Source organism: Miniopterus natalensis, chromosome 16, assembly GCF_054644295.1.
Source record: "Miniopterus natalensis isolate mMinNat1 chromosome 16, mMinNat1.hap1, whole genome shotgun sequence".
Lineage (NCBI taxonomy): Eukaryota > Metazoa > Chordata > Mammalia > Chiroptera > Miniopteridae > Miniopterus > Miniopterus natalensis.
The window spans coordinates 1147927-1217217 of NC_142096.1; the positions used below are offsets into that span (position 1 = coordinate 1147927).

The 69291-nt window shown below is 50.2% G+C and overlaps 5 protein-coding genes across 10 annotated transcripts in view; 1 reads left to right on the top strand and 4 right to left on the bottom strand.

The window, feature by feature from the left end:
* LOC107526483 (carbonic anhydrase 13) overlaps positions 1-3102 on the bottom strand; it is a 13143-nt gene extending 10041 nt beyond the window's left edge. Inside the window, exons 1-2 of the mRNA XM_087825594.1 lie at positions 3025-3102; positions 872-1148 (exon numbers count right to left, since the gene is read on the bottom strand). Of these exons, the coding sequence (XP_087681720.1) occupies positions 872-1148; positions 3025-3102 (355 nt within the window). The remainder of the gene's footprint in view (positions 1-871; positions 1149-3024) is intronic.
* A 4795-nt stretch (positions 3103-7897) lies between these two features.
* On the top strand, positions 7898-11306 carry RBIS (ribosomal biogenesis factor). Of its 2 annotated transcripts, none has more exons than XM_087825252.1 (4): positions 7898-7958; positions 10093-10210; positions 10778-10894; positions 11177-11306. In XM_087825252.1, the coding sequence occupies exons 2-4, from the start codon at positions 10097-10099 to the stop codon at positions 11246-11248; spliced, it is 303 nt and encodes a 100-aa protein (XP_087681378.1). In that variant the 5' UTR covers positions 7898-7958; positions 10093-10096; the 3' UTR covers positions 11249-11306. The 2 variants fall into 2 exon arrangements, with proteins under 2 accessions (XP_087681378.1, XP_016054412.2); XM_016198926.2 differs by having other exon boundaries at positions 7898-7951.
* E2F5 (E2F transcription factor 5) lies at positions 11290-20981 on the bottom strand. 3 transcript variants are annotated; one of them, XM_087825249.1, is made up of 8 exons: positions 20769-20981; positions 18125-18234; positions 17104-17265; positions 16111-16154; positions 15019-15083; positions 13696-13960; positions 12124-12168; positions 11290-12040 (listed from the first exon to the last, which is right to left on the bottom strand). In XM_087825249.1, exons 1-8 carry the CDS (start codon positions 20979-20981, stop codon positions 11931-11933), a joined length of 1014 nt encoding a protein of 337 aa, XP_087681375.1. In that variant the 3' UTR covers positions 11290-11930. The 3 variants fall into 3 exon arrangements, with proteins under 3 accessions (XP_087681375.1, XP_087681376.1, XP_087681377.1); XM_087825250.1 differs by lacking the exon at positions 20769-20981 and adding an exon at positions 19013-19456; XM_087825251.1 differs by lacking the exon at positions 20769-20981 and having other exon boundaries at positions 17104-17881; positions 18125-18210.
* A 1906-nt stretch (positions 20982-22887) lies between these two features.
* LRRCC1 (leucine rich repeat and coiled-coil centrosomal protein 1) lies at positions 22888-44615 on the bottom strand. Its single transcript, XM_087825253.1, has 19 exons — positions 44501-44615; positions 42088-42293; positions 41717-41782; positions 40270-40437; positions 39810-39985; positions 39500-39721; positions 38167-38363; positions 37758-37905; positions 36724-36872; positions 36007-36211; positions 35181-35320; positions 33804-34005; positions 33132-33317; positions 32237-32411; positions 31300-31463; positions 28911-29119; positions 28680-28817; positions 26519-26654; positions 22888-23828 (listed from the first exon to the last, which is right to left on the bottom strand). Exons 1-19 carry the CDS (start codon positions 44587-44589, stop codon positions 23706-23708), a joined length of 3099 nt encoding a protein of 1032 aa, XP_087681379.1. The 5' UTR covers positions 44590-44615; the 3' UTR covers positions 22888-23705.
* Positions 44616-53206: 8591 nt separating this feature from the next.
* Positions 53207-69291, bottom strand: part of RALYL (RALY RNA binding protein like) — a 216325-nt gene continuing 200240 nt past the window's right edge. For all 3 annotated transcript variants that reach the window (XM_016198919.2, XM_016198920.2, XM_087825254.1), the window contains 4 exons: positions 67697-67860; positions 62802-62915; positions 59774-59946; positions 53207-54192 (listed from right to left, as the gene is read on the bottom strand). In XM_016198919.2, coding sequence (XP_016054405.1) covers positions 54175-54192; positions 59774-59946; positions 62802-62915; positions 67697-67860 — 469 coding nt within the window. In that variant the 3' untranslated portion in view covers positions 53207-54174. The remainder of the gene's footprint in view (positions 54193-59773; positions 59947-62801; positions 62916-67696; positions 67861-69291) is intronic.

The following is a 69291-nucleotide window of genomic DNA, read 5'->3' on the forward strand; positions in this document are numbered from 1 at the left end:
TCGTTAGCTGAGCATTGTCCCGTGAACCAGGAGGTCAGGGGCTCGATTCCTGGTCAGGGGACGCACCGGGGTCTGAGGCTCGATCCCCCGTATGGGGCATACAGGGGGGAGCTGATCAATGGCTCTCATCATTGATGTTTTTCTCTCTCTCTCTCTCCCTCTCCCTTCCTCTCTTCCAAAAAAAATCAGTAAAAACATATTTTAAAAAAGGAAATGTTTGATTTGGCTTTAAACAGTCTCCAAGATGCTTCACAGGTAAATGAGCCGGAAAGGCAGGCGTCCCTAAGTGACGGCAAGCAGCACGGATGCCACGGCCTTCAAGTGAAATCAACACCCCGGCTGCCCGTCTCTCCTCATCTGCTGCACAACAGGACCCGAGCCACGCCGTGAAGTCGTGTCTCGCAGCTAACACGCAGATGAGAAGGCTCAGGAGACAGCCCGCGATACCCAAAAGCACACGTGGTCGGGGAAAGGTCCAAGAATCGGGGCTGACCTGGGGAGAGCCTGCCCTGAACCCAGGGTTTAAACCCAGATTAGCACCACTCCGCCTAGTGGAGCAGCAACGCCTGCCTCGCACTCTACAGGGCCGGGCTCCACATCTGAATGTTTGCACCGAGTTATCCGACCTGCGGCCTTGACCAGCATGTATCTAATGGGAAGACCACCCTCTGGGAGCGGGGTTCCTGGCGGGGTGGGAAGAGGGAGTCAAGATATATCGGTGAACTTCGCACTGACGTCCAGAGAGTCTCAAATAAGACAGTTACCCTACTGTGTACAATAAATAATGGCGGTAAGATAATTTTTAATGAGAAAAGAAGGTACCGTCCAATCGTCCTAGCCCCTCAACCCCCCGGCCCCCAGAAAAGCCCACCTGATTTGTCCTCTGTGTCATCGAAGTCAACGTTGAAGGAGTGGCCACTGTTGCTGATGATTTTCGCTGAGCTCGCGTCATACTTGATGTGAAGGGGTCGGAGGGAAGAGTCGAACTTGGCTTCCTTGGTCTTAATCTCAATGGGGGACTGCTGGTCCCCGTCGGCGATGGGGAAGAGGTCAGGCCAGTGGACAGGACCTTGAACACACAGGACAAAAGAGAAGGACCACAGAAGTGATTTCACCCAACCAGTCCTCGTGGGGTATGAGGTTCTGTGCTTGGGGTTGAAGGGAGAGCGGGGATTAGACAGACAAGGGCTCGTCCTCAGGGCCCTGGCGTCTAATTGCGTGCGGTCATTTTTACAAGACCAGTTGCTCTCGTTAGAGGGATGGAAACTTCCTGGTTTCCCTTCACTCGTTTTCAGAATTAAACAGACCCTTGTAGACAGAAGAGCGTGTGCGTTTTATAAGGTACTTTCCAAAGGCACCATCCTGCCAAACGAGAAACAACAGCACAATTCATCACTGAGCACAAGGAGATTCAGTCTCAGCTCCAAGAACGAGCTGTGGGGGCCCCGGCGCTCGGTCCCGTGACCAAGTTCACGGCCGAAGGAATCACAGGAGCCGGGTTAGCCTGCAGCCCAGGAAGGGTGCAGCTCTGAAGGACGCCTCCTTCCCCTTGTCCCGTCCCTGGCTGGCACCTTCGCCGTCACCCAGCCTCATCCAAGGGCCTGTGATGTGCAGCAGGTAGTCTGTAAACTCCCACACGGGAAAATCTACAGGCAGGGGCTGCCCCGGGCTGGGAGAGGCAGTGCTGCGGGTGGTCTGCAGGGAGCCTGGCAGCAATTTATTTCTCTCTGCACTTCGGGGAGTCCTTTTGGGGTGATCGCCAACGCTACATGTGAATTCCAAAGCAGGGGACAACGGTCACCCTGATCCTCTGCTCAAAAAATCCAAACAGGCTGAGAAGAAACTATGACACTGACGTGGCCGAGGTCACACCTGGTCGGGCCTGGTGGACAGAAGGAGCACGTTCGGCCGGCTCCCGACTATGATGCGTGAACATCGCCAGCAAAATTGGGGTCAGCTACACTGAGTCCAGCTGGCTAATTCAAAATATAAGCATTTTACACTGTAAAAAGAAAGAAGGAAAGTCCTTGCTTACGGCTTATCACAGAAACAGCACTGCATCTCCTACTTACGAAATCCTCCCGCTCCGCCCTCCAGGACTCTCCCTGGATGCCGTCTAGTTTTTATTTTTATGTGAAAAAGTCCTCCACTTGGCCCCCACCAGGTCGGACTTAACCTGAAGGGCGCTGGGCTTCAGAGAGGAGCGTGTGTCGCAACGTGGCCCACGCCTTTCCAGCCGGGAAGCAGTTTCTTTCTCCCCCTAATGACTTGCTCTCCTGTTCCCAGGGCTGTATAACCAGACCATTTTGAAATATTTAATATTAAATATTAACCACTAGGCTAGGTTCATGTCCCTGCCTCTTCATGTAAAAAAAAAAGAGAGAGAGAGAGAAAATGGTTTGCTTTGGATTGTTCAGGAGACAAGGAAGCGTCTTGTTCCTGCGGCTCCGTCAGTCACTGCGTTTTGCGCCTGTGTCTTAATGTCAGTGACCTGTGCTGACCCTCGGGCTCTGCAGGTGCAGGAAGGAGAGGGTGAGGCTGGGAAGGAGCCAGAACTGCGCCTTCACCTTCCAGAAAGAAGCCGGCAGGTGTCCCAGCCGGGCAGGGGCACGGGGGTGTCACAGTGGCCGAGACATCCAGGTCCCTGGGCTCCCCCACAAGGCCCCCCGAGATTTCAGGGCTGCAGGTCACGTGACTGGAGTTTCCTAACTATAGGGACTGGCACTTTCCGTGCCTTCTTTCCCCGCAGTGCGTGAGGGGCTCACCGGGCAGCTGCCCTGAGTCAGTCCTGTGTCCTCAGACGGCCTCCAGCTCACAGGGGAAGTGCCCCCCCCCCCCCCCCCCCCGCCTCCCGCCCTCTGGAGGCAGTGCTCGCCGGACGTGAAATCTGGGGTCTGGGGGAACCTGGCCCACTGTCACCCCAGGGCTGACACCCCAAGGGCGGCTCCCGCACGTGGCCCCGACGGCCGCGGGGCAGGGCCGCAGGTGTCCAGGCTCCTGTGCGCGCTCAGGGGGCGCCCCCACCCCACCCCCGGCCCCCCGCCCCCCGGCCCCCGGGCTCTCACCGTTGTGCTCCGCGTACCCCCAGCTGAGCCGCGACATGGTCCGCAGGGTGAGGGGGACAGCAGGGGCCCCGGGCGCGGCGCACGAGTCGGGGCTGGGCGCGCGCTGGAGCCGGTCTCAGGGGCGCTGGGCCGCCGTCGGGGGGCGCGCGGGACGAGCCCGAGTCAGGGGCGCGGGTCGCGGCTCGGAGCGCAGGAGACCGTGGGTGCTGGGGCGCCGGCGAGGGAGGAAGGCGCGGGCTGGGGCTTCCCGCCTGGCGCGCGAGTTCCCGGAGACAGCGGCGCTGCCCGCGGGCCGTCCCGCGACCGTGAGTCAGCGGCGGGGGCGGGGGCGCGGCGGGGGAGCCGGGGCCGACGGGGTGGGGGGGGAGGGGGGGCTGGTGGCGGTGCCCGCGAGCCCGGCGCAGCGGCGGAGCCCGGGAGTGACCGAGCCCCACCGGCCGAGGGCGCGCCCTGGTTCCGCCCACTTTCCGGGGCGTCCTCCCCGCGCTGCGCCGGGGCCGCGGCCCCAAGTGCCCCCGAGTCAGGAGAGGGGCGCGGTGACCCCTGGCTGCGCAGACAGCGGGGCCTGCGGGCCCCCCGCGCCCCCTTCACCCCCCGCGCCCCCGGTCAGGACCCGCGCGAGGGGCGTCCCGGAGGGCGCGGTGCTGGGCGCCCAGGGAACCGACGCCCGTGCCCGCCGGGGCACCGCACCCCTCCCCGCTGCCCCGGGCCTGGCGTTTGTCAGTTTTGAAATTTCAGACTGAGCTGTGCGGTTACTTAAGGACCAACTAGTGCGAGGATCTTTTATTTTCTGATCCTCACTTGAGGATATTTTTTCCATCGCTTTTCAGAGGGGAGGGGGGGCACATCCAAGGGTTGCCTCCCGCACACACCGGACCGGGACCTGGGATCGAGCCTGCAACCCAACCGAACCGAACCGAACCGAACCGAACCGAACCGAGACCCTTTGGTGCGCCCACCGACGCCCCAACCAGGGAGCCACCCGGGCCGGGGCTCCCCTCTGGATGGGGCTGGGCCCTGCCGGGCCTTCCCCGCGCCCTGCCCGGCCTTCCCCGCCTCAAACGTGCCCAGTGGCTGCCCGGGGGTCAGGCGCCGGCTGCTCGGGCAGCGGCCTGAGCCATAACCTCGGCCACAAGCATATTTGACGACCCATCGAGGGGAGATCACAGTGTCGGGCTCTGAGAGGCACTTTCCCCCCAAGTATTCTCAGAACGACTGACTGTGACCCCGAGGGCTGTTTCCTTCTGACTCTGCCCAGCAGGGAAGCCAGGAGCAGGACTCCTGTTACCCAGAGAGGCCAGCCCAGGTGGGACAGGGCCCCAGCCTGCAGTCCCAAGTCCAAGGTGCTCCCCCCAGCTGATTTGGCAGCTGGGCCTTATTAACCGCAGGAATGTCTTATCACTGGCTATCTGTGGAGAGTTGATTTTATGGGGCTGATTATATGGAGTTTTGATTTCTTTACCTCCCATTCCTGAGGTCACCCTGCGGTGGGGGGTGCAGCTCGCAAGCTGCCCAGGAGAGATCTCCAGGGAGATTGCAAGGGGCCCCAGGCTGAAGGACTTGCTCAACGACCCAGGCTTCAGGCCGCGGGGAGAGGGAGGGGGGTTCTTGAGCAAATCCAGCCCCAGTCACCTCAGTTTCCCTGCTTCAGGAACTGGAGGCAGACACTGTCAGACAAGAGCATGTTCCTACAGCTCCACAATCTGCACTTCTGTCCTCGGGTGTCCTCCGTGAAGTGTCCTAATAATGTACCCACGCCCTATTTTGGGTGTTTCCTATCTCATCTGAGCATGTTGCAGAAGCATGAAAAGGAAACAGAGCCAAGATTATTTAAAAGGAAGTTGTATAGCTATCAGATCAATGTCGAAAGTTCTGATGGTTTAGGCCGAAACAACCCAGCGGTCACACAACTTACTTAATAGCCCCTTGGCTTGCAGTAAATCAGCCAATGTCAGTCTATCGCTGTGTGATAAGTGCTCACAACCTTCGGTCTTATTCCTAGGCAAGCTCCCCGAGAAAACCTCCGGGGGTGCCCTCAAAGCTTTATGTAAAAGGATGGTCATCACGGTGTATTCACAACAGAAAAACAGCTAGAAGCAGAAATGCTAAAGATAAGGAGAGAGTGGAAATAACTTCGTATATCCAAAAGCTGTCATTTTAGAAAGACATTAAATATTACATTAAGAAATGTAGTTAACAATTGTGCATGTTTACATTTACAGATTATAGATTTTTATCTAGGGAGATACTCTGATTTTTAAAGGAACAGCCTAGTGTACTTGCTTAGATAAAAAGTCTGCAAAGAAATATATTTTTAAAAGTCTGAGTGGCAGAATCTATTCATTGTCCAAAAATACTTGTGGGGTTCCCTGTAGGTGCTGGCACTGTTTGGGGCACGGAGCAGCTGCCTAGCCAGCCTCTCCCGGCGCCTCCTTCTGCACTGAATGGGGCTGGCAAAGCAACACTGTGACTTGGGTCCAAGTCACCAGAGGCACCGCAGTGTCTCCCTTTCTCTCTCGGATACCTCCGTCTGGGGGCCGTCAGCTTCCAAGTCAGGGGGACACTCAGCCCTGCAGACAGGCCCTCCTGCAGAGGATTCGGGGCACCTGGCCACAGCCAGCACCAGCTGCCGCCTGTGATCAACGTGCTTGGCAAGCGGATCCCCAGCCCCAGCCGAAACCTCGAGGAAACCTCATGAAAGACCTGAGTCAGACCCGCCCAGCCAAGCCCCTCTCAAAGTCCACCCCCACGGAAATCCTCAGATAAGAAACGACGGCTCTAGTTTTGAGCAACTAAATTTTGGGGTGATTTGTGATGCTTTGGGAAACAAAGACGGCATCAAACAAAACCCGATAAAAAGCTCTGCCTTCGTAGAGAAGACAGAGAACAAGCAAAATAAACGATCCGTAGTATATGGTGACAATGGCACAGCAGAGACGGGGTGGGGGTGGGAAGGCCCCCGACTGCACAGCGGTGGCAGGAAGCCCTCTCTGAGAAGAGGCCCTTAGAAATCAGAGCTGAGAGGTGAGGGGGGCGCCTTGCAGACAGTTAGGGGCCAGGGCTCCAGGACAGTGAGGAAGCAGTGGGGTGGGGGCCAGCGGGGCCACAGAGAGGGCCAGGCCCCAGTCAGCCTCTGCCTTTATTCTGGGTGATGTGGGAACATCAGGAGTTTGCAGCCCAGGAAGGGGGTGATCCCATCACCACGTCAGCAGGGCTGCCTGGAGGCTAAGGCAGGGGACCAGCCTTCAGGCGAGACAGAGATGCTGGGGAGCCAGACGGGCACCCGGCCGCTGCGGGGGTGCGCTTCATGCTCTTCTCCGTGTCCCAAGTTTCTACAAGGGCTTTTCACGGCTGTTCTAACCCAGAAGGAGAAAAAAAGGATAAGAGTTTAAGGAGCCACGCGTTTGGGTCTTTGGTTGTCTTTAGCACAGTCGGTCACCCGTGCAACTCTCAGCAACATTTCAGCCCCGCGGGGTTTTCCGAACGACCCGGAGAAGAGGGTCACAAAGTGTGGGCCTCGGTCCGCGCGGGCACCGCAGGTTCAGCCGAAAAACAGACTCGCTGCTGAGCCGCACACAGCGCGCGGGCTCCGCCGCTGAACCCCCCAGGACGCGGCGCGGTGACCTTTCGCCCGCTTCTTGAAACAATGTAGCGCGTCCGAGCGCCGGGTCCCGCTCGGGGGCGCGCGGTCTGCCCGGCGCACCTGCCGCCTGCGTCGCGGTTCCCGTCCCTCCACACCCCCGCTCGCGTTTCCACCGAGCGCCCCGAAAAAAACGCGGAAGGCCCTGGCGCGCTCGGCCTGGTTTTATGGCCCTTGTGACACGCCCCGGGCCGCTCCCGACCTTGGGCTCTTCCCGTAAGCTCAGGTTTGGGACTTCTAGGCACCGGGCCAGGAGGTCACTCTGGATAAAAACCTGCCTCCCCACGTTGAAAACGGCTCCGTGGGGCGCCCGTGGCTTCAGGGAGCAGGGACGGAAGGCGCCCCTCTCGGTGTCTGCTCCCCGAGGACGCGACGGCTGCTGCCCCGGCTCCTCCCACGCGGGGGCGCTTTAGGCGACTGAGCCAAGGTTCCGTCGTGGCTCCCGTGCACCGGGAACGCGGAACCCTGCGTGAGGGACGGGGGTGGCGGCGTGGGGACCCGGCAGGGCGCGGGGGCGACTGCGGACGGGCAGGCACACAGCTCGTGGGGCACCTGAGTTGCAGAGGAGGCGGGGGGCACAGCGAAAGGGAGTCACTTCCCTTCCCTGCCGGGCGCCCTCCGCGTCTCCGAAGCCCCCGGCACTTCTGAGACAACGTCTTCCCGCGGCCCTGCGCCCCGCCCCTCCACGCGCGGCGGGGAAGCGAGGAAACACCGGGGGAGCACACGGCCTCCGCGCGCGTAGACACCGCCCAGCGCGCGGGCGCCCCCTCCTGGGCCGCAAGGTGGCGTCGTCCCCGCTCCGCGATGAGCGGCGTTTCTAACGCGCAACCCCGCGAAGTCCTGGGACGGTGGGGGCGGGACTTCCCGCGGAGGGCGGGGCTTCGCTCTGTGGGCGGGGCGTTACAGTGCCCGGAAGCGAGAGCAGGCTCTGTGGGCGGGACTACGTTAGGGGGCAGGAACCTGCTCACGGGCGGAACTACGTCCATTACGTTCGCTGGGCGGGGTTTTGTTTCGGGTACCACCGCTCAAGGTGTTGGGGGGGCTACAGTTGGTGGGCGGGACTTGTCTCCGTCTTCAGGCCGAGTCACGAATAGGACTTCGCTTTGTGGGCGGGGCTCCCTCGGTGGGCGGAACCACGACCTAGGAGAGGAAGTTTAATTGGCTGCTTCCCCCGCCCGTCCCTTCCTGGATCCTGCGCGTGCTCGTGGCGTCACCCGGCGCCAGAGCTGCGGCGAGGGTGTCGGAGGTGAGAGGTGAGGGGTTGGGGGGCAGTTTCGCGGCCGGGCCGGGCCGGGGCGGGGCGGGGCGGGGCGGGCGGGGCTCGCGGCGCTGCGCCCCGGGTCCGGCTGGTGGCCTCTGCCCTAGGCCGGGAGCGGCTTCGGGCCGCGTGTTGTCATGGTTCCCACGTGGTGGTCAGGGGCGTGCCGTGTCCCCGCAGCGAGGGTCGCCCCTTCCCCGGGAACCTGCGGGTGACGGCACCTGTCGCCGCTCCCCGCGTGCGGCCCTGACCGGGAGCGCGGCGTCGGCCTGGGCTGCGGCTGGAGGGCGGGTCGTTCACCGTGGGGGCCACTGGGTGCGCCGCTGCCGCAGCAACGCCTCTCCTGCCGCGTCGGGGGCACTGTCGGGGCCAAGAGGGGCGCGGGGTGTGACGCGGGTGGTGCGGGCGGAGGGAGGGGCAGCAGGGGCGTGACAGGGGTGCGGGGCCCGGCTCCAGCGACACGGGAGTGACGGGGGTGCGGGGCCCGGCTCCAGCGACACGGGAGTGACAGGGATGCGGGGCCCGGCTCCAGCGACACGGGAGTGACGGGGTGCGGGGCCCGGCTCCAGCGAGGGACCGAGCAGGTTGCGCCTGTGCCCGGGAGACAGTGGAGCGTCCGTTCCACGGACCGCGCGGGGCAGACGCGGGCGCGGGGCCCGGGCGCGGGCGGGGAATCTTCCTGCAAAGGGCCGGGGAGTGGACACTCAGGCTCCGGGGCCACAGCTGTGCAGGGGGCACCCGCGAGACAGCGCGTAATGGACCGGCCAGAGCCGCGTTCTAGTGAAACTGGACTCACAGCAGGTGCCCCCCGATTTGGTCCACAGGCGTCTGCCCCGCCCACGTCTGACCCAGTAGACCGGGGACTGCAGCAGTAACCCAGGAATATTACGTCATATCTTTGAATTGCACTTTTGTGTGTACAGGGTTGGGCTAACGTAGGTTTACAGTTGTCTGTGTGGAAAAATACAATAATTAAAAACAATAATACAAGAATCAGCTGTGTTTCGAGTACTCACAACTGTGAATCTACTTTTGCCCCACCCTGCGCAGGAGAGGCCTACCCACGGCTGGATCTGGCTCTGAATCCTGGCATCCCGATTACTGCCCCTGTGACAATGGGCATTGTTGACTTCCCTTCGCGTCAGTTTTTCTTCTTAAATCTGTAAAATGGGGTTAAGTAGTACCTCCCACAAAGCGTTGTGAGGAGCAAATTAGTCAAAGCACATAAAACATAAGCATAGTACTTGTACACGTAGTAAAAGCTCAATAAATTTTTTAATGTATCTTTATTGATTTCAGAGAGGAAGGGAGGGGGAGAGAAACGTCAATGATGAGAGTCATTGATCAGCTGCCTCCTGCACGCCCCCACTGGAGATCAAACCCACAACCAGGCCATATGCCCTGACCCTGAGCAAACCTCCATCTCCTGGATCCTAGGTCAATGCTCAACCACTGAGCCATGCTGGCCGGGCTCAATAAATCTTAACTGTTAATATTTTAAAAATTGTTCCTCACGTGCATGGTTAAAGACAGACTGGAGAGAGGTGTCAGAACTCACAGGCTTAGTGTGCATTTAGCTATAGAATGAATATCTGAAGTTTCAAGGCAAGAGCCATATGAAAGGTGATATGAAAGTCGTGAAAGTAATTTAAGGGGGGGAGGTAGGAAGTGCAGGATTAAGGTCTGATTTGGGGGAGGGGTGCATAGGAGAGGACATGGGGCAAGTGGACAGGAATGGACAGGAGGCAGTCCTAGGATCTGGGCACCAGAGTGGCACAGCGGCATGTGAACCGGCAGGATGGGCGGTGATGGTTAACGTGGTGGGGTGCTGCAGGGAGCTGAAAGAGCAGTTGTGTCCATATTAGTGATTCAAGCAGCAGAAGGGAGTGTGGAGCCTCCTATGGGCCAGGTGCTGGAGATGCAGAGGATTAGATACCTACCCTGCACTCCAACAGCAGGAAATCGAAAGGAGGCAGAAGACATGGAAATAAATACATGCAGCAGCTTAAAAAAGTCAGCAGTAAGATGGAATTTATTAGAGTTAACTGGTCCCTGTGCTCTAAAAACTTGACTGATTTACCGTCATAAATGTGGGCAGCTTCATCGAGCTCCTTTTCTTTCTTTTCTAGGACAATGGCCAAGAACAAACGAAAAGGGCAGAAGCCCAGGAACATATTCCACATTGCCAGCCAAAAAAACTTCAAGAGCAAAAGTAAAGCAAAACCAGTTACCACAAATCTTAAGAAGGTATTAAGCACCCCGACTTCGTGGTATACAAGCAAAGCATGATGGTAGAACTACTGAGAAGCCGAATGCTTTTATTTAAAACAGCTTCTTAGCTTTTCCTACAGGGCAAGAGGATTTTCAACATTTCTTTTAAAAAATGGAGACTAATATCTCTTAAATCCAAATGTAGAAAAAAATTCTCATTAAAAAAAAAGATGTCTTTATTGATTTCCGAGAGGAAGGGAGAGGGAGAGAAACATCAATGAGAGTCATTGATCGGCTGCCTCCTGCACACCCCCTACTGGGTACAGAGCCCGCAACCTGGGCATGTGCCCGGACGGGGCACTGAACTGTTGACCAGTGGTCAACGCTCAACCCCTGAGCCACGCTGGCTGGATTTTTAAAACAGAACCTTTTGTCTATTGTCTAAAATTCCCAATAAGACTGTTTTAATGTGAAGCATCCCCACAAATGGGTACAGTTGTTTTGTTAAGAGTTGAGGTTTAATAAGGTTAAATTAAGGTTGAGTATATTTTATCCTTAGTGGTTATGAAATCATGGACTAATGTTCTTTTTCCTCTTTAAAAGATCAACATTGTGAATGATGAGAAGGTTAAGAGGATGAATGACGCTTTTGTGGACATACAGAAGGAGCTTGCACACTTCTCCAGAGGCCTCTGCCTGGAACCTCTGCCGAAACAGCGGGTGCGTGGAGGTTATTTCCTCTTAGTAAACTGAAGGCTAATAAATTAAGCCCCAACTTCCATAGCCTGTCAGTCAAATGTGGTTTTTAGCACTTGGCTCCGTGTACCTGGCTGTGCAGTATGTGTAGCATATTCGTAAATGTTGACTGTGAACATGAGATTTTATCCTGTTTCTAAAGGTACAACTAGAAGAAATTAAGTTGGGTAATAGACTATGTGTGTCATTTTTGTGCACTATTGTTATCTAAATTTTTAACCACATAAAATACTTTCCTCCCTCCAGGTTCCTCAGCAGTGTCAGGAAAACAGACCAGCGAGTGTGGACGAAGCTACGAGGTTAATGGCTCAGTTGTAATGCACCTGGTAATGCATCAGATTCCCCCCAAAACCAATAAATTAAACGTTTAATACAACTTTATTTTTAAAAATCTTGTTAATGTACAGGCATTGGCACATTTTAAAAACAAACTACATAAACAGACCTTTCCTGTAGCCTAGGAAAGAGGAATGTCAGAAGTCAACCAAATGTGATGACTTAAAGTGCTGAACCAGAAGGCACTTCACACACTCTGTTCCCGGGAACAGGGCCCGGCCTTGCTCACCCCCTTCGCTCCACACGTGGCAGTGACTGTCTGTCCGGACGGGAGCTCAGAAATCGGACAGTTTCATGGCAGTAAAAGCGGAACACAAATAATGAGCCCTTGGCCATTTTTGTTTTTGGTGACCTTAAGCCTACTTTTAACTTTCCTCTCATGAGAGTAAAAACCAAAGGGGTGAGAACTGGAAGAACAGCCGAAGTCCCAGGAAGCAGTTACCCAAGGGTGGGGTGTGGTGGCTATTAAGTCACTTTCCCTGCAGCAGTGGGAGCCCTTTGTTTTTAGGTGGAGGTTTTGTGAAGCCAGAGAGAAGGTATTAGGGAAGAAGACTTCAGAATCAGAGACTAGGCAGGCGTTACGTTCATTATAAATACTCAGGTTATTAGCAAGCCTACAGAGATACAGTTAGAGGTAGATAGCAGCCCCAAGTGTCCATGGAATCTAATAATTTAGTATCTGGACATCAAACAGGTCACACACTCCTTCATTGTCATCTAGGTTAAAGTTGTAGTCGTCCGCGGGGGTGGGGGAGAGCCGCAGGAGGGGGAACACTGCAGGAAAGCAGAGGCTTAAGGTTAACATCAGGCCGTGACGCTTCACACAACACACAGGCGCCCACCCTCACACTGCTTACCGTCAGAGGACATCAGCTCGTCAATGATATCTCCAGTGATAGATCCTGCTGGGGAGAGAAACGTGGTCAAGCTCTGTGATGTTTCTGTACCGCGAAGGCAGTGGCATTTCAGCACGGCATCGACTAAACGGTTCCAGCTAAACATCAGCCGCTTGATTCACAGAGCAAAGGGAAGTACCAGACGTCAGGGAAAGATTGTCACTCGCACCTGCTGGCTGTGTCTAAACTTCCAAACTCTGTGGCCCAAACCTCGTCTTCCTCCCGAAACGACTCCTGGTTTTAGTGGGCGGTACTGCGATTCCCGTCACCCGGCCTTGAAAGGTCCTCACTTTCGCTCCCTCCACATCTCACACATCAGACTACTTATTTTGCCTAAACGTTTTATCGCATTTGTCATTTCTCTTTCTGTGCTCAGTCACCACCCTACTGTGGCCTTAACGTTCTCAGGGCTGCACAACTGCCCTGCCCTTGGCCTCCCAGGCTTCTTCTCCCAGGCACGTCCCCAGGCTCAGCACGTGCAGTCCCCCAGGGGCCACCCCCTGGTCACAGACCCTCCCTGGCTACCCACTTATCCTCACGCAGTCTCATGGTCATGACCTTTTTCAATCGGGCCCCAAATTACCTTCCTTACTATTTCCAGATACAAAATCATACACAGAAACTAACAGCTCAGAATTTTTTAGTGCCTAGTGGAAGCCAATGTACTGAGTTGACGCTCACGGAGCTTCCCTGCTTTCTTCACCCCATTAGGCTACACTCGGGGGACAGGCTTTTTAAGGACCAGACTTTCTGTCAGGCATCTGGTGGCCTAAGGGGAGAAACACAGGGAGCACAGGAGGGAGGGGCGGGACACGAGCCCGAGTGACATCCAGACCTTTCGAGCAGCCCGGGCAGGGACTCGGGCCACTTCTCGGGACAAGCTCCGAAGGTCTGAGCGAATGCGCTGAAGCCACCGGGTGGTGCGCAGCGAGCAGCTCGAACGACCCAAAGCACCGCCTCCAGAAGGGCGGGGCCGTCCCCTGAGCAGCGGTGCCTTCCAGACACGCAGTGAGGACCCCTGAGGACCGGCAAGGGGAGGGAGGCAGCAGCCGCAGCCTAGAGCCCGACTGTCCTCCAAGGCGCTGACAGCGCGTCAGTCACCTGTCCCCGAGATACCAGGAGAAGCAGGCGCGTGACACAGCGACGGGGGCAGTGGAACCCTAAGGACAACAGCACTTTGGGCCCGTTGAACACCCTTCCCTTGCTGAGTGTTCCCCGCTCTAGTTTCACCACGTGACAGACTACCCCGCGGCACGTTTCTGAAAATACAACTAGATCGTGTGTAAAATATATACCTTAAGAAACAAATCCGTGTAATGTAACTACTTATGTGATGATACATATAACTACAAGCAAACATTGATAATATAAAGAGAAAGGACCTGTTTTCAATTTCCCTCATAAACCTGTCCCTGTGCTGGACCCAGAGGCACTACATCACTTATGCTGATTAAACTAAGCTTCCTATTTCCTCCTGAATCAGCCAATAGAGTCACGCGACAACTGACAAATTCAGAAAAGCTCTGGGCCCACCTGCAGCCAAGTCTGTGGTCGGCAAGTGCTGGAGGCCCAGGCTTCTCTCGGAGGCGGGCTGCCCGGGGGGGCTCGGAGGGGCCGGGCTGGGCTTGTGCGGAGTCTGGGGCGTCGAGGGCTGAGAGGGCTGCGTGAGGTCATCGGGTGGGGGGACAGGAAAAACCACGGGCTGAGACGAACTGGACTCTTTATTGATCAGCAGCACATGGATGGGGCCCGAGTGACTCTTCAGGTTGATCTGGTATTTCTTCTGTCCGTTCTGACCCTTGAAGTTGTTTTTGGGGATAAACAAATGAGTAACTATTAGCATTAAAAATGAGAGAAAGTTGCTAGGGGCTAACTAAACCACTCAACAAAGTAGAGGCAGTAAGCAGGTGGAGACACAGGGTGGAGACCACAAGTGGAACTAGATACGGAGGCTCTCAGCCCCCCACTCCTGAAAGTAAACTCTTCTCAAAAACAGCATCAAAGACTCTCAGCTGTAGAATTCTGTGAACCCTCCATTTTAGTATTAACGTCACTGTCGCTCCCCATGTTCTGCATGTGGGGAGCCCTCCCGGGCACAGGCCCCGCCGATGTGCCCGTCCCAGCAGGTGTCTTACATGGCACCCACTTCACAAGCCAGGCTCTTTTCTCCATGCACTGAGCACAAAACCACGATTTTTCCTACTGAGCCAGGCCTACCGTCCCTGCACTGCAAAGGTTATCTGCACCCCGAGGCTGCAGGATCCAATCACATAACCACCGACAGACACACCTCTAGGGTGGCCAGGGGCAGGGAGTGGATGACAGTGACCGCCTTTTGCCCCCCCTTCTCTGGTTGGTACAGCTTTTAAATCCGTTTGTTTAAGGAGCTCTGAATCCAAAACTAAAGTCATGAAACTTATACACAGCACCAAGCCAATACATATATTTGATTCAATAAGCCAGAAAATGTTTTTTAAAAGACCCAATTTAAAGCAATATATTATTGTTGATATTTAAACTGAACTGTGTCCTCCGTCAGGACTGATGCGTCGGTTGCAGATACAGTCTGACACTTTAGGGTTATTGACTGTCTCACTTATATGTGGAATCTAATGAACACAATAAACTGACAAAAAAGATTTTGAATATACCATAACTCATAAAATTAAAAAATGAAATGTTACATAATTCATTCAGTCACGCCTACGCTTTTACCAAAGTACTGAAGAGGTCAAGTTCAGTATCAGTACCCTCAGAGAGACAGCCTGAGAGTGTTCAGTTAGCTCCTATTTGGTGAAAGGAGACACATCTGTGCCTCCCGAGCCGGCAGGGCCACTCTAACAAGTCCCCACGTACCATCTCCGGAATAGGGACCTCCAGCTGCGTGCCAGAAGGTGCCTGGATGGCCAACAGTGTGTCGCCTGTCAAAAAAAGACCGAAAGATTTTGAAATACTATGGGTCCAGGAATAGAGCGGAAAGCAGGTGGGCCCTGGAGACAGGAGGCTTGGGCTGGAATCCCGGGCTGGGCGAGGACTGGGCTCTTCCTTCTGTAGAGTGGGGACGTGACTCCCTGCAGGGGCTGTGCTGATGAGGTCACGGATGCACCAGGCCTCAGGACAGGGCAACACTCAGTGTTGGATCTGCTGTTCTCACGAGCAAGCTCAGCTCAAGCCAACCTGCTTTCACTCGGTCTCCTGTGAAGTCTGAGACTCTGGAAACCTTTTAACTTCAACTAACTCACACTGTCTACTTGAAATATCTAAACGATTTAAGTGACTGGGGACACTAGAGATGAGGGGTGACACACTGAACTCTGGAGCTGAAGTGAGCTCACTTGTGCAGCCACATTCCCGTCTCCAGGAAAGACTGAGACCTCCCCCGTGGTGGCCAAGTTGGGAAATAGCCACATACCCTCCTGGAGGGTCAGTGACAGGCTGTACTTGTGACAGGCGTGATTAAACAACACGTGTGCGCACAGTTTCATTACTTGTGTTGGCTGTGACTACAGCACACAGCCCATCCCGTCAGTTACTCATCACTATGTGGTCATTTCTGGGGAGAACACAGGCGGGTGGGCTGGGGGTAGGAACACTTCTCCTGGTTACAAATGGATCCTATTTTCTCTCATTCCGTCTGTGACCAGCACACTCGCTGCAGCTTTGCAGACAGAGCGACAAGCACCGTTCAGGTCCACCCGACTGTGAGCCTGTGACTGAGACCTGCTCTACCCCACTCAGACTGAGCACCACCACCCAGTTCGCTGACAGTAACGCAGACAGTGACGTGAGCTGTGAGAAGCGGTCACTGCCACGGGAACAGAAACGTGAGTGGCTCTGGACCCAGCGCACTGCGGAGCGAGACGAGGTGCCCACTCCTGAGAGTGACCTGGGAAGCACGGACTCTGAGTTTCCGCAGCACACGGGTGATCCGAGGAGGCACGTACTCACCACTGAAGCAGTTGCAGACATCCTCGTGGGTCACGTAGGAGAACGTACGTCAAGGGAGTTAAGGGACACGTGTGTATCAAGGTCCAGGCATTTCCATTAAGATAATAAACCTGAGGCCTAAAAAAACCAAACGACGAACGCTTGTGGGGCTGCCACACACGGTCAGAGGAGAGAGAACCGAGGTCCTCAGTCTGAAAAAGCAGAGACAAGCAAGCTGAGGTCCCCCAAGGAGGGTCTGTCCTGCGCTCTGATGTCTGTGACACCTGCGGACCCTTGGGGGACAGATGGAAACCCATTCCTCACGGAGCCAGACTCTGGGGTGGGCAGGGAGCACTGATGGGGAAGAGGACTCCACAGCCACGGAGCCGCCACAGCCAGAAACTTCCTAGGCCGCGCTTTGGGGACCTAGGAGTGGCTAGAACCTCGGAAAGCAGCGCAGCCAAGTCCAAGGTCAGCCAGTTCACACATTGTTTGCCGGTAGTTTTTATCGAGTGCTCTACTACCAGTCAACGTAAAACGTATAAATACGTTTCCCGCATACAATGTGTTCAGTGGGCTCTGAATCTCAGGACTCCACAGGGCACTGCTTGAAACACACCCGTTATCACACTTAAGGCGCCCTGACCAGAGAGAAAATAATGAGTGAGGTCATGGGCTTGTGAGGACGGGGCATGAAACCAGCTGTGCAGCTCGGTCAGAAGCTCACGAGGGCGGGAGACCGATGAAGTCAAAACATCCCACAGATGTGCCCGCGGAACCCACCCTCCCAGCCGGACCTGCACCTGTAACCCACCCTCCCAGCCGGACCTGCACCTGTAACCCACCCTCCCAGCCGGACCTGCACCTGTAACCCACCCTCCCAGCTGGACCTGTACCTGTAACCCACCCTCCCAGCCGGACCTGCACCTGTAACCCACCCTCCCAGCTGGACCTGCACCTGTAACCCACCCTCCCAGCCGGACCTGGGGTGGAACCCTGAAAGGTAAAGGATATCTGCTGTTGCTGGAGTCGTCCATCACGTTCCTGATGCTCTGCTGCAGCCACGACTTCTGCTGATCCAGTTCCTTCTCCTTCAGGTCCAGGTCCTCAATCTCGGCTTTGAGGTCTCTCAGCCTCTCCAGGACTTCCTTAGTGTTGCACCCGGCGCCCACCCCCCTAAACACGGGGAGAATGAACCCCCGTCAGACCCAGGTCGACAGCACCTGATGTTTATAGTACTAACACTGACTTAAGGAGCAATGGGTTCAAAAGAAACATCTTTACACTCATCTAAAAATCAAGGGTTAAAAAACTTAATCACCACACCTCTGAACATGATTGCTTAGAATATTTTTTGGCAAGAACAATGAAATTACAAAACCTCTCAGCACGTTTCAGAGTGGTTTCTGTCATCTGGAAGGTCAGGCTGGTGACAGGTGTGCCAAAAAGATATCACAGCCAAACAGTCTCACTTAGGTACCTCAGATGGTGACTGAGATGCAAGAAGAATAAAGTATAACCTTTAAACAGTTGGGTGGGATTTTGACTAAAGGAAATAACAACTAAGGCCAAAGGGGACAAATTCACAAAACAGAAAGTATCTGTCGCATTCAGGCACAACCAGAGCACAGCTAACAGACAGCGTGCATTCCGACCAACTATCATTTATAAAGTACGTGCTCCCATGTGTAAGACAGTTTCCGCTCTCAAGGCGTCTGTATTAGCTGATCAGCCAACAGGGGGAGGGATGAAAGACACAGCGGTGTGCGGGCGTGCGCCCGCCAAACAGGACCTGCAGGAGAGCGTATGATGTGAACTTTTAGTGTGTAAACTAATCAGCAGAGAGCAAGGGAAGGGCCTGACACAGGAGTGACACATGGGGATGTGCAGAGGCCCGTGAGGCAGGTCCAGGGAAACGGGGGCCGGCGTGAGCGGAACGCGGGCTGACCCGGGACTCGAGAGAGGACGGAGAGGCGGGTTCCGCAGGGCACTGGGGAGACAGCAGGGTCCAGAGTGGGGCTGCCTCCTGACTTACTTCCACTGGATGCTGTTTTTTGACTTCTTTTCAATCAGGTCGATCCCCTCCAAGACGTTGGTGATATCATAAATTCTTCTTTTCTGCCTCACGGCCAAAGTATCTGCAGCCTGGTTAAAAAGGGCAGGAAAGCAAAGAGCAACGGCACACATTACAGTTCATATTTTAAAGCCAGAAGGCTGGTGATTAAGTTCACAGCACGGGCGCCCAATCCCAGCTCTGACCCAGCAGCTGCTGGGACAAAGGCTGGGTGTTCAAAGCGGCTCCCACACCCTGGGGAAGACGTTATTCCATCTAAAAGCCAGCAGATGCTGACATGGCAAGAAAACAAGGCGGTTGCGACACAAAGCCCCTGGGAATAAAAGAACAGTGAGAAAACCTCAGGTCACCTCCCAGGCTAATCCCGGGGCTGCGACCTGCTGACCCACTCACGTCCTGTCTCATTTCTCTGTTCATAAACAGTCTTGTCTAAAGACAGCCTCAAGTCCCTTTTGAAACTCTGAGAAATCCTATCTCGGTAATTCTTAAAATAATTGAGTCAACATACCTGGGGAGAAATTGTGAAGGGCACACACCTGGTAAAACCCTGAAATATGCTTTTGGCAATTTTGAAACTCACAATGAAAACCCAACTCAGGGCCTCAAATCAACACGCAGCCCGGTTCTAGCCTGAGGTGGTGACAGCAGACAGCGTCCAAAAGCCTGAGGCTGTTGCTCACCCTCCACAAGATAAACAAAAGCGTCCGAGTTATGGCTGAATTTAGGAATTCTAAGTAGTTCCCACTCACATCTCACATTTCTGGCATTTGTTCCCTAATAAAACAAATGAAAATGCAAAGAAAGGGGGGTCCCATGGCGCCCTTTCAGGTGGACTGGGCAACGGCCCACCTGAGTGGAGTCACATTCTTCAGATGCGAGGCAACCGCGAGAAGACAACTTCGTGTCCTCGCCGACGACAGCTGGAATGGTATCCAAACCAGTGCGCAGCGCTGAGCTGCCCGGAACTGGCTGCCAGCCCTCCCGAGACATCACTGCTTTCCTGATTCTGTAAAAAACCAGGTCCTACAAAGCCCGCAGGTTGCAAGCTGGACCCTCCTTCCCCGGGAGCAGGTGTGACCGACAGCCCCTCACAGGCACCTGGAACCTGCAAGTGCAGCGCCGGCCCCAGGAACCCATGAGCTGTGCCTCCAAAGGCGCAGTCACTCCAGCCTGTCTCTCAGGTCTTCAGGGATGGGGCGTGGCAGAGACCGGGGAGGACAGTTCTAGGTAGGACCGGGCCTGGGCTCGGCAACCCCCCACTGCTCATCTACCTGCCGGGCTTCTGCTGTGGAGCCTGAGGCTGTTTTTCTGAGTAGAAACTGCTGCAAAATTAACTGTAGAAACGGGAGCTGCCGGTACGTTTCTCACTTTCCTTGGACGAGGCCCCTTGAGAAGGAGCCCAGGGCCCTGGGCTGTTGGGCCATCCGTGTCCAAGTGCCCAGACACAGCAGCGCTCACGGCCACCAACAGCTCAGGGTCCGAGCACCAGGATGTGTCCCAAGAACCAGGCCACAGGCGCTGTCCTCGGTGCTTGGGCGAGGGGCCATCGGGTCTCGCTTTCAGCTCAACTTCGTACATTTATTATTTTAATATTTTAAAACATCTTTTATACTTTGAATTTTTACAATCAACGTAAGATTGTTTCAGATATATAAGGTTTTACATGTATATGTATGTAAATGAATGAAAAACACAAGTAGGTAGATGTTTTTTCAGATATGTGTAAAAAATGACGCTCAAACTGCTGGAGTAAACGATCGTTAACGTACCAAGACGACGACCCTGCAGAGTCCCCTTGACTTTCAGGAAACTGCGATTAAACATTAAATCCACTCGCTGCGCCCCGGCCCGGGGCTCCCAGAGCGCAACTCCACGGGCAACCTCGGAAACGCGAGGGAGCCTGAGACCCGCGGGGCGCGGCCGGGGGGGGGGGGAGCCCGGGGCCGCCTCGGAGCCGCGTCCTCGGGAAGCGCCTCCCGCCCCGCACTCGGGTCGCCGCCCGCGCCGGGCTCCCGAGACGCCCCGCCCCGCCCCCCGCGCCCCGCCCCGCGCGGGTCTCTAAACGCGACGCGCTGGCTCACGGCCGTCCCCGCATCGCGCTGACCGCGCGGAGAAGCCGGGCGCGGGGCACGCTCGGGCGCCCTGGGCTCCCCCGGGTGCGGGCCGGGGCCGAGCCAGCGGGGAACCCGCCTCGGAGACGCGGCGTCGCCCGCGCGCTGACACCCTGGTCCCCGCTTCACGGGCGCCCTGCGGCCCCGGGCGCGTGCGGGTCAGGGGCGCGCTGGCGCGCGAGGGGCCGGAGCGGGGCGCAGGACGCGGGCCTTCGAAGGACGAAGAGCCCCGCTCGCGCCGCGCAGCCGCCTCGGAGACCCGCGCCCGGGCCACGAGGTCACGCCCCGCGGACCCGGAGGGTCGCCACCCTCCCCAGCGGGCGGGCCGGGCTCGTCTTTGTTTGGGGCCCGGGCGCGCGGCGGCCCCTGGAAACCCCCAGGCCCGCGGCGCGGCGCCCCCGGGACGCGGCCCTTTGTGCGGCGCGCGCCGGGCGCCCCCCCGCCGCCCCTCCCCCTCCCCTCCCCCTCCCGCGTCCCCGCCCCGCCGCGCTCACCGCCTTGAGGTCCAGCACGCCGTCCTGCGCCTCCTGCAGCAGCGACACGAACTTGGCGGTCAGCAGCCCCAGGCTCTTCTCGTGCCGGCTGCTCCCGCCCGCCGGGCCCCCGAGCTGCGGCGGCGGCGCCGGGGGCGCGGGGGGCGGCCGCTGGCCCTGCGCCGGGCCCTGCGGCGCCGGCTGCCCCGAGCTCGCGGGCTCGGCCGCCGCCATCCCCGAGTGCGCCCCGCCGACGCCGGGTTTAAATGGCCGGAAGTGACGCCGCCGTTGCCGGGAGACGCGCTGGGGGCGGGGCCTGGAGACACTGGGGGCGGGGCCTGGAGACGCTGGGGGCGGGGCCTGGGGCGGGGCCAGCGCCCCCGGGCCACCCGGGCCCTTTCCGCGCGGCGGGGTCCCAGGCCTGCGCGCCCACCTCGTGCTCAGTGACGGCGTCTCTCGCGTTTGAGATCAGGACGCGCGCGTCCCGACTGCTTTCCTTTTCCCACATCGTTTTGGCTACTTTAGGCCCCTCGAATCTGATGTTTAGGATCACCGTAGCAACCTCTGCGAACAAGTTAGCGGGCGTTTCCATGGGAACCGCCTGAAGCAGGTAAGCTCGGGGAGAATGGCCATCTAGCATCAAGGCTTCCGGCCCAGGAGCATCCTCTGCTTTCAGCAACGTCTTGTCCTTGTCAGTGCAGGATTCACCCTTCTTCTGTCAAACTGAACCTAACACTGTTCTTGTGGATGCCACTGCCCAAGGAGTTTTTTCTTTTTAAACCACTTTATTGAGATACAATTGACATGTAAAACACTTACTGAGTGGGGGCTAAGTACAGGCCATGAAACGATCAGCGCCAAGGCCATCAACAGTCACCAACTCCCAGGGGTTCCTCCCATCCCATTATGATGACGCCCTTGCTTTCACTCCCGTTGTAGTAAACTGATTCTTGCTGCCTCCTCAAGCTCATGGTCAAGGCCGTCAGCCTGCCCACCCAGGTGCCTGATGGAGCTTGAGGGGAGGGGACCCCTCTCCAAGGCCACAACCGTCCACCTCGGAATTTCCATGAGGCTGAGTGGGAGGTGAGGGGACATGGCCGTGCCTCAGTGCCTCAGGCTTTTGCTGTTAACAGAGATTTAGTAAATGTTCAACAAATGCCTTCACTTGCTGCAAGCTCTTAGGACAATTTTCAGAGACTTTAAATGGGTATTTTAATATCCTCTTTGCCCGTTAGCATTGTTTTGCTGGGAAACAGGTCAGCACAGTTCTTCACACTCCATTCTGGAAGTGGAACCTGTTCTGTTTCAACTATGATCACAATATGCATTTTAATTTATCACTCTTCTTTACGTCAGTACTAACTTGGTTAAAATAAGCTACAATATAGCTGTATTTTCGTTCGCCCAACTTCATACTATTTTTGTCACACATACCATATCCATATATGCTATAAATCCAAGTGTTGTAACTGCCTTACATAATGTCTTCTAATAGAAGACAAATATATTTAGTCTCATAAAAATTTACCCTTGCTTGTTTCCAATACTTATTTCTTCCAATGGATTTGAGTCACAATCTGGTATCATTTCCTTTCAGCCTTTGGGACGGTCTTTAACGTTTCTTTTCTGTTAGTTTGGCTAGCAATACATTTCCTGTCTTTATTTTGAAGGGTAGTTTTGCTGGATGTAGCATTCTTGACTGACAGTTCCTTGTCTTCCCATTCTTCAAATAAGTCCTTCATTGACTTCTGACCTCCACTGTTTCTGATGAGAAGTCAACTGTTAATTGTATTGCTCCGCTATGTGAGATAAACCGTATTTTCCTGTTTTCAAGATTTTCCCAACAGTTTCACTATAGTGTCTAGGTGTGGTTCTCTTCGTGTTTATCCTGGGTTTTATGGAAATTGTTGGGTTTGTAGGTTGACCTTTATCATCAAACTCAGGAAGTTTCCGCTATTATCCTCCCAAATATTTCTGTGCCCCGCTCCCTGACTCCCATTACCTCTTGGTGTGCTCAATGCCAGCCCACAGGGGTCAGTGTGAAGCTTGCCCATAATGAAACATGGCCCTCTCTTTTAGGAGCATTTACATTTTTTTCTGATTCCACTTAATTTTGAAAACTTAGTTCACTGGCTATTACTTAAAAACATGGTATTTATTATATTCTCTCAAAAACAGGGAGAATAATATTTAGGTTTTTGTTTTGCATATATAGGAACTTAAGAGATGACAAAAGTGAAGCTGTAATAAAAGACTGGATGAAATGGGAGAAAACAGTTTCCAGGTGCAAAGTAAGAATTCTCTTCATATAAATAGTGATTAAAAGGAAAAATGAGAAGAGGAGGGTGGGACAGTAGTGTTCCTCTGGACCAGACAAAGTTTATAAAACCTGAAGTGTAACCTTCAATGACAGTCATCCACATTATAAAAAAGGGGTCATTATGAGTGATGTGGAAATGGCAACATATGCTTTTACGAGTGCCACATCTCTGACCATACAAATTTCAGATACTTTTTGGCTCTACATATGAGCGTTTTGAAAGAATGGAGCTACATCAACTAAATGACAACCAATAAATATAATTAGTTCTTCATCAACACAATAAGGCAACAAAAACCATTAAAATACTTTTCCTAATATAGTCAAAGGCTAATCTTAATTTTCACTTACATATTTATAGGCAAATGTGTCATTACCAAAGAATGCATAGCACAACAAAAAAGTGTCTTAAGTCTAGTGATTTTGATCAGTTTTTCTAATACACATAATTATCAAAAATTTATTATAAAAATCTACATATACAATTAAGTACTTTTTCAAAAGTCTTAAAATATAATCAGAATGAAATGTGTAGAAAGAGACATTTCAAAGTCATAGCAGTTACTACTGTTACAATATTTAATCATTTTTACAATAGGTGTGCTGGTCCGTTTCAATTGAATTCGTTCTCAGAAACATCACAAGTCTTGCTGGATTTCGTTTAGAGCAAAAGCAAGTTGCTTAATTTTGGCTTCCATTGCTCTTTTGTTCTTGCAGTTTTCTTGCAGAAGTCCGCGCATTTCTTCTTCAACTTGGTGAACCTAAATCAAATACAAATTTTGCTTTTAAATTTCTTAGATTTAAAAAATGCATTCTGGAAAAAAAAAAAGTAAATATATTCTTGTCCATTTTGTGACATTTATTTAAAGCAAAGAGGTTATTTGTTCAAATACTAATTGTGAAACAATGTTTATGCTGTAGACAAAGTACTGTACAGTATCTATTTCTCATAGGTTCTGGCGATGGACACATAGTGATTTATTTAGACTCTATTTTGAGCTTAGACCATTTGTTGAAAGACATGCAGCTTCTCAGTAGCGCATCTGGGCAGAAACAGTCTCTGGCTTCATCTCTGCACCACCCCCTGCGCTGCCATGACTGCAGTCACGCCATCCTCTGGCTTCATCTCGGCCCTCATGGACTTTCAAACCCAACATAACCTCCCTCCCCAAAGATACTCTACTGCAGTCCCGAGCGCATTTCTACAGTTGCTGTTGGTTATAAACTGCCATCTTTTAAAGAGGTCATTTTATCATTAGAGTTCTCTGTCGTCAATACTGTTAATTTCTGCTTGAAACTCTCCCTGGTGGCACAGCTCTCCTGACAGGGCTTCACTACGTCCATCCCTCCTCCTGTCTCTAATATAGATTTCCTACGCCGCCTCCCTCAGGAAGCTAATATTTCTCCTAATTTAAATCACCATCTTTATGTGGTGCCTCACTTTTTGTCGTCACATGGACACTCTGGTACCGCTTCTCTAACTCCGACAGATCCATCCCTTTAATATCACATCATATTGGCAGGAGGCCAACTGAATTCGGCACTTTCAGCTAAGTAAGGGCAGAACCTGATACTTAGCACCTGACGTACCCTTGCCAAACACTGGGCAGGCCTAGAATAAAACAGCTGAAACATCTGTTGACTTGACATGGAGAAAGAACTAAATTTTGAGCAAGTCATACTTCTGAACTCATTCACTGCGATTATTTCCAAAGCCCTCCTCTCTCTTCAGACTCCTGAGGGCGACGCCCATTAACCACAGGACCTTCACTGTAACGACACGGAGTCTTCCTGTCCCTTGCTACTGGGCTCTTCCAGCTGCTGACGTCTGAGTCTCTGGTTTTACAGGAGACAGTCATCCCCCACCCAGGGGGAAATGTTCCAAACCCCCCGTGGCTTCCTGAAACCACGGATAGTGCCAAACCCCTTTACACTACGTTTTTTCCTACACTCACATACCTATGATAAAGCTTAATTTACAAAACAGGCATAGCAAGAGATTACAATAAAACAGAAAAACTAGAGCAAGAGACTAATGAAAGGCACATGACGTGGTCTCAGAACATCCTGCTCTGCTGTATGCACTGTGCTCACCCTTATTTCCGAGATGACATGAACTGATAAATGCCACACCCATCCCTGAATCCGTGACCACCCTCACCTGCAGTGAATGGCCTGGCGTCGTTCGTTTCAGGGGTCCCTGCTGAAGTCCTCACACAGGCTCAGTGCTTTCTGAGCAACACGCTGCCATCAATCGGTACATGTTTTCTGTCCATGTTCTCCACCCAGAAACTTAAAGTCTTTTCTATCTTATAGAAGCACTTACCATGCTCTGAGGCTGTAACTTTTGCAATTTGAAGTACAACAGCAAAACTAGCATGAATTTCTCTTTCTTCACAATTTCACGATAGAAGATTCGTTCTTACTGTAGATTTTAGCAACCTCAGCATACGAGTTTTTCTTTCCTTATTAAGTCCAGAATGTTCACCTTTCCACTTAAAGGAAGCTCTTTACAGCTTCTCTTTGGCATGTCCGAGTTGCCAGCATCACTACTCTTGTGCTTTGGGGCCGTTATTAAGTAAAATAAATGTTACTTGAACACAAGCACTGCAAAACCATGACAGTTGATCTAATCACAAAGGTGGCCACTGAGTGGCTAATGGGCAGGAAGCACGTACAGCATGGAGACGCTGGACAAAGGGATGATTCACGTCCAGGGTGGGGCAGGTTGGGATGGATTTCATCACACTTTTCAAAATGGTGTGCAATTTAAAAAACTTATTATTTCTAGAACTTTCCATTTGCTATTTTGGACCACAATTGAATGCGGGTAACCAAAACTTCAGAAAGCAAAATGGCAGATTGGGGGGGTGGGGGACTATTGTATCTGTTTCTATTACCACTTCATCAGGGAAAAATGGAATTTCACAGCTGTCCCCTCAGCTAGCAGATCTCAACAGAAGGTTCCATCAGAATCACACGTTGAGTTTGAAAAACACCTGGGTCTGACCCCAGACAGTGAACAGAAATTTCAGGGGCAGCCCATGAGTGTGTATGATTAAAGCTCCTCTGTCAATGATCGTAATATGACAAACCTGATAGTCCTGAGCCCTAATTATTGATAAAATACCACTGCTTCAGAACTTTTCCATATTGAATACACTCAGTCCCCACCCACCTGTGTGCAGGTGAAGGGGCTTCCCTCTGAGACTCTTGGGGAGGTGGCAGTTCTCACCCTGAGCACAGAGCAGGTGCACAGCTGGTTTCATCACTAGCATATTCTATAGCCAGCCTACACATCACCTATGCTTTGGCCTGGCTTCACGATGGTTCTGGCAACATTCTTCATATCTGTTTGGTCATTAAATCATACTGGCTTTTCTCTGTATAAATCTGTTTATTTAGCTGCACAACTCAATACTGGTAATCAAGTTCAGTTTACATACAGTACCTTTATATTTGCAGAATCAATACATTTCTGCTTTTCATTTTCCAGCTGTACTATTTCAGCGTGATGAGCTTCTACAATCGCCTCCACTTGTTTTTTAAAGGCATCATCCATACAAGAGAGCTTTTCCATAGCATCCCTGGGACAGAAAACAAGACTCATGTCTCTGTGTGTATAAAAGTTAGGGTGTTTTTCTTGAGACGGCAGCTCTTACACTCATCTTTCAATGCATGCATGACTCCTCTAAATAGCAGAGGGCTCTGGATCTTGGGTAACGATACGCCTCCCACCAAGCAGAATCGGTTAGCAGCAGACCAGAGCAGGGGAACCTCGTGCACTGCACGTGTGTCAGTCTCCCCGTCTGGAGCCCATATGCTCTGGCTCTCCTATCCTCTGAGTCTAGGGCGTGGTTGATAAGCACCTTCATAGGTGACTACCACCAGTCTTTCCCCCTCCATGCACTTGTGGTGTGATAATTATTTGAGAAGTGTATACTATAGGCAGGTTTACATTTATAAACAAGTATGTCTGACTTACCTGCACTAATGCTTGACAGATAAAACCCTAGGTTAATAAACACATTAAACAGTATTCACATTTTAGTGCTAAAAGTTTCTTAGAGGCAAAACACCAATTCCTTTACATTAAATATAAGTGAAGGTTTCATTTAAAAAGTCAGTCCATAATGAACACACTTTCTGGCGTTGGCGTCACCCACAGACAGTGGACTGAATGTCAGGACCACAGGTCAGAGCCTTTCTTTTATTCCCAGTTGCAACACAGTAACCACATGACTGAGAACAAGTGAAACCCACACAGGTTTTTCAATATAAAATAGAATCATCCTGCCTGTTCTGCCAACTTCACAGTTACTGCTGGGTTCAAAATAGAATATAAGAAAAGCCTGGCTGGTGTGGCTAAGTGGTTGAGTATCGACCTATGAACCAGGTCACAGTTTGATACCCAGTCAGGGCACAAGCCCAGTTTGTGGGCTTGATCCCCAGTAGGGGGTGTGCAGGAGGATTGATGTTTCTCTCTCATCTATGTTTCTCTCTTTAAAATAAATAGAAACAGATTAAAATGTAAGAAAAAGATCAACTTATACATTAAGAAACTATACACATAAAATCTTTTTTATTAACAATAATTTGCTTATTAAGATTCCACTGAACTAAAAATCACGTATACCAACCTTAGACATAAGGCATGAACACAGAAAATCAGGTCTACTGTTTGCCATTAATGATACATTTAACAATAAAATATGAGATTCTAAAACTTGTTGGGCTTTGTGATTTTTATCAAGTTCAGGAAGTGCTATTTATAGGCAATGATTCTGTCTTCTAGGACCCAAAGGACTGCCAATCGCAAAGCCGTGATGGGCAGGAGAGAAGGTGGAGCAGGTTCCGAGCCCAGGACTCTGGTCAGCTGGTTGAGAGCACAGCACAAGAGGGAGGGTAGAGGACAGAGTGACTGCTGGCAGTCAAACCTCTCCAGAGGGGAGAGAACAGCACCTCCGATCTCAGGGAGTGAGAACACAAGGAATCCGATTCTCGGTCCCATGAGACCTGCTGGAGTGGAGCCACTGCCATGGGCGTCCATGTGCCACACTGTCTACTCCACTCTATTTCGACACGAGACTGATCACGACACTGTGCTGCCTATTTTGAAGGCAGCTAACTTTGTAAATTATTTTAACAAGTCTAGTTATAGAGTTTACAAGATAAAACCTGCATTTCCTCTAGAGCATTTACAAAGCCCACAGGTGCGGGCACCCAGGAACACACGCCTTCTTCCCCTGCTTTGAAATGAGCTCTCCCTTCCCTAGTGCAGTGCCCTGGAGGTCAGGAGACCTACTCTTTTGACAGCCACACACAACAGCCAAACACCACTCGCCACTTTCAAACAGCGTGGAAACAATAAGCCCAGTATGGAAAACAAACGTTCATACAGTAATTACTACATGTCGGCACTGTACTCCTACAAACACTCAGACACAGAACTTAGGGCTCACTCACATCAACAGGAAGGGGAGCTAGTGCCTCCCTTTAGGATGGAAGGATGGAGTGGAGATCAAGTACCTGGCAAAAAGCTGCTTCCAGCTTCCCCTGCCTTTCCTCCCACCTCACCCCTCCCGTGTTCTGTTCTGGGGCTTCATACTTACTTTTGAAGTTCAATACTTTTGTCTCTTTCCGCTTTCAGTTTCCTTTCCTTGTTCTCAAACTTCTCCTTAGCTTCTTTCACTTGTGTTTCGAGGTTAGAGAGGAGCTCCCCTTTATCGTGCCATTTCTGGTTAAGGGTGCTGACGGGAGAGGGGACAATGTTAGAGATAAAATCGGCTACACAAAGTGATTAAGCCACGGTTTACGTCTCAATGGGAAATACTGGAGCACACCTGTAAGCTTTCCTAATATCCTCAAGTTCTAATTCCTTTGCTTGCAGCTGCTGCTTTAGTTTTGCTTTTCTTTCATTGTGTCTTTCTAGCTTCTCGATTATGTCATCCAGTTGCGAGGACTTTTCCTCGAGTTGTTCCTGGGTGCACTTCTGTATTTCAGAGACATTCTCTTGTAGTATTTTGATGTGTTCCTCTTTTTCCTGTAAACACTTTAAGAAAATAATAAGTATTAATCCTAGATGCTGCATTTCCTAATTATGGCTTAAAATTATTTTAAAAACTACAAATTAAAAATAAATCGAATGTTCAATGAGTGTTTTAGAGAAGATTTACAGAACAGTAAGTGCTACTAAGAGCGAGTTTGTCTAGCCCTGCTCTTTATTTCAGGAAGTTAGTAATTACTAGTCACAGAGTGGAAGGGAAGGAGGAAGCAGCACAAAGAAAACCAATTAACACAGTTCTGCATTTGAAAGAATGTTTTCAGGACAGAAAGAGAGAAACTCTAGGTGGCTGATAGCTGTAGGGGATGGAAAGGCACAGGTTAGACTCTCTCTGCTGTGCAGATGTGTAGAACGATGTGTGTGACTTCAGGACCCAGGGCTGGCGCAGACGGGCCTTCCCTGTGCCTTCTGTGGGGATGGAGCCGCCTGGGGCACGGGCACTGTCTGCAGGCTCCAGGCCTCAGGCGTCCCAGGGAACTCGCTGCAGGTGCGCAGACAGAAGCTGGTCCTCTCTCTGCCCTGGTTCTCCTACCCCACTGCCTTCTGTTCCCTTGGGAAAAAGGAGGCACACGAATGCGGACAAGTCTGACTTAAGGACGGATTCTCCGTCTCGGAGTGTGCCTCAGTTCCCCAGGGTGTCAGAGCTCAACACTCTAAGCAGAGGTAGCCGGGGGATCTCAGCCAACATTCGCATGAGCCATGAACTGCTCATTTTCTCCCACGACTCCCTGAGGAGTGGGCAGTCCCCACACAGGTCATTAGGAAACCACACAAGCCATGGAAGACTATGAAACAACCTCTTATTAATCAGAATAACACTGCAGCACCCGAGTCTCCTGATCCATATATACTGAAAATACCAAAATAATACACGGGGAGGAAGCAGAATCTCAAAAATTTCTGTGTCTGACTTCCACAGCCCAAAGCCAATTACTGAATCTACTCAGCTGAAAACGTCGAGCTCCCACTTTTGCAATTAGGCCACTGCCCTTTTGAGTTACGAGCTGTGCCCAGCTACCTCTGCATGTTCTCAGACCCAGGAGGCACCAGGCCTATTGTGCGGTTAGGCCAAACGCAAGGCATTGTACCAAATAGTGTCTGCTTTGCCTTGTGAAATTTAAATACAAACCACTAGTCTTTCTGTTTCATATTTACCTTGATTCAAAAGAAAATAAGCTTGGCTAGATTTTTAAAACAAGAAAAAGGGCTTATTGCTAAAAAATCTCAGGAACTGTCAGTAATCTTAGTAAATTGCACATGGGATAGGTATGTCTAAAATACTGGATACACTGAGACCAAAGCTTCAGCTGAGTGAACACCAATCACTGTTCAGGGGAACACAGGCCAGGCAGTCACGCCTCCATCTAGGTGCCCAGAAAGCAACATGGGGTAAACAGGAGGTTTATTTTCTGTACTTGATGAAATTAAGTTCTCAAGGATTTTCCTAAAAATGACTAAGAAAAAAAATAAAATCTTAGGTACTTAATCCGTCTAAAGAATGAACCCCTAATTTTAGGGTGATAGCCCCATTCAGAAATTTCTTTAAAGCCTCCCTTTTCAGTTATTTTTATACTTTAAGAGATAACTTCTAGAAGAAAAGTTGGGGATTCAAGTTTGATTTAGCGCTCAAGATAATTTCCAGAAAATTTCTCTGGAGAGTTTCCAAGTAAGATGCTTTGAAACAAGCCATCTGTCAGCATCCTCTAGGACAGGCCCCGCTGAGGGAAGGGCGGGGTGCATGGAGTCCTTGGGACAGGCGTGGATCTTGCAGTCAATTCTTATATCTTTCCATAGTATAGGAGAGTAGGCTTGTCATAACGTTGAGAAGTGAGTTAGCAATAGTGAGAGGTACTAAACCATGCTCTAAAGGGGTATTTTAAACATATAAAAGGTTTAATTTCTTGTGGTTCCTAACCATTCAGCGACACTATTTCCAGTTATTTCAAAAGGTAATAGAAACATTCTCCATAAAACACTGAAGTAAAAGTAATTTCAAGTTAGTAAGTGAACGCCACATACCACTTTTAAAAAGCAAAGGAAACTGATAATCTGTCCTAACTTCCACAGCAGCTGGATTCACAGGGACAAACGTTTAGTGGATACTCTACTCTGACCCTGATCCTCAAACCTGCCATATGCTGTCTTCCCAAAGTAAAGCTCCCACTTACAACTTTCAGCTTCCCGATGGTCTCAGTTTGGTCCTCTATGACCTTGCACTTAATCCGCAGTGCGTCACTGTCCTGCTCACGTGCTTCCCGGAGAGACTCGTTTTCTCGGCATAAGCTTTCCACCTGCGCCTCCAGCTTCCCGCGGTCCTGGGCCAGGCAGGATCCTGGGAAAGACACCAGCAGTAAGCTTTGGAGACGAGAGGGTCTGCCTTTTACGAACATCTAATTTAATAATGTGCTAATACAGTAAGTAAAAAGGGAATCTGGTTAGAGAAACAAGACACACAACAGCACAGGATGAAGGGGACAGGGCCAGAGAACAAAAAGGCAGCTACACACCTAAAACCCCACACCAAGAACAAGTGACTTACACAGGCCCTGACTGTCAGGATATGACATACACACAACCAGGCCACACGCCACACTCCCATGTGGACTGATAGGTGAGCCAACATCCGTAAGGCATCCTGAGTGCCCCGCATGGGCCACCTCTTGCTGTCCAGTGACTAGAAGGGAATGGACTGACCAGGTTACCTAAGCGGACAGTGGTTTCCATCCACACACCACTTCCCATTTCTCCACGTGTAACAAGATACTTGTTAGCAACATTTTTAGAAGAGAACAGAACGCTGCACCTGTACAAGTAACGTAAAATCACTGTAGGAGAAAGAAGTGCTTTCAACAACTCATTCAGCTGTAGCACAGCAAAGGTAGACCTTTTCAGAAAAGTAGCCCGATCACACTGGGAGGAAGAGCGGCCAAGGTCTCAGGGTGCACTCCCAGTTGGTATAATAAACCACTTCCTGTTTCCAGGAGGCGATGAGAGCAGCCATGGCTCCAGGCTGCGGGACAGGGAAGCCCTTCATGTCCTCTCCAATATACAGGTTTGCTCCTTCAGAAAAATGGGTAGTTTCCCTTGACAATCTGAGAATTTTACCCTGTTGTGCCAGCTCATGTCCCCACATTCTTCTCTCTGTCCTCAGCCCGTAAATCAGCGACTCCTTGGCTGCAAGCTCAGAAATCAGCTGGACCTTTTCATGCTTGAGCAGCTCGATCTGGATGCTCTTCTGCTTGTCGTCTTCGATCAAGAGCTCCAGGGTGCTGATCTGATTCTGTATACTCCCCAACATGGAAGACACAAAGCAGCTGTTATACTTAAATGTTTCTCTATTTCCCACTTCTTATATTTTATAGTAAGAAAAAAATGTTATTTAAGCCAATACCAGGTAAATGTTCCTCAATTTTACATCAGAAAAAGTTTTATTCACTAAAGATAAATGTAGGTCAGGAAATAAATCAAATTATAAGAAGCCACTCCTTCAAACTCTCTGAATTTTACTCTAACACCCTAAGAGCACCACACTTACAATACTCCAATTTCTCAGCATTTACATCAGTGGCCTAGGGGTCATTTGCAGGAAGGAAGTTCTCTTGGCAAAATGTCCCTAATATTTAAAATGGTGACAACAGAAGTTAACTTAGGATTATTATAGTAGGTATATCTAAAAAAGCACCACCATACAAAAGTAATGCCAGTGACCCACATGCTATTTCCCAAAGCTCAACAATCTGGGCATCGCAATTTTTGCTCTCACTTCAACTGGTTCCTGGTTACCCAGTATGTTTTAAAAAAGTAATTCACTTATTTCATTTAAATACTATTTCAGTGTAAGCAGCACACTCTGAGAAATCAGGGTTCACCTCCTAGTTTACTTGTCTCGCACATGTCAGATGCTTGGTATTATTTAGAACCTCAGCACTGTACCTCTCTCAACACTGCGGGCACCAGGAAAAACACCTAACAAACTGAACAGAAAGACAGGACATCTCACCTGCAGGTTCGTCGCTGTTTCGTGTTTCAGTTTGGAGACTTCCGCCAGCTTTGCCTTTTGCTCCTTCACCATGGAGGTCAGATCTTTAATTAAAGAGGAAGACTCGTTTTCTTTCCGTTGAGCCCAAACAAGAGCATGCTTGCTCTTTGCTAACTCAGTTGCAACACTTTCAAAACCATCTTTAACCTATATTTTAAAATTGCATTATAAATAGCAGTTCTCACATATTTAGAACATACTTGTTTCTGGAAACAGCTTACTTCTCTCATGTTTAGAACCACAGATGTTTAGCACAAGGATAAAATTCATAGATAACTTGCTTTGAGGGCAGGTCATGTGGTCTGCTGTGTGCGACACAGAGCGTGGCTATCCGTGTTCTAACAACACGTGACAGATGCCCGGCCAGATTGGTCTGCACTCCCTGCCCCACAGCCACAGGAATCTAGGCCTCCCAGCTCTCTGTGCATCTGACCATTCACAAGCTCCCTGGGCTTTGGCAACAGCAAGAAGAGTGCCATCATCTCCATGAAGACACCAGCGCTCTAAGAATGTAAGGGATCTGCTTAAGGTCATAGAGCCAGCGTGTCCACAGAACTACAACTCTAACATGGGGGTCCCTCATCACACGTGGCTGGTTCTGTTTTCACTGAAAAGCTAAATGCCAGTTCTTACATCTTTAAATCTCCTGGCTTCGAGAGTTAAAGCAATTCGAAACTCGTTTTCCAAGTCCAGGTACTGCTGGTTCAAGGCATCGATTTTTCCCTGGTATGCTTTGATCTCCTGCTCGTGCTTTGCCTCCTCCTTAGCCACCTCCTTGGCTACGGCTTCCTGGAACTCAGCATCACTGAAAAATTCCCTTGTTTCAAGTTCTTTCCTGGAATGAAAAACAAGCAACAATCACAAGATGCTGTTGCCCTGAAAAGAAAAACTTTAAAGGTCTGTAGTCACTAAATATTCTCTATCCCTAACCGTCACTCAAGGTAAGCTCCTGACCTTCAAACACAGAAACTGGGAAGGACAGAGAAGGAACGTGAATTTTACTTGATTGCTTGGTAGGGACAGGGTCAGAGGAGGGTTCCCGTCTAAGTTCCCGAGACAGTCAGGGCCGTCCCAGGGTTCTTAGTGGCCCTGCAGGAGCTCTGCCTCCTGCCCCTTCCGCTACAGCCAGGTCTGACATACACCACATGCAGCCTCACTGGGACCAGTGGCTGGGTAAGGGAAAAATCAGTTTAACTGAAATTACCCACCAATCTTCTGATATAACGTCCATTTTTTCTTTAAATGTGAGCTCACTGCTTAGAGCTCGCCACTATTTTTCTTGACTAAATCAAGTCTATAATACAAAATACATTACTTCCAGGCTGGGTTTCTTTAAGACGTTAAAAAAGATCTGTAAAGGAAACTAAGTACAAGCTTTTAGAGTTTTTGATGATTTCCCTTCCATCTTTCATAGTGTCCTGCCCACACAGGATGTCGATTTCCCCCAGAGCACCAACATTTCGTGTCTACAGGACATCAGGGAATTAGCCAGGGGCAGCTGCAGGCAAGCAGCTGAAAGTGTTTCCATTGCTGAGGACTCAGGGCAGGCTGGCGAGTGTAACCCAGGGACCCTCAGCCTGCCGCCTTTTCCTGGAAACAGACTTTTCCTGGGACAGTCAGGTGTGGCCTGTGAAGCCGGGAATCCTTTCTACCTGGCCCTTCACAGAAGTGTTAGCAGCTGCTCCACAGGAGTAGAGAATGTGACTGACTGAACATGTGTTGCTTGCAGGGCAATGGACTGTTCTCCATATATGACGACACCTTTAGGTTGGGTTTGAAGAAATGCTGCACCATTTTGGGTCTCAGCCGCACCTCAGTACATCCTGTCTGTAGCTGCCACTGAACTAGGAGGCAACTCTGCCGCACACACAGGCTGTCCGTGTCCGTGGGCTCTGCCAACCTCAGCTGCGCAGCCCCCGCTGGTTTTGGGGAGGGGGGGAGGGGAGTGGGAGGAACCAAGCAGATGCCTTCCTGTGCTCGCCTATAACACTCTCAGGAGTTCTCATTCACCTGTGCTCTTGCTCCTTCAGCGTGAGGAGGTCATGAAGCTGCTGCACCTGCTCCTTCTCTTGGAGCAGGGAGGTGCGCAGGAGAGTTATTTCCTGGTCGGCAGCGGCTGCTTTGAGCTCCACCTCTTCAATAAGCCGCATCTGGGGACACACACAGCCCAGTACTTAGATGATAAACCCCCACCTCCATTTCTGTAGCAGCTCCTGAGAAAAGTGCCTTCTAACAACAGGACGTGGTGCCTCAGTGCCTACGCCAACTTTCAACAGGTCCCAGGTGACTATATTGTGGCCACACCAGGTCCAGACCCAGACACATGCGACACACTGGCACTGTCTACTGCTCACCTCACCCAGACCAGTGTGTGTGACAGTGAAATCCCTTCAGAACACAGAAATGGACACAGACACAGAGAACAGACCGACTGTTCAGAGAGGAAGGCGTGCGGGCCTGGGTGAACAGATGAAGGGATTAAGAAAAAAGTATACAGCTGGTGTGTTACAGAATTGTACACCTGAAACCTATAAAATTTTATTAACAACGTTGCCCCAATAAATTCAATTAAAAAAAACAACCAAACCTTCAGGCACCCCAAAGAGCCTTTACATCCTGGTTCTGGGAACACAACCCCAGCAACCTGCAACATGTCCACCAGGTCTGATGGCCCTGTGAGCGCAGGAGACTTAATTCAAAAACAACTCCATGGGCTAACTGGCCACTGCACTAACCTCTGTACACTAACCTCTCAGCCCGCCGGGTAGCCAGAACTGTTTCTGACCAGAGCCAGGCCAGTCATTCACTCGGGGCCAACGGATGAACCAAGACACACCTGTGCCGCCTGCTGCTGCCCTTTCTGCTGCTCCATTTTCTCTAACGCTCTCTCCAGGGATCTCAGGTGTCGGATGTGATCTTCTTGCTGATCTCTTGCTTTAATTAACTCAATAGTTAGTTTTTTAATTTCATTTTGAAGCCTGTGTACCATAATTTCAAGTTGGACTTTGGAATTTCTCTCTTTAAAAATAATTTCCTTTAACCTAAAGCAGAAACCAGATGTATATGTTACTCATTAAAACAACAGGAACTGTATCAACATCAAAGGTCACAGTGGAGAAGATCTGAAGCATGTTTCAAACTCTCATTAGGTTAAAAAAGAAAAGGCTGAGAAATGGCACCACGCCTCCCTCCCGTCCCTGAAATAACACTGCACCCAGAAGACAACGCTCTTCCTGAATTAACGAAACTTCATCTCATGTGAACTTCGTCCACAGCAAACCTAACTGGACAACGCTTGTCAGGCTGTGCCCGGCATGGGCCTAACGGCCAGCAGGACAGATGGGACAGCTTGTGCCTTCTGGGAGCTCTTGCTGGGCCTCACTCAGAAGACCCATCAAGCTGATGCCTCCGGCTGAGCCCAATAAACAGGGCCTGCGTCCGTCCTTTGTTCTGAACCAACCACTGAAGCGCTAAATTCACCTACGACACTGTTCTGATCTCCAAGTTCACATTCCCCGTGCTGAGCCAGCTGCAGGCTTGGACGTGCCGTTACCTGTCCGTGGTGAGCAGGGCCAGGCTGTGGATGTCTTTTTTCTCCTTTGCGTGTTTATGCAGCTCACTGATATAATCCACGAGCTTCTTTTCAGCTTGCTCAGCTTTCCACCTTTTCTCCCTCTCCTGGTCGAGCTGTGTGACAAGTCTCTGAAAGAAAATACTAGTGTCACGTGAAGTGGGAAGTTACCTAACCTCTTGTCGCCTCACTGTTCTAATCCACAGCATGGGAATAGCAGCATTTCATTCAAGGGCTGTTTGAATTAACATAAGTGAAGCGCACAGATCAGGCCCGGCAGGCAATGGCCACTCAGGCTGTCAGCTGCCGTTCCAGCCATAGTGATGGTACTATTACTTTTCCCAATATCAAAGCCTCTGTAGGTGAGAATAAGAGGGGAAATGACAGCAGGAAAGGTGGGAGACTGTTTAAAAAGCAGTTATACTACTGGAAGAATAGTGCACATCACAATCAGAACCAAAGCTTCTCAAGCAAAACAAAATTATAAGCAAATCAGTCCACTAAAAACATGGGAATGATTCAAGCAAATATTGAAGGCTTTTAAAATTCTTCAATGCCCCTTCATCTGGAGTCCGTGGGTCCACAACTGGGTTCCAGGAGTCCCTGAAAATCCTGAGCTGTCTGTCACACATCTGGACGTGTGCACAAAGGCAGACACTGAGAGGACCCACAGATTTCCTGAGACATTTAAGTGTCTGGGAGTCAAAAGTTGGGAACCACTGCTCAAGGAATACAAATGTGAGAGTATAGACTAGTTTCCTCCTCCCCAAGACTCAACACAGGACCTCACTGAAACCTGATCCTAAGTAAGCGTGTAATTCCCGTTCCTTTAGAAATTACAAAAATAACATCACAGGAAACCTGGAATCCAGGAAGGGAAAATGAACTAATTTCCATCACACCAATAAAAATGCACACGACGCTTTGCTCATAAGAACATGCACTATTTTTCTGGAACTAGCTGTAACTGAAACCAAGATCACTGACATTCATTTTTCTGACTCTCTCAGCCCTACCCGGTAGGTGTTGTCTTCTAAGCAACTGCTGCCCACTTGAATCAGCTCAGTCTTCGGCTCCTCAGTCTCCTCCAGTTGGTTACAGCTCACGAGAGATGATCTCATATACAAGCCTTTAAAGAAAGGCTGTTTCACTTTATAATTATAACTGCAAAGAAGAAAACAGAAAATAACCTACAGAATGTGCTATGTTTCCATTTTCCATACCTGGAGAAGGGACAGTCTGTCCCAGACAAAGGGAACCTCTGTCTACATTTACACAGATGCACCAACCAAGTCTGAGTGGCAGGGCTGAGAAGTTGCATCACAGACGTTAGAAAAGTAAAAGGTATCCCATGAGACAGCTTTGAGGAGGAAGCCGAAGAATTAACTGTGTGTCTTATCTGAATTTTACAATGGAAACAAGTACCTTGTGAAAGGGTTGTTGTTTTTGTTGTGGTGCCTAATAGCCTGGATTGTTTTGGAGTAATATGGGATTTTTGATCTTCGAGGAATTTTTCTATTACATCCTTTTCTGTTTCCATAGTCACTCTCAGAAGTCACATCTGTGTCTCTCTTCGGTCTCACGTCTTTCTCGGGAACATTATCTATTAAAGAACTAGAAGTCTAGAATAAAAAACCAACAAACTTTGTTAAAAGTTCCATCGGTATAAAAGACTAAACTTTGAAATCTCCTGAAACATGCTGGCCTTTTACAAGATGAAGGGTTTATAAAGCAAGCTTGAAAGTAAACAAAGGCGACAGCTTCTGCTGTGGACAAACAAGCTCTTACCAGGCGACTCTCTCAAGGTAAGTTATAAACTCTGGGAAAATACAAGCAAAACAACAAACGAAAATGACTTGCAGGCCCTGAGAAGTGAGCACACATAGGCTTGTTCTAGAGGAGTTGACATGTGGGAAAATATGTCCCTGTGGTGTTAGCCTGAGAACATGTCACACTGTGCCGGAGTCTTCAACTCAGGTAGAAAAGCCAGGCTCTGGGGCTGAACCATCAACAGGACAGCGCAGAGACAGCAAGAAGCCCAGGAAAGGACAAGAGCAAACCGCCGAGGGTCAAAGTGACAGTTCAAGTCAAAGCAAGTCAATCACCTGCCACAACAAAAATATCCACACCCTTTGGAGACTCCTAACAGCAACATGGTGACATCACAAGATCCAGAATGAACCCAACAGCCCTGCCACAGGAGGAGTGGCCCTGGCTGACCTGCTCCCGGGAGAGGGGGTTCAGCAAAGACCTTATATGGAAACATGCAAAACCCATGGACACAGACAATAATGCAGTGAAGGCCTGGGGAGGGGGCAGGAGCACAGTAGAGGGGAAAATAAGGGGACATCTGTAATGCTTTCAGCAATAAAAATAAATTAAAAATAATAATAGTAAAATAAAAATAAATAAATCTTTGAGAAAAAAATTGACTCCCAATCCCCCATGTTCACAGACACGAGTCCAAAGAGTTGTTTCCTTCTTTTTGAAATAACAGGTGAGTTGGTGGAAATAAGGTGAAGCTCAACAGAAATTACACAGGGGATAAAGCACAATGAGGGAAGCGAGGGGAAGCACGCCGCCCCTCTCATCAAGAGCTCTGCAACAACCCGCTCCCGAAAAGACGAGGGTAGGCAGGCAGACACACACATGGATGAAGTACAGTGTTTCCGATTGGTCTGCTTGTACCAGTTTTTACCTTCTTTTCTGAACTACTATTTCAACAAACACAACTTAGAAAAACAGGAAAAACAGTTACTTCGTTGAGAAGCTGTAAAAACTGATCATCTAATTTCTGAAGCTTCATCTCATTCTGAAAATCGCCGTCATGATTAGCCTTCTCTGGCTCAGGAGACGGGCACATGGACATGAAGGCAGGCAGCCCAGTGTCGGTTGGTGTGCTTGAGAACTGGTCCAGGGGGGCCACGTTGTCACCCATGTCACCCATGGGGGCTGTCACCATCGGCATGCCGTCAATGATCTAGGACAGACACAGCCTAGACCTTAGTGTTACGCTGGTTAATTACAAGCGGAAGGCTCTTTACATCAGGGTAAACCCAATACTATACCTCATCTTCACTTATAGTTAGGGGACAATCAGACGAGACTAAATTATCCAAAAGGCCTTCGAAGCACTGCACACTTGAGGAATTCATCTGAGACAGATCGACTGGCTCACCAAATATGTTCTTGCCGTCCAAGACTCGGAGCTGGGGCAGGGTCTGCAACATCACAGCCTGGTACCCTGGAAAGACATTCAAAGTGAAAACTCAGGTGTCAAAGAGGCTAATCACTTCTAGAATCAACTGAATTCATCAGCTACCAAATGTATCTCCTACGGCTGCCGAGAGCACTCGCTGCTCAAACAGGAGACTCTCTAAACAGAATAACTAACCTGTTCACCGTGTTCTTCTTTTAACAGCAACTTAGTTTGTCTAAATAACTTATTTGCAAACACATAAGAAGAGCTGCAAGGCTTCAGACAAACGCAAGCAGGCTCCCAGAGCAGCTGCCCGCACTGCGGCCCACCTGGCATGCGGCACACAGGGTTGTCCTCGCCGTCCTTCTCCAGGGCCAGGTGGGTCAGGAAGTGCAGGCCCACCACGCACTGCAGTAAGTGGTGGATGCTGTCTATGCAGTTGCTGTGCAGGTCGACGTACCGGAGCTTATGTTTGATTCCATGAAGGGCCATCAGACCTGCAAGACGAGGAAACCCTGCTGATGCCCCAGAGCTCACTGAACATTCCGACGTGGGGTCTGTTTCGAGGCGAAGGTGCAGCACGAGCGAGGCCTCAGGGTGAACCCTGCACTTCGGGAGACGGTCAGCCAAGTCAACTGGTTTTTTTAGAACAGAGGCTCCCGGTGTGAGTTCTCCTCTTCAAACACAACACTCGGCCTCCTGGGCCCTGCAGGTGCTTCCAGAGCAGCGTAAACAAGGGCCCCAGCCTCCTTTCTGATGAGCAGACACTGAGTCCACTTCCACTGTAGGTTTGAGCATAAAATACAGTCCCCGGTACTACCAGTAGCCCCAGCTTACCTAAGGTGTGGTAAGCTAGGAACTATCTTATCCAAGATTTCCATTGCTCAGGTCAGGAAATTGCACCCAGAAAGTAACAGGCTCTGCTCACGGCACACACCAGTGACAGACCCACAGCCCATACTCATCCTCCTACTTCACATCTTTGGGGAAAAAGTAAAGAAAAATTAAAATACTGCTGCTACTTCAGCTGAAGGGCGGGGACCAGATCACTTCCTCTTTCCATGTGCTAACACCTGGCATCGAGGAGCGTTTCTCTGGCAGGGAGAAAGCAAGTGAGAGGACAAGGCCGCTTCAAACGTCGACGAGGCCCACAGAGGCCACTGGGACTGCTGCTCTACCCTTATCTGAGGAATGACCACGAAACTGTATCACCGCAGTCAGTTAAAAAGTAGGCAACAATTTTTAACCTTCTTAGTTGAAAAGAAAAAAATACTTATTTCGTCCTCAATTTGCCTGGCCTTTGGGATGTTATACACACATACTCTCTGATCTGGTGGGACAAACCTCAGGTGGCTTTGCAATTTAAATTACAATTTTATTCAAAGTAAATGACAAACTCAGTTTCAAGTGTTCAGAGGCCACATCTGGCTATTGGGTGCCATCCCAGACAGCACACATGGATAGTACTTTCATCCCTGTAAAAAGTTCTGCTGGAATTCTTCCTCTCTCTAGAACGGGATACTCATTAATCATCTAAGATTAAAATATCATTTGCCCCAAAGGAGGGCCTTTCGATCCAAGTTTCTTTCTGTTACGGATCACATTAGTTTTCATTCCAACTTTTCATTTAGCTGTAGCTTTGACATCAACACATTCCCTAGATGAGAGTTTTGGACAAAAATTGGGTTATTCAGTTTTCAATATGCTGAGCTCAGTTCAACGCACCACACATGGCAAATATTTGGCGTTAAAGGGAAATTAGGCATGTCTACTTACCACTGAGATCGTTTATGTGGTTATACGATAAATTCAGTCTAGTCAGATTAATCAGTGCCTCAAGTCCTGAAATAAAATGAAATAAAATAAAGCTTTTATGGGATGCAAATAATCAATGAATTAGAGCTATACAGGGTGACAATACTATTTCAGACTGTTTTGAAACAAATAACAGTGAAATCAATTTCGCTGGTATTTTACAAAACACTTTAAAAATATTGTTAACTTTTCTAGAAGAAACACATTTTTATATAATAAATTTAAGGTCAGTTTTCAAAAGTTTACTATTTATCTCATTATTTCAGGAAGGGTAAAAATGGACTTAAGTCATCTTTCTTATTCACAGTTTTACAAGAAAATCACTTACAAACCTTCTATTCTTGTGATCAGGTTGCAAGACAAATTTAAAGTGCGCAGCTTGGTCAGTGTGCTCAGCCCTTCGATTTGACTTATTTGATTCGATGACAGATCTAAATGCTGTAGATTCCAAACATGATCAATGGCTTCGATCTTGGAGATGTTGTTGCAGTGCAGATTGATGGCATGGAGGGTTGAATCTAGGGATAACTCCGATATGCTATAAAAGAAAATATGTACTGTTGAAAACAGGTAAAAAATGGATTTTGAAATTGTGACCAAATAACGAAAATTAACCCAAAAGCATGTAGATTAGCGTGAGCTCTACTGGTTCTATAATGAAATCCTAGTTGCAGTAGCCTTGAAATGTCTCAGAAGGTACAGCGATTCTTATCACAAACCAGCATTTTTGAGCATTTATATAAACAAGAAACCCACTCAAGAGAGGCAGGTGACCCTGGGCATGTCTAGCTTCTCCATGCAAAGTGATCAGCACACAGCGGAGGCCCTGGGATCCCTACACCCCAGCTCAAATCTGTGTTCTACCACTTTATTTACTGTTACATGAATAAACGAGTTAACCTCTAAGCCTGTTTCCTCATCTCATTCAACTCTCACAATTCTAAACAGTATGTATCATAAGGAAACTGAAGTTTTCAGAAATCAAACAACTTACCCATGCTCTTGTAGTTACAACCTAATGGAGCCGGTATGAATCCAGATCTGGCTCTGCAGTTTATCATCTCACTTTCTTCACTGTCTGCAATGGCTGCGTAACCCAGGATGTGGCTGATTTCACCGGGCATTGCTGTTTCTAGGGAACAAGTCCCTGCCCTCCCTCACTGAGGACTGGAATGCACGTCCCCTGAATGGGACCATCTCTTCAACTTCTCAATTACTGCCCCATAAACCAGAACCTTTCTGAAGACAGCTCATCGAGGAATACAAACTAGTGTCCGCAGTTCAGAGGAGCTGATGGAGGCACGGTCAGCACTGGGACATGCAACGTCATGGCATTGGCTCCATGTCCTGTGCCCCATGGCAGAGAAAGATGCAGCATTTCTAAATGTCCAACTAGCAGCCTCTACAGCAAGGTTGGGAACCTTTTTTCTGCCAAGGGCCATCAGGATATTTATAACATCTTTCTCGGGCCACATAAAATTACCAACTTAAAAATCAGCCTGCCTTATTTGGTCAAACATTTAATTAACTCACCCCCAACGTGATGGCTGGTACTGATGCTCTTTGGCCAGGCCTTGGCAGGGCCAGACGTTCCCCACCCCTGCTCTACAGGTACGACTGTTGAACTATTTCCCAATTATCCAGCTTCTGTCATCTACCGAGCTATTCCTTAGTCCAGACCTTACGTTACTAACACGTGCTCTTAATGACAGCCGCCTATTTCCTGAAACATCTCTGCGTCTGGAAATTAACATTGTGCAGATCATGCAGCACCGCAGAAGAAGCACAGAGTGAAAATAGACGGAAGTGGGTTTAATTCTAACCTAACCACTCACCAGCTGCACGAGGCTGGGAAAGTTACTTACATCGTCTGAGTCTCAGACTTACACATGAGAAACTACCACCTTGCAGAGCCTCCTGCGGGAGGGTGGGCGGGCGAGGGTACAGGCAACACGCAGGCCAGGCGGCCAGCCAGCGACATCTACTACCTACAGACACTCCTCTGAAAAACACCCTCCGGCCGACTTCAGACCAGGGTCCAGAACAAGGCGCTTTCATTAGGAGCCGCCAGGCTGGCAGCGAGGGGGGAACAGCACATGCAAAGGTTCAGAAGGGCCACGGCCCAGCCCGCTGTTGCTCAGCCCGGGGGGATCCGTGCAGGTGGGGAGATGGTAGGAGGTAAGAGGTAAGGCTGAGAGGTGAGGGGTCGGGGTGAGAGGTGAGGGGTCGGGCTGAGAGGTGAGGGGTCGGGGTGAGGGGTCGGGCTGAGAGGTGAGGGGTCGGGGTGAGAGGTGAGGGGTCGGGGTGAGAGGTGAGGGGTCGGGGTGAGGGGTCGGGCTGAGAGGTGAGGGGTCGGGGTGAGAGGTGAGGGGTCGGGGTGAGAGGTCGGGCTGAGGGCTGAGGGGTTGGGGTGAGAGGTCGGGCTGAGAGGTGAGGGGTCAGGCTGAGAGGTGAGAGGTCGCGCTGAGAGGTGGCCGGGGCCGGTCAGTAACCCAGGACAAGGGCCGGGCGCTCCGTGCACAAGTCCGCGCTGCACGACAGGGAGACTCGGGGCCTCAACAGGGTCAACTTTAGAGCTCGCGAGGGGTTCGAGGGCAGGAGCCGGGCTCTGCAGGGGCGGCTGGAAAGGGGAGAGGCCGGGGCCCAGGCCGGCCGGAGTCTAACGGGGCCCCCGGGAGGGAGGCAGCGCGGGCTCCGGCGCCCCGCCCCCCACCGGCCCGGGCAGCCCGCCGCCGGCGCCCTCACCTCCGCAGGCCCTTGTCCATGCAGCACAGGTCCCCGCAGCTGCTGTCGCCGTCCCCGTTCTCCACCGCGGCCTCCACCGGCGCCTCCATGGGCGCGGAGCGGGTCTCAACCGGCGCCGGGGCTGGGTCCGCCCGCCCGGAACACGCCTCCCGGAAGCGCGGCCCGCGGGGCGGGGCCAGCGCTCCTCCAACCGACGGCCGCGCTGTCCCGCCCGCCGGCGCCGCAAAGCGGGGAGTTCGCGCCCCCGCGCCGAGGGCTGCCCTTCCTTTTACGACACCCAGGGCGCTCGCCGGGCTCTTGCCGTAAAGCGAGCAGCTTCCGGCGCGAGCGGCTGGAGGCGCGCGTCCTGCCGGCGGCTCCTCGGCGTCGTTCGTATTCGCTAATGAGCGCGGGGCCGGAAGTGTTACCGCGCCCCGCCCCCGCCGCCCCGCCCCCGCCGCCCGCGTCCGGCTGTGCCCACGCCGCCTTCGCTCGTGTGCACGGCGGGCGGGCTTCACCCCAGGGTGCCCACCTGCCTGGCCGTGGGCGCTGGGTGCCTTCCCGCGCCCGGCCTGCCCTGGGGAGCCCGCCGCGCGCCGGAGTTGTCGCAGCTCGGGGCGCCCGCCGCGGGGCGCTCAGGGCGCGCGGGGCTCCGGGCTCCGCCGTCACGCGGCGCCTCCCTCCCTCCCTCCCGCAGGCCCCGCCGCCCGTGAACGCCCCGCCCGCCCGCGGGGAAGGACGTTGGGCAGCCGCCGCCTTTCCTAACCGCGTCCTGCACGGTGGTGGTTTTTCCATTTAAGTGGCACCGCGGACGTGCGCGCCGGCAGCGGGGCCCCGCGCTGGGAAACGCCTTGTCGCCGCGCCAGGGCCACCTGCAGCCCGAGACCGCGGGACGACTGGCCTCACCCCCCAGCCCCCCGACCCCCTGTACGATTCACCCCAAGCCCCCCCGCCCGACCCCAGGGCCCCTGTATGATCCATCCCCCAGCCCCCCTCCCCGACCCCAAGGCCCCTATGGGATCCATCCTCAAGCCCCCTTCCCCCCACCCCAAGGCTCCTATAGGATCCATCCTCAAGCCCCCTCCCCCCACCCCAAGGCTCTTATAGGATCCATCCCCCAGCCCCCTCCCCGACCCCAAGGCCCCTATATGACCCCAAGATACATAGTACCATAAACCTGGAGACATCTTGCAGGCTTCCGCTTGCTCCCTTGGGAGACTCCCAGCCGATTTTCAGCCTCACTTCACAGCTGGAGCCTGAGACCTCCCTTGCTGACCGGTCCTGTTGCCTTGTGCCCTTGTGGATCCTGTGCCCTGGGTACCATGTTTTCACCTTCATCTGGGGTTATACTCTGCCGGGGCACATACCCCACAGGAGCTTCTTGAGAAGGGCTGTGACTGTATTGCTGCTTCAGTTTCGAGATGTTCCGAGGTTCATCTTATTGGTCCCCCCCCACACACACTCCCCTAGCTTCCCTTTTCTCCAATGCAGATGCCGATTGCCACTCATTCCTCCTAAGTTTCAAAACCTGATTACACCTCTTATTTGCTGTTGTTTCCTGTCTCGTTCTTTTTTTAAAAAAAACCACTATCACCCGGCTGGGCGTAGCTCAGCGGCTGGGCATCGACCTAGGATCCAGGAGATGGGGATTCGATTCCTGCTCAGGACACATGCCTGGGTTGAGGGCTCGATCCCCAGTCGGGGGCGTGCAGGAGGCCGCCGATCCATGGCTCTCTTATTAGTGATGTTCCCATCTCTCTCCCTCCCCTTCCTCTCTCAGAAGTCAATAAAGATATATTTTTGAAAAAAAAAACTAACAACCCCCCACTCTCTGTTTATGCATATTTGGTGTATTTGCTGTCACGTTAGTTAGTGGGCTTTCAGAAGGGAGCAGGTGGCAGCACGTATCACACCGACCAGCAAACTCATCACGCGTTCAGGTACCAGGATTGTAGAGCAGCCAAAGCAGGGTTCCCAGGGTGCAGGGCCGGGTGGGGCATGGACTTGCTGCTGCCCCTTGGAGATCAGGCCTTTCTCACTCAGCGCCACTAAGCAACGCGGGCACTAGGTGGCGCTAGCGAAAGCGCCTGTGTTCTGAACAGGCCCCTTGTTCAAGGGCACCAAGGCATCAGCAGGCCCTTTACGGGGTACCTCGGTTTCCCAATGTAACCTGTTCCGGAAGACCGCTCGAGTTCTGAAACGTTCGAAAACTGAGGGGTCGCCCAGCCGGGTGTGGCTCAGCGGTTAAGCGTCGACCTAGGATCCAGGCGATCAGGGTTCGATTCCCGGTCAGGGCACATGCCCAGGTTGCGGGCTGCAGCCGATCAATGACTCTCTTCATTGATGTTTCTCTCTCCCTCCCTCTCCCTTCCTCTCTCTGAAATCGATAAAAAACATATTTAAAAAAATATTTAGTAACCGCTTTGGCATGGCACTAGCTAGTATGACAGGAGGGACACAGCTGGAAGAGGTGGGCAGGCCGACTGGTGCCCACCGGCTGAGCCTCCCTTCTGACGGCTGCGTGTCCAACTGCCCTCTGGACTGTGACTCAAGGGCAGGAACTGTGTCTTTCTAATGAAAACATTTTAAATCACAGGGGACATACAGTATTTTATTAGTTTCAGGTGTACAGCATAGTGATTAGACATTTATATAACCTACGAAGTGACCACCTCGATAAGCCTAGTACCCGCCTGACACCACACATAGTTATTCCTGAATTACTGACTACATTCCTTATTTCTAATTTGGCATCCGAGTCTCAAGGCTTGGCTTGCCTCACAGTAGGTGCCCAACCAACGCGTGCTAGGTGAACAGCAATTTCCAGTGAAGGCCTCCTCGGTGTCTGACAGGTGCATGTGCTCAGCGCGTGAGCTTGTGATGAGGGAAAATCTCGTCCGGAGAAAGGTGCCAACCGCGGGACAGGCGGTCTCAGAAATTCCTGCGGTCCTGGGTGCTCATCAGCTCCCGCGATGTGTCATTCCTTCCCCATAACACTCGCACTATGTGAATTTCATCTTTTTTCATCAAAAAAAGGATATCAAGGGCAAAAAACTCATTACTTCCTCAAACTCACTTTATAAGCTGTGGCATTTTCCAGTTACAGTAAAAAGAAATTGCCAGCGTTGGTTTAAGTCTTATCAGCATCCGGGACTCTGGTTTCTTAATCCGTCCTGACAGTTTGTCTTTCCCTGATTATCTAATCTTGTTTCACCGCGGCCCGAGCCTCCGAGGCCCGGGATGGCTGAGCCATCATTTCAGATTTATCTCGGAAGCAGCTGTAACAAGAAAAAAAGGGGAGGAAAAAACCCCCAAACAGGCCAAGGCCTGTTGGTTTAAACACCTCTTGTTTGTAGCGTGAATTGTATAATCTCCAGTTCCCTGTCCCCGGACTCCCCTCCTGAAGACGCAGAGCTCCAAGCCAAGTTTGGAAAACGTATCGCCCCGGCCAGCTTGGCTCAGTGGTTAGAGTGTGGGCCTGCGGACCGTACGGGTCCCAGGTTCGATTCCAGGTCAAGGGCACGTACCTTGAGGATTTAAAAAAAAAAAGAAAGTATATCTTAAAGCTCTCGTGACTCCATTGGTTTCCCCCGCCCTGGTTTTCCATTCTACAGAATGAGGTCACTTTGCCCATTTCTCTTCCTGTAACGACATTTAGATTTCCCATAACGTAAACACTTGTGGATTTTTAAACAGGATTGGACTGTCCTCCAGCGGTACATGCTGGTATTTATTACAGACCTTTTCCCTAATAGATTCAGGTCCTGCGTGTTTTGAATTCATGGCGTTTGTGAGCTGACAGGTGATGACTGAGGGACAGGAGTCCACAGGGAGGGCACTAAGAGCCCGGGCTCAGGAACAGCAGCCCGAGTCCCAGCCCCGTCTCTGCCGCCGGCCCCACGGGTCACACGTCCTCTAGCAGGTGACTTTATCCGGGACCTGCGGTTCTGTTCTGTCACGTGGGGCAGTGATTCACACGGGAAGAGAGGAAAAAGCACCCAGCTACTTGGATTTAAAAATGTTTTTGAGATGTTAACAAAGAAGAATTAAGACGGACCCTACATTTGAGGCGTGGTAGTGACCTTTTTAAGGTTTGGAGGACGTCGGAGTTTGGAGAAGACTGACGTTTCCTGCCTGCTGCTGTCAGGGAGCGTTGGCCGGTCCTGTTTGCAGCCGAGAGCTCTGGTTCCAAGCTTCAGGACGGAAGGCGGAATCAGAGACTCGGCGACCAGAAGGGACCATGGAAGGGGTCCCAACAGAGAGCTCCGAGTTTCCCAGACAGTCGCCGCTCTCGTTTCCCCTCACCCACCTCCAGGGATGGACGTGCTGCCCCTGGGGCGCCCTAGCCCATGTTAGCCCAGGTGAGTCCGGGCCTGTATCTGTGATTTCCACCCACGGCCCCCCTTTCTTTCCTTTTCGGGATGACTGCCCAAACGCGAACACACACGCAATCTTTCTGCAGGAGCGTCAACACGGAGGCCCTCTTGCTTTGCTCTGTGGGCGCACGGCGTGGTTAAGATCTAGCGAATGAGCAAAGCTGGACGCTCGGGCGGCATGCTTCCCTCTTCCTGCCCGAGTTCATCCTGTGCATCCTGTGGCACTGGGCCACCTTGCTGTCCTCGCCATGGCACCTGTGCCTTCCCCTGCAGGCCGTGTCTGGTGACCTAACAGGCCCCCTGCGGTTCGGGCACCAGCTGGAGGGACGGTGACGGGCCCTCCCCTACGGGTCACGGTGGAGCTCGGAGAGCGCAGCCCGGGCGTAAAAGGAGGCCAGCGAGGAGCGTGCAGGAGAAAGACAAGCAGGTTTCCAAGCGTTTGCTGGACGTGCCTGTGCAGCTTTGCTGAATTTCGGAATGTGTGTGCAGGTTTGCTGAATTTCGGAATCATGGCTTAAATTGTAAATGAAAGAACTCTAGATAAAACATATGCCCTTTAATTTCGAAATTCAATTAATCAGTGACCATGAGGTTTCCAAAGCTGCCAAAGGAATTTTGAAACCAAGGTGCACGTACAGGGCCTTTTATTTAAAATGCTGTGATTTCACACTTACCCTGAAACTCCCAGAGCTCCCTGGGACACAGAAATTAATCTCCCACCCCTCTCCCTGCTGCTCTCTGCCGCCTTGCTTATGATTAATGGCTTAAAAGGGAAAAACCTCTCTCACTTGAAAATACTTTCTCTGAGTGGTAAAAAAAATAAATAACTTGACTTTGCAAATCATTCCGTGCCCACTCATCTCTATTTTTACAAAATTATCTGCTGTACTCAAAAATATTTTCCCTAAAAAATCAAGTTTACAAAAACCAATTACGGCTACTTAAAGATGATATGCTTAGTTTCCTTAAAGACTATAGAAATGACAAGAATATTTTTAAAACTGTCTCGTTTCTCCTCCAAAACCTGTAAAAAAACAATATAACTTCTGAATTTTATGCATAAAGCTCCAAAATTATCTAATGTAATAAGAACCGGAGACTCTAGAGCAAGACCCAGTAACTATGACACAGGTAATAGGAATAAATAATCAGCAAGCTCTCTGCCCAGACTAAGTGACGTGAAACTCCATTAACAATGCGAAGCAACTGCTCGTCCCCACAGCGCACTACGCAAGCAACATTTTTACTAATTATAGATGAGAGTTAACGCTTAGTCACAGGAAACATCGGTATTTTTAAGCAGCGTCTATCTGCAGACAGAGCTCCAATGCTTTGCGTCATGACGGCCCCCACTCGCCACCGCTCATGAGCAGGCTGCCAGCTGCGCCACCTCACCTGCCCGGGCACGAGGGGCCCGTCCCTGACACTTCAGCCCTGGGCGGCCTTCTCCCTTCTTCAGTTCTTAGTGAAAGTTAAAATTTTGTCCCCACAGCGGAAGTTGATAATCTACCACTTAAACTCATTAATTAATTGCTTTACATTTATACATAACCTCCATATAACCGTTTCGGAAAAAACCTGAACATTCATTATAAAGAACTATAAAGCTCAGTGCTGCTCAAAAGGGTTTGACGACACAACCTACCTTCTAATGTCGTCAAAAACCCGGATTAATTTATTTTTAATATACCTTTATTGATTTCGGAGAGAGGAAGGGAGAGGGAGAGAAACATCAATGATGAGAGTCACTGATCGGCTGCCTCCCGCACGCCCCCTGCTGGGGACCCAGGAGCCTGCAGCCCGGGCCTGTGCCCTGACCGGTAATCGAACCCCGATCTCCTGGATCCTAGGTCGATGCTCAACCGCTGAGCTACGCCGGCCAGGCTGGATTACTTTTTAACACCTGGTCACTGCCTCGCACCTTTGACCACAATAAGTGGATAATTCTTTTTTAAAAATGTTTTTATTGATTTTAGAGAGAGAGGGAGGAGAGAGCAAAAGTGAGAGAGAATCGATCATGTGCCACCTGCACCCCCTCCTGGGAATTTATCCTGCAGTAGAGGGTGCAGACGTGTGGAAGGACGGTTACACTTACAAGGGAAAGGAGAAGGGTTTGTTAGAAGCACGGGGTACGGGGCAAAGGATCAGATGGGGCTCGCTGGGGCCACGATGAAGACTCTCCCTTCAACCTCCTGAAATTGGCCCGAGTTCCGCTTTCGGCTAATTCTAACCTTGAAACCGGCAGGGAGGGGCATCGGGGAGCCCGGTCCTCCTCTTTAACGAGGTGCCACGGGAGAGGGCGAAGTTCTGCAGGGACCGACAAGCTGAGCGTGAGACAGAAGTGAAATTTTACTACACCGTTAATGGAAGTACAGGCCGGAGGCCTCGGAAGTGGACTGGAGGGATCCGGCTGTTTTATTTCACAGACAAGGAGAGTTAATAAAGTGATTTATATTCACGGACGGCTTAGGAGAAAGAAATTAAACCCTGCCTGGGACCTGAGCATAATGAATAACTTTCCCTTTTGGGAACTGAATGTAAGACGTAGGAGAACCAGGTGGTGGTTTTCATATATTCAGAGTAATTCAGCATATATTTGTGCACCAGATTGTATGTCTGACTAAAGATGCTTACCCAGGTCCTCCTCCCCCCAGCTTTCACCCCCCAAAGACCAGGCACTGTGTTCGCCAATGTTCTCCATAGAAACAGAACCAAATGCATATATTTATATATATATATATATATATATATATATATATATATATATAAAATCTCAACGTTACTGCTGCTAAGGAAGCTTGGCCAGGGGAGAATTGCGAATCTGTTTCAGCTACTGAAAGAGTTCTCTTCACTCATTGAAAAAACACAAAAGCCAAGAGAATAAATGATTTCAGGAGCTAGAAATGACAATGAAAACCGAGCAGGCAGGACATTTCCAGCCAGGCGGGGTCCTGCAAGAGACAACCAGAGGAGTCAGCATTTTAAAGGTCGTCTCCCTCCGAAGCTCGCTGACCTCCTTTCCTGGCCCTTTCCCAAGTCTTTGTCGGTTTGTTCAGCGTGGAAGCTGACAGATTGTGTCGGCCTTGGACAGGAGGTGCTCTTCTCCCAACCAGCGCTAGGGGAGGGGTCCATGCCCCTACTTTCCTGCCTTTGAGTTTGAAATGTCTGGCTTCACAGACAACAGACTGTGCATCTGTCAGCTGATACATTATATGGCTTGATTCGCCTGTTAATGAGCAATCGTGACTTGTCAAGATGTCTCAACTGTAATGCATTTGCGTGCATTTAAAATTTTGTTTTAAAAAGTTTTTCAAATGTTTAAAAGTTGGGTTTCACCTTTAATATGTCTCCTAAGAATGGCCATGTTTGATATGAATTAGCTTTTACTCTTAAATTAATGGGAAGCCAACAGCCGTAGGCAGGAGGACCTCGGTTTGGGTCCCCACCTGGAAGGGTTGTCACACCTGTGGGCCTGATGATCATAGTTTTCTTCCAAAGGGGAGAAAGAATTGTCACCTCGCCAGTCTCTGTTAGATTCGGGGCTGAAGAATCGACTAACTACGTTTCCATAGGGCTAGGCAGATAAATATCAAGATTTTAAACTTCGCCAAGGGGGAGGGTTCACCTCTTTTGTTGACGGATGCATCCTAAGGACTGAGAGGAGGGCCTGACCCATGATGGGAGCCCGGTCGCTGTTTGTCAGGTGAGTGAACCTGTCGATGTAAGAAACATCCAAACCTGTAGAGAATTTTTATGAGTTTATTTGAGCCAAACTGAAGACAATTGCTGGGAAGCAAAATCTCAAAGGATTGAGAAAACGCTCCGGAGACGGCAGTTTTGCACCTTGTTTGATCCATGAGAATCCAAGGGGGAGACGCAAGGGGATTCCGTGAGATCCGCTGGTGAGAGATTCGGGAGGCGGGAGAGAGCGGGGAAGCCGCTGGGGTTGGATAGAAAGTAAAACGATGGAGACACTCTTCTTTCATGAGAAACTGGCAAACTGAGGGGTAGAGTTTGAACCGGGCATAAATACCTATATGGACATAGTTTTGCTTTCTATCCTGAATAATTTTCTTAAAATTTCTATATTTGGATGAAAAAGCATGCCTTGTGGACGCGTCAACCAGTGTGACTTCTGTCAGAACGGGGGGCCGCCACCCGGCTTCCTATCCCGTGGCCCATCCACGCGTCCCACAAGCCCCTCCATGAAGACGTGGGCATCCGGGACGCATGACATGCGTGTAAGTCACGCTGCTTTCACGACGGCGCTGATTTTGTGGCATGACAGTGACTTAAAAACCCAAACTCAATATTGCAAGGAAGGGCTCCCCAAAGAAGGCTACACGCCAGCTTTGTGTGAAAAGAAACAGAATTTATTAAGAAATTATATGCTGAATTCTGCTACAGTCTGTGAAGTCAGGGTCCTCCATTTCCACAGCACAAGACAACAGCTAAGAGCTCTGGACACTCGCGACGCCGGGACGGCGAGCTCCCGGTCACAGGAGATGAAGAAGTGATGTCCGCGCTCAGCTAAAGGTTTGGGTCCCAAGACCAGACGATCCTTCCCTCCTGCTCACCTGCGCTGGCGCTCACGCCGTCCCTGGGGCCTCCCGGCCCGACGACGCGCTGGGTGGAGCTGGGCCACGTCCGTCCAGCGGAGCAGAGGGCGACTGGACTCGCGGTCGACCCACAGTCCTTTAGCTCTCGCATCCCATCCGGAATAGCTGCATTCTTTATTCGTAGAAATGGTGCTTACAGGGGGCAGAAATATAACCTTTCAAGTATTTTATCCATATGATCTTAAGTGCTTTAAACGATAAGTTAAAAATAAATTACAAAAACTAGCATATGATGCATCTTTTCTTACACAACATCGTCGGAAATAAGCTTTAAACGTAGACTGGCAACATCACCCGACTTTATACACGATCGATGGTAAAACATGCTAATCATAAAAATAGCTTTTACAAATATACATTTGTATATAGTGTCTCCCTTACCATTCATAATATCCTTCACATTTTAAGACATTTTTAAGACAAAAAAATAAAACCAAAACCCCACCCCACCCCGCCCCCAAACATAATTAGCAAAGGGAAACGCACATTTACAACCTAAACCATAAAAACCCGACCATTATACAGCTCAGAACGCAGAGGAAATGGAATCGCTAAGACTGAACAACGCTGTCCGTTTTACTGATTTGGGTTTTTATATAAACTGAACAGAAGACGCTTGTCTCTGGGAAGAAGCCTCCCTCACAGTCCTGGGGGCCGTCGGAGCCTCTCTCCTGTCCGTGGTTCCGCTCCCTCGCTCGGATCACTTTATCTGCAGGAACTGAGAAAAGAAAAGCAAGTATTTTAGGACACGCGGGTTTGTGGCTCACGGCCGGGAGCGCGCGGACGCGAAAGTTAGACGCCGAGGCCGGGCAGGACACCGCTAGGGAAGCGCTCGGTCCTCAGGGAGCTCTGGGTTCCCAGATCCGTCGTCGAAGGCGACATGAAGACCACCGACATTCATGAGGAGTATGATTTTTCAAGTCTGGCTAACTGCATGGCTGAGATCGGCCACTGTCGCTCAGCCGAGCTCTAGTCCAAGCCAGAGCAGAAGCGCCTGACATCCTGGGCTCGGGAAAGAGGTGCGGGCCGCTCAGGGACCTTCGCTGTCTTAACAGGAGCGACCACGGGTGGTCTTCCTGGAAGAGGCGGCCCGGCATTCTTGCTGCCATTTTCTCAAGGATGGCAGACACTCGGGCGCCGACTGGCTGGTACAGGGGAAGCTACCTGCGCTCTGTCCTCGATAGAGGGGGATGGGCCTACCGGCTGCGCCGGGGCCGGGATGCCCTTCAAACAAACCCTCCTGGAGACGGATGCTCCCAGCTCTCTGCCTCCCCACTCGGGCGAGCCTGGGTGGGACTGAACCGTGCAGCTGACTTCTATCGACAGCGGTGAGAGGGGTGGTGCTAACCGACAGGGGAAGCACATCTAACTTCAACCTCATGCAGCGATACATCTGACGGAAACCCGGGTCAGCACCGCGAGGAGCGAACACTCCTTACCTACCGCTCTACCGGAAAAGCGTACTTTTCCGAGAAGCCTTGCGACCTCTTTACGATCAGAAACGCTTCTGTTCTTTTTCCTAATGGAGATTTATAACTAATAAGTGATTTAAAAAGTATAGATAATCTGTATTTTTAGGTGGCATCTCTAAACAGCAAAAAAAAAAGTGGAAGGAAACATGTGGATGATAAAGGTCTGCGATGCTCGGTGACATCTCCATGGTTACTGTGCCGGTGTAACAACCGCCCTTCTACCCGATGCGATTTGCAGTCTTTACGTTTCCCCACAAACTGGAGGTAATTCCAGTTAAAATGATCCTTTTAAAGTCAAATGAAGCACATCTCCACCTACCAGGCAACTGATGAATTATTTCTCATGAATGGCTGATGGGAAGAAAGGAAACATTTACAGAAATAGGTGGCGAGTTTTGCTACGCACACGTGCGCACATATCTCAGAATTATTTTCCTGTGGAAATAAAATTCTTTCCTCTGGTTCTCAGGTGCTTTACATTCACCTCCCTGCAGAGCCTGCCTCGGGCTTTACATTATTTGCTCCAACTATTTTTACTTAAAAGCACCGTGCAGAAGCTAGCATTTTTTAACATCGCCTATTGTTGTGTGAGATGACGGGGCTAATAGAATATGCCGGGATTTTAACACAACAAACTTCACGAGGGACCCGTATAAATAGTGTAACCAAATCATTTACATTTTTTCCTTTCAAAGTTATTAAAATTTCCTACAACCGGCATTTCCACTAAATTCTGTTCCCCGAGGGGAGAGATTAAGTTTGCCATTCACATAAATTCATGGCAGAGGTTTTTATAAACACGATCCTATTTAATCCTCTTAGAACCTGCAAAGGCCTCCTTTGGAAGGTGGGGAAGTGAGCCTCGGAGACTGGGGATTTGCCTGAGGTCCTGCAGCTGTTCAAAGGCTCCTCCGTCTGAATCTGAAACCTAAATAACCCTCCTTCGCACTGAACTGCTCAAGTTACAGCTGCACTTTTAAGGGGGAATGAGGCAGCTTCTCTCCGCGTCTGAAAGGCAGAGAGACCAGTGTCCCCCAGCCCTTCCTCCGAGGGTCTCTCTGGAGGCCCTAGTGAATCTGGGTCCTTTTTCTCACTTTTGATTCACTGATGTTTACAGTGTAGGGAGAAAGAGCGCCAAGATCGTGGGCCAAATAACCTCTCCGATATATGATAATGTTGAATTTTACCTGCCCCGTGACCCTGAAGAAACAGTGAAGGTTAAGACCCCCCCCCCCCCAGTTCCACCCTTTTTATTCCGGGAAATGGTTTACTGCAAAGAACTATCCTTTCCCATGTGGCTCAGATAAGACTCACATGGCCGGACACAGACCCTCCAAATGCCTATCTATTCTTGGCCACCTCAGTGCTTAGCTGTACTGTTTGATCTTTGCTGACCAAGGAGAAGAAAATGCTTGTTAACCAAACTTTGGTTAAGCTTCTCTCTATCCCAGACTCCGGACCTTGGCCCACCAGCCTGAGCCCCTGCAGAGCCCTCTGGAAGGGCCCCTCCTGGAAGGGCCGGTCCCAGGGTCTACTATCCAATACGGCACCGGTTCGCCCACTTCCCCACGTCCGGTTCACCGTAGCCTTGCTGATGCCTCTCCACACAAGGAGAAACCCCTCAGCCAACTCCGGAGACGCTCACAGATTCTGTGGCGAAGGCTCCCTGTTGCAATCTTGACTAAAGACTTCCTGAGTCCGATGTCTCTTTGACATGAACGTTGTAGTCACGTGCATGTAAATCTGCAAATGTTTACTCAAAAAACGTATTTCTATTCTATATTTGTCGGGTAGGTTCTTTCTGTTGGCCGAATTGCTTTATTTCTCCAACAACTTTCATAGCGAGCCTTTTGAAATCAGACGGCATTCATACTTCGGATTGCTCTATTTTCTTCTAACATTTCTAGAAAAAGATTTTTTTAAATTTTTATTTTTATATTTAAGACTTATTTTTGGACGGCCTCTCATTTGCAAGGGACGTCAAAGCTGCTCTGTTCTCTTCTTGTGTCTCTGTGTAGAAGCTGTGGGACGGTGGAGATATTTTACTTTGTTCGCATCTATACTCTAGATTTATGACGCTAGATTTTGACATCCTTAGAGGCAGTTTGGAAACCACACACCAACCACGGTACTTTTCACCCGTCAAAGCCCTCGGCTCCCGAGTCCGTTTCCTAAGGCCCGCGTTGCCCTCCCGGCTGCAGCTGGGATCGTGGCCTCAGTTCTGGGCACGCTTCTGTTCTGGGTTCTCTGACGTTCCTTTTCTTATGAACGTGTGACTTCCAGCTTTCTTTGGACCGTTAGGGCTTAAAAATGACAGCTCAGGAGTGGGAGACAGGCTTATTTTCTGGTTTGTTTTGTAACTCTAGCTTTGCTAACTAAATTCAGGCTGCTTCCAATTTGCATTTTTATCACTCACGGGAGGTGATAATGCGGAACCACTTAGCAGCCACAGGACGGAGTCAGTTCCGCTGTGTGGCCTTTGATGTGCTGGGTGAAGCCTCCTCAGCGCCTCCAAGACGCAGGCCGCTGCCCCAGGGACCCCGCGAGGAAGCTGTAATGAAAGCTCCTTCCTCCCGGCTTTGTGTAATCACCCTGAGTCGCAGAGGGCACGCGAACAGAAACAATACTTAGAGCCTGATCTGATCACCAGACACAATAAAACGTGCTGAAAAATAAAGGTGCGGCTCACCGGGTGAGGTAGGCTGAGGACATTTTCCTCTCTTTCATCAACAAATATTAATGAACATGCGCTAAGCACCACACGAAGGAAAAGTCCCAAATAAAATAAGCCCTGAGAAAGTCATAAACCAGTGAGCCAGAAGGAAGGGAAGTCACTGATCACAACAGAGCGAGTCAAGTAAGATGAAACACGTACAGAGCACGGTCTAGGGAGAGACACAAACCCAAAGCGTCCGGACAGGGACGAATTCATGACAGGTGCCAATGGTCCTGAGGACATGGGATGTGTCAACCCGTCCAACGAAATAACAAGTGGGGAAGGGTATTCGAGGAAGAAGGAAGAAGATGCCCATGCAGGTATAACACGGGGCACCGAGGGCCACCAAGCAACCAGCATCCCTCCACCCCACGTGCCCAGCCATGTGCTGGACACTGAGCTTTGCATGAGGGACCCGAACCAAGAGGCCATCGAGCCCGCCAGGGGCTCTTGGTCTAGCTGGAGAGAGACATTTTCCTGCCCAGTGGCCGTCTTGGGGAGTCTCAGCCAGCACCTGAGCGTATCAGTCGGCTCTGGCCCTCCTGGGGATGGGCACGGTTACCTATTGTAGTTAAACTGGCATTTTCCTGAAGCTAATGGTGTTGAGCTGGGTTTTGTGTCCTCCTTCCTCACGGACCGTGAGCTCTGTCTCGGGGCTCTCAACCCTGGCCACACATGGAAACCTCTTTGGGTTCTTGCCTGGGCGGCACCCCCAAGGACTCTTGATTTTACTGTTACAGCTTGAGACACGTGTCCCTGGTATTTATGACAAAGCACCTTGGTGATTTTACCTGCATCTGGGCTGCAGGGCCCTGTTCCTGAGTCTCGTGGCTCCCAAACTTCCAGGGGCGCCAGAGTCCCCAGGAAACACAGAGTCTCTGGGAAACACAGAGTTCCCAGAAAACACAAAATCACGGGGAAACACAGAACCACCAGGCCGGCTCGTTAACACACATGGCTGAGGTCCACCCTCCGAGTTTCTGATTCAGTGAGTCTGGGTCAGAGCCCGAGACTCTGTTTTGTTTCTGAGGATTTGCATTTCCAACAAGCTTCCACCGATAGGATTCTGCCCATCGGTCCTGGGACCAGCCTCTGAGAACTGCTTCAGCCACACTGACCAGCCAGCTTCTCACAGACACCGAGTTCCCAAACCGACGCAGACTTTCGTAGAAATAAGAGTGGTTGCTAAAGGCTCATCTTGGGGAAGTTTAAGCGAGAGTGCCCTGCAATTTAAGCAGAGCTGGGATGTTAAACATCAGTACAGAGCTACGTAAATAAAACTATTGGGAGGGTGGTTATCATGGCAAAGCAACAACCACCACAACAACATCGGTAAGTGTCAATAGGATTCATAGCAAACTAGGGTCTGATATTACCTGGGACCAGTCCAGTTCGATGATCATTCCACAGATATTCGAGAGTTGGCAACACACACACACACACACACACACGTGCCCTCTCATCATTGTTATGAGCCAGTCCCTTAGGAGAGCATATTTAATTTCATGGTTGATAAAACATGAGATCGAGCACCCTCATCAGCATGTATTTTCCAAGTCCCTGGCATTTTACACAGAAAAGGGCACCTGGAAGTGAGAACCTAACGACGGCAACCCTGGGAGAATAAAGCACGTGGAGACCCAAGTCCCAGCTAAGTCCCCGACTCATTAAAACCGGCTGTTCAGTAGCACAGGCCCCGGCGACAGGGGACGGGCCTTGAACCCAGAAGGTCACCTTCCTGAGCAAGTGCAGGAAGGACTGCTGGACGTCCAACGGCCGCAGCCAGCCAACCACAGCGACTGGCGCCGTTGGGGGGGGGGGGGGGGGGCCCAGGCACCTTCCTGCAAATCGCTGTGTTACCAGGACATCGTGTCCATGTACAGTTCACGTGAAATTGCACAAACACAAGATTCCTTTCACTGTGGAGCATTTGGGAAGGAAAGTCTTCCTTTCGGGACCCTAAATATACCTCGCCTCACGCATAACATTCCCACTGATTCATGCACTGGACGGACACAGGGAAGAAAGAAACTAGCCCTGGGCATTGAATGAACTGCTGAGGTGCTGGCGCCGTTCCCCCCGGGTGTGGACACCGAACGCCTCGTTCCTACCAGCTCGGGACCCCCGTCTTCTTCGAAGTCTTCCTCTACGCCGTCGGTCATCTCCTCCCCGTCTGCGTCGGGCCCTCCTTCCGCAGGCTCCTCGGGAGAGCGGTCTGCGTTCTCGGACACGCACTCCTCCTGGATCAGCTCTATAGTCTCTTCCAGTTGCTTCTTCTGCGCTTCTGGGGTGGGGGGGAAAGCAAACGGCTACTACCTCGGGTCTCTCATGGGCCATTTGGATAAACCTTGAAAAGAAACAGTCTACAGAAGGCAAACCGTACCGGGAGGGGTGTGGGGAAGATAAGGCCCGGTTATATGTCAGTGGACTTTATTCACTCGTGTATATTATGTACATATATCTATTTTATGTGTCCGCCTATTTATTTTTTAATAAAATTAGAAAAAAATAAAGAATCCAGATGGTACCAGGAGATAAAGAAGGTTTACATAAGTAGGTTGATCCTTCTGGCTCTCCAGGGTGGGGCAAAGGTAGGTTTAGTTTACTCTTGTATTGTTATTTATTAATTATCGTATTATTTTCCATATGAACAACTGTACACCTACTTTATAATAAGGATGATCCCTCTGAGGAGAAAATACACCTCCAAAAAAGGGATGGTGGTGAGCAAAATCGGAAAACCCCCAAACTCGTCCATTCGAGGAAGGAGGGGGAGAGAGCTCACTGACGAGTTCTGACCTGAGTGAAAAAGACAAAAACTCACGAGGGAAAGAGCACCCAGGCAGGTGCGTTATCTTTCAGACACCGCGTCTGTGAGGACGATCCCTTGAAATTTGAGTCTAAATGCTGTTGGCAGGCGGGCTTCACCGCCTGGCCGAGACTCGAGTTCTGGGGTGGGTGGCCTGGGTTCGGCACGGAGCCGCCTCCTCTCCCAGCTTTGTGAAGCCGGCAGAGAATGAGACCCCTCCGTGGGCCTCAGGTTCCCCATTCTTACAGTTAGGTCCGCGCTGCGTGACTCCCGGGGTTGGAGTAGCAACTCCAGGTGTCCAGCAGAGTGACCTGCAAACAATATGTGCTCAGCAAACGAAGCAGGGGGGAGAGGGGGTCCTATAAAGGTTCTAAAGTGGTCGTGGGAAAACGTCACCAGGATTTTTTTCTAAATCTAGAAGATTATCATCTAAGTTGGGGAAGAGGGAGTTAGATTTTAAAAAAATGGTTTAATCTAGAGACGATGACCCCAGAAACTGGATTAAAAAAAGGCAAATTAGGCAAAAGGTATAGATCCAAACATCCTGAATCTAACTGCTATTGATCTACAGCACATTATACTAAGAGAGATGAGTCAGACAGAGAAAGACAAGGACTGGATAATACCACTTACAAGTGGAATCTAAAAGGCCAAACTAGTAAAATCGGAGAGTAAAATGGCAGTTTCCAGGGGCTGGGGGCGGGGGGATAGGACACATGTTTTTAAGGGTAGGAATTTGCAACGAGTAGCAAATAAGCCCTGTAGGCCTAACGCACAGTATAGTTAATATAGAACAACTTTGTTTCACAGTCACTAAACTTGCTAAGAGACTCTTAATTACCTTAATTATTCCAACCACTAAAAAGAAACGCTCTCTGTGCAACCTGATAGAGGAGTTAACTAAAGCTGCACTGGCCATCATATTACGATGTATAAATGTATCCATCAACACGTCCTACACCTTATTTTACACCATGTGATACGTCAAATATATTTCAACAAAACAACAAACAAACAAAAAACCCCAAACAGGCAAAACTGCTAGGTTTCATTCCTCTCACCTCCCTGCCACATAACGCTCCCTCGACAATTCTACCCCTTTAAACTTCCATTTACATTTCATGTCCTTTTTGCTTTTAAGGTGTTAATTTATAGAATAAACAGTACATTAGACATGTACTGTATATAAGAAAGGTTAAAACAGGGAATCACTTGGGGGTCTGGAATGGATTCATTCAATTTGAATTATTTCTAATGGGGAAAAATGACTTGGTTTTTGAGCAGCCTTCTGGAGCAAATTAAGTTGGAGAACCGAGGTTCCACTTACATCTGTAGAAAACAGGCCTAATCTGACACACCGAGAATGCTCTGGCTTTTAGTAATGAGAGAATTTTAAATTCAAGAATGAATGAGTCTGGCTCAGCCGGTGTGGCTCAGTGGCTGAGCGTTGACCCGTGAACCAGGAGGTCACAGTTCGATTCCCGTCAGGGCACATGCCCGGGTTGCGGGCTCCATCCCCAGTCGGGGGCCTGCAGGAGGCAGCCGATCAATGAGTCTCATCATTGATGTTTCTCTCTCTCTCTCTTCCTCTCCCTCTAAACAAAATCAATAAAAACATTTTTTTTAAAAAAAAGAATGAATTCATCTGTTTAGTTCGGGGCCCTTGCTGGAGCTGAGCCATGACGTCAAAGCGGAGGGAGTGGGAGTGACAGGTGAGGGCTCTGTGTTGGGGAAGAGCCTCGGGGGCTAACAAGCCTCCAGGCTGAGAATGGATCGTAAACCTCAGTCCTCATGGTTGACTAATCTTTCCTGCGCGTCCCGTTTCCATTGCAAACAGCTACGTGTGACTCAGAAACAAGCTAGGGTGGCTGGAATTTACGCTCAAAGCATTTTTATTAAATTCAGTTTGCTGCATAGCTATTACCATTAATGTAACTGGAAATTGGTTGAGTTGGCAATTAAGTGTGTGAACGTGCTGGCTGAACGGTGGGCTGCCCTGTACTCAGTGGATGGTTGCAAGGAGCCGGACAAAAACAGGCTGCAAGGGGCGTTGGGATGGACTCTGGGAAGCCCCGCCCCCACCCCGCCCCAGTCCCGCCCCAGCCCTGCCCAGCCCCTCCCTAGTCCCACCCTGGCCCCGCCCCCAGCCCGCCCCCAGTCCCCCCTGCCCCACCCCTGGCCCTGCCCCAGTACCACCCTCACCCTGCCCCAGCCCCACCCTGGCCCCGCCCCAGCCCGGCCCCCGTCCCACCCTGGGCCCACCCCATCTGGTGATTGACAGGGTCTCTGGTCTCGCCCAAAGCCAGCGGGCACAGGCCCGGCTCACCCACCTGCCTCTGCCTTCTGCTGCTTCTCAATCTTCTCCAGGCGCCCTAGCAAGGAGTCGATTTTGGTTTTGATCTGGGTTAGTTCTTTCTTGATTGTCTGCAGCTCATCCGATTTCACTGGAAAGGGGAGAAGGGGCAGAAAGCAACCGAGTGTCAAAGGTACCAGGGCTCCGCACGTGCCTCCGGACACCCCGGTTTCCTCCAGAGGCTCTCCAGCCGCAGGGGAAGCGCTCAGGTCCCCGCAGGGCCTCACTGCCCGCAGAGGGCCTGGGTTCAAGGACTCGATCCCACACGACGCCCGTGATGCGAGCATCTGACAGCGGGCCTTCCACCAAAGGTGGTGCAGACACTCAGGGGTCCAGGGGTGCTCTACGGAAAATGGGTGCTCCACCCAGTCCTGCAGGCAGCTGGGTGTGTCTCAGATGGGCTCAGCCTGAGAGAGGACTGGATCCCGACAGGCGCGTTAGTGCTACTTTTAGGGCTGTGTTGTAACAGGCATTTTAACAGTCACCGGTATTTTAATCCAGGTTTTTGGTGATTGATTGAAACCCGGATATCACATTTATTCTCTAAAATGTCTTAGATGCTAGAGAAGTTTCCCAGTTTACAGAACTCTTGCTACTTGACAAGGAAGGGAGGGAGGGAGGGAGGGAGGGGAGAAAGGAGGAGGCCCTGGGCTGTGCCGGCCTCTTAAAACCCTGATGCCGGAGGGAAAGGAAATTCACGGCTGTTCCCATTAATATTTTTACACTCATCGTTTCCATTCCAGGCTTTTGCTATTTGCTATGGTTTTAAAGATAAAAATGGGACTAACATAAGATGGACAACTTTTCACGGTGCCAAGTAAGGATGTTAAAAAACAATGACGACAAACATCCTACTATCAACTATCATCCTAAAGGAAAGGGCCACCTCATATGGACCAAACACTCCTTGACACGAAAGACGCTTATGTTTCCGAAAAATTCACGGCACTGCCTCATCTTCTCACTTTCATGAGAACCTCTGGAAATGTCAGGAACCCACGGAAACCAGAGCCTGCAGATGTCCGAGCTGTCACTATGGGCGGCTACGCCTGCCTGGAGCAGCCATCTGCTGGGTCTGGGGTGTCTGTGCCTCGGCGAAGAGCTACGCTCGGGTCTGGGTACAGGGCCTGGCCAGGTAGCTCAGTTGTCTAGAGCGTGGTTCCGATACTCCAAGGTTGTGGGTTCGATCCTGGTCAGGGCACACATAAGAATCAACCGACCGATGCATCAGTAAGTGGAGCCACAAATCCATGTTGTCTCTCTCTCTCCTCCTCTCTCTCCCTCCTTCTGTCTAAAGTCCGGGGGCAGGTCTTGAATCAACAACTCTCCCTCTGTCACTTTTCCAATCAAGTTTATAATGGTCTCAGCTTGGAGATATTCCCTAGAAATTTCGGAAGAAACCGAGTGTTTAACTTGTGCCTTTAGTCTTCAGGAAATTTATTATAAATAATAAAAACTAAATGCAATCTGTGCTTGCTTGAAATTGGGCTATTTGTCAACTAAGATATATCACGTAATATATATGATAAATTATGCATTAATATACACTAATCGCTCAAAGAACAGATTTTTTTCCCTCCAATATAAAAATGAGAAAACATTTTCCATTATAAAAGCATAAATTTTTCATAAAAAACAGATTGTTACTTATAATGCAAAGTCGTTTGCAAAATAAAAGCTGCAGGAATCAGGGACCCCGTGGAGGGTCCCTATTCCGAGGACCCCAAATGAAAGCAGAGCGCGGCTCAGAGGCGAGAATCGCCTTGTGTCTCTCAAGGACACACAGGCGGCGGCCCTGACTTGCAGCTCAATTTTAAAAACATCACCTGTCAAACCTTGAATGGATTCTGCTTTGAAGAATGATTTTCTCTCCCTTTGATGAAAGCACGTTATGTAGTTTTACTTAAAACCTTCTTGTGCTTAAAGACACATCACATGGACTGCACCGCCTGTATTTAATATGGAGTATTAGACAGAGGGAGTCAGGAGTAGTTCTCTTACTAAGAATAGTACCGAACACTTTCAGCCCCCTGATGTAGACAAGCGGGGAGCTGGGGACCACTGGGTCCACGTACTGAAGATTATGAAGTCTGCAATTTAAAAATTAGGAAAGTGAGACTCTGAGAAAGCTGCTTCACTTCCCAGTGGGCTCCAAATCGCCTCCCCTCGCCCCTCGGCCCTGTGTTTCTAAGGGTCTGAGGCTCTGGGCACAGCTGCTGGTCGCCCCTTGGGTGTGTCCTGTTTTCAGGCATCCGAACCTCTGTTTCTGTGGTTTCCACACGTTCACTCCTGCGACAGGCCCTCTGGTCACTAAACATTCAGCTCCAGTGTTGCCTGCGCTGTGACGCCCCCTCCACGCACCTTTCAGGTGACACTCTGAGTGACCGTTTCCTTACAGGTCTCTCGGGCTGAGCCTCAGATCATCGGAAAGAGAGCAGAGGAGGTGGGGAGGGGAGGGAAGCGAGAGCAGACTGGGAAGTAACACAGCTTCCTCAGACTCTCACATTCGTGATTTTTAAATCGCAAAATTCACAGACTTCAGTAGTTAGATCTAACTGTCCCAAGCTCCTAGCAGTTTTGTTTTAAACCTGTTACTTGTGAGATGTCTATTATACCCAAATACAAGTGATATGGAGGCACTGGGTATGTGAGTCAGGAGATGGCAAAGGTGGGGTAATAAATGTGTGGGTAACCAGTGAGAGATGGTATTTAACATTAACACAGAAGATGGGCTTGCCCTAGTATTTGAGTATGCAGACATAACATGTATTTTAGATGACATCAGATACTATCTTCCAAGGAAAAGTGGCTTTTACTCCTTTCCTCTCGATAAATTCTACAACAAAAGCTTTACAAAAAAAAGAAAAAAAGAAAGAAAGAAGAAAACACACTGACTATTAACTATGCAACTCTATTTGCATGTTTGGTAAAAAAGAAATAATATGTAAACTTAAAAAATAAAGGAACCATACTGTCATAATAAAAATCTATGCTTGCCCAGTTGACTCTAATAATTTATTTTTCGATGAGTGGTTATAGGCCTTGAATTTAAAATAATTCTTCAAGATCAGCAAAATGATAAATGGAAAAAAACCCCACCTAACAAAGTTCCTAGGGTATGTTTCTTTAGCTTGTTTTTAGGCACTAGGGAAAGTAGGAGTCAGGTCATATCACATAGGCCATCTTAAATACTTTTCCTAAACTGTCACTGTAGGATTTTAGTTTGAAAAAAGAAGCCATGTTAAATCATTTCAGAGCAGCTCTCTCTAAATAGCTCCTTGATTTGGTGACAAAGGTTATTACAGTCAGATACAGTCAGCAAAGTGATGTCTGTGACTTTTGCTGCAATGCGAGATAGGAAATCGGGTGCAGGGGATGGTGCTATCTGCCTGTGTAGGAAAATGTGTGCCCCTCTGATTTATGGGATGAAAAATATTTCTATTTATGTTAATCACCTGTGGGGCATAGTGAAGATCTCCTTGTACTATTAATTTGTTTCCTTACCATCTGCTTCTTCTCTGTTACAATGTAATCTCAAAGAACTAGAAACAGCATTCGAACAACAAATTAGTTTTCCCTGAATCCGTCTCTGTAAACATTTAGAAGTGTGTTTAGTTAGGAAGTTTTTGTCTCTGCTTTTCAGCAATGGAAAATTATGTAAATATCATTTCATTTTTCATGACATGAAATGTGTTTTCAGACACACAACTCCCATAACGATTTAGACAAGGATGGCGAGTCACACTCTTCCCGTCTCTACTGTGCAGTTTGCCTGTCTTCATTACCCTAATGCATTTTCAAATACTCGCAGATGCACGAATTTTGCATAGTGTTCCTCTGAAAAGGTGGTACACGCACTCTCTTCAGAAGAGAAATCGTTCATTCACTGAAAGCAACACGTCCTATTTCAGGACTTTAATGTGTCACAAGCCAAGTGCGCCAACAGCGTAAAGATAGGAAAAAGACCACCCTTTTTCTTTGCTGTAGTCATCCACAATTTATGAGAAACACCTGGTAATTAAGCCCCAAGACTGTTGGCTCCTCTGATTCAAACAGCCCCTCTGTTCAAACTGCAGACAAGATAAGCTACTCTCAAGGCTACATTGTTGTAGCCCCCTCCTCCCCGCTGTTTTCACAACTCTTAAGGCTACATTGTTGCATCCCCCTCTTCCCAGCTGTTTTCACAGCTCAGGGATAATTCCCACCAAGGAGTCTTGAGTTAGTAGAAAGTTCCCTTCCCTCCTCCCCCCTTCAAATAACCCTCTTTTGAAGTCTTCATAACTTTTGCTCTGAGCATGTTTTACAGGCTGGGGAAAAATATGGATAAGACACCTCCCTAGGACATCTATGGGGCTTTCTCCTGGAAAGCAAACAAACTGTAACTTTTCAAGACAGCCCCTGGCATCTGCTCAACTTCCACACACAGCCCAAACCCCCTCCCTTCCTTGTTGCTTAGCAACAGCCACTGCTTAAAAGAGCAGGCCACCCTATAGTTCCTGCCCTGTGTTGACTAGCAATACTTGGCCCTTTCCTCTCTTGGGAAGTAAAATAAATTTCCTCTCTGCACCCTTTCTCTTGTGAATTCTTTCAGATCCTGAGTCACCGGCCAAACCCTGATAAACAGCTCGTTACCTGCTCAGATAAAACAGTTTTCAAACTGGTCCTGAGTTTTTGTCAGTTATGCTTGTGTCTGTCTCCCCCACAATGTACTGTGCTGGGAAGCTGATGCCATTTCTTACCCGTTTTCTGTTTCTCTCGTACTTGTACGTAGCAGACAGTCCACACTTGTTTGAGTAACTATCGAATACAGGCCTTCACACAATGATACTTATCCCCACCCTTCTATAAAAGGAGATAGAGGAGGTTGCTTACATTTAGAGCCTGAGGATGAGGACCCACCTACGGCAGATCTCGAGCCCCCTTTCATGGAAAACACGCCTTTTCCCCGGCGAGTCGATGTGACGGTCACCCTGGGGCGCTTCAGCGGGATGACTGCGCGGGGAGGGGGAGGCACGCGGCCGTGGTAATCGAACAACCTGCACAGAACACACATGTGGGAAGACTGGCTCATGCGTTGGCGTCTGTCCAACATGGGAAGTGACTGAGAGAATGGCATTGTAGAAAACCTCAATAAATGTTTCGGTTATCACTGTTCTTTAATATTCAGAAACAGTATCGATTGGAAGGTTCATTTTTCAAAATAAATAACAATGTAGCCTATGCTTCCTGGGCAGTAGGATCTGACTGTCCAGCGTGAACTCGCTCGCCAGGTAGGAATCTCATATATACCATCAGACTTGCTGACATTGTACTGATCTTGGTTCCCAAGTGTACGTGTTTGCCTGACCTGACAGATTTACCCTTCTTAGGAACAGATATCTTCCTCTTACCTGTCAGACACATGTTAGCACACTACTGTGAAAACAAGACAAGGTCTCGGAGCACCAGGAACAAAGCAAAGAAAATTATTGTCCAATCAGAAAATAGTTCAGAAGGAGAGAAAATGAGAAGACAAGCTTAAGGAACACAGCTGTGAGAGACGAATCAATGAGGTGCGCACCTCTCTCCAGGGACTTTCTAAGGAAGGCAAGGCCCCCCTGTAGGGAAAAGGGCCCTGGGCTGGACTGAAATGACGCCAGCGGGAGACAGAACTGCTGACAGAAGCACTGGTGCGAATATTCACCAGGAAATCTCTTTACTACTCTGACCATCTGTTAGATGTGCAAGTGGAGACTAGAGATATTGGTGTAGTCAGCTACTGAAAATTTCTCTACCGGAAAAAAAATACCAATAAAACCCTCAGCGCTTTTGCTAGAAAGTGAAAATCGAGAGGCAGCACAACCAACGCGTTTCCAGTTAACAGCGAAAGGAGTAAGAGTCTGGTATCTACTCGTTTGTACAAACATGCAGGTCATAGATTCAACAGCTTCCTGTGGTTGCACTGCAGACGGCACATGTTTGTGTGACTTGGCACATCTGAGAAGCGTACAAGGCCAGAGAAAATGAGGGCACATTTACTCATTTACTCCAACTACTTGCCTGTGAACCACAAGTGCCTGCGCTATGCGCTGTACAGAAAACAGCGTTCCCGACTTGGGGATTGTTGCGTATTTACAGTGACAACGATTCGCAGGTTACGTTCTCATAGTTGCTTCAAAACAGTCAATGAAAACAATCTGGTATGAAAGTCAGAGTTGGGAAAAGGAAGGAAGAAAGATTTAAAAAAACCTCCCATAATAGGTTCTTCCATAAAATTGCACGTCGCTTACACGTGCAGAAGGAGACGGGACAATAGGGGCTGAATCAGTGGGCTGCCCGGAGCCAGACCCTGAGGACAGGTCCTCGACCATGTTCGCACTGGGGCCTTTCAGCAGATTTACGATCAATGACCAGGGGACCGGATTCAACCTTGACTCAACCTTGAACTCTCCTCTTCAGTGCTGCTTAACTTCTGACAGACGCACCGT

Bases quoted from the DNA above. Each gene is read 5' to 3' on its own strand.
- RBIS (XM_087825252.1), top strand. From the start codon at position 10,097: ATGGCCAAGAACAAACGAAAAGGGCAGAAGCCCAGGAACATATTCCAC. The intron at 10,211-10,777 runs GTATTAAGCACC...CCTCTTTAAAAG, and splicing joins TTACCACAAATCTTAAGAAG to ATCAACATTGTGAATGATGA. The intron at 10,895-11,176 runs GTGCGTGGAGGT...TCCTCCCTCCAG, and splicing joins AACCTCTGCCGAAACAGCGG to GTTCCTCAGCAGTGTCAGGA.
- E2F5 (XM_087825249.1), bottom strand. From the start codon at position 20,981: ATGGCGGCGGCCGAGCCCGCGAGCTCGGGGCAGCCGGCGCCGCAGGGC. The intron at 16,155-17,103 runs ATATCCTTTACC...CCCTTGACGTAC, and splicing joins GACGACTCCAGCAACAGCAG to GTTCTCCTACGTGACCCACG. The intron at 12,041-12,123 runs GTAAGCAGTGTG...GCTTTCCTGCAG, and splicing joins CGAGCTGATGTCCTCTGACG to TGTTCCCCCTCCTGCGGCTC.
- LRRCC1 (XM_087825253.1), bottom strand. From the start codon at position 44,589: ATGGAGGCGCCGGTGGAGGCCGCGGTGGAGAACGGGGACGGCGACAGC. The intron at 41,783-42,087 runs GTTTGTAAGTGA...ATTTTATTTCAG, and splicing joins CCTGATCACAAGAATAGAAG to GACTTGAGGCACTGATTAAT. The intron at 36,212-36,723 runs GTAACGGCACGT...TTTCTGCTTTAG, and splicing joins GCCCTGCTCACCACGGACAG to GTTAAAGGAAATTATTTTTA.